This window comes from Phyllobates terribilis, unplaced genomic scaffold (genome assembly GCF_046119375.1).
Source record: "Phyllobates terribilis strain yellow unplaced genomic scaffold, ASM4611937v1 Scaffold_7__3_contigs__length_470593459, whole genome shotgun sequence".
Lineage (NCBI taxonomy): Eukaryota > Metazoa > Chordata > Amphibia > Anura > Dendrobatidae > Phyllobates > Phyllobates terribilis.
Genome location: NW_027362767.1, coordinates 357,513,301 through 357,585,389, shown reverse-complemented (window position 1 = coordinate 357,585,389; position 72,089 = coordinate 357,513,301).

Sequence of the window (72,089 nt, the reverse complement as noted above, 5' to 3'; positions counted from 1 at the left end):
TGGGCGAGCCATTTTGGCCCAAATGGAGGTGGATGTGAAGGTTCTCGATCCAGATGGTATACAAGCAGTTGAAAAAATGCTGTGGGAGAATCAGGCCGCGTTTGCCCGCCACGCCGATGACTTTGGCTGCACAGACGCCATCACCCATGAGATACCGATGGGGGACACTCCTCCGATTCAAGAAAGATATCGACAGATACCTCCCAAGCTGTACCAGTAGGTGAAGACCTTGTTGAAACAGATGTTGGATTTGGGAGTGGTGCAGAGTAGTCAGAGACCATGGGCAGCCCCAGTAGTGCTTGTCAAGAAGAAGGACGGAACCATTTGTTTTTGCGTGGACTACAGGCGGTTGAACGCATGCACTGTACGAGACTCGTACCTACTGCCCCGCATCGAAGAGTCTTTGACTGCCCTAGGGAAGGCTAAATACGTCTCCACTCTGGATCTAGCTAGCGGGTACTGGCAGGTACCGGTGGCAGAAAAAGACAAGGCAAAAACAGCATTAATACTCCCCGTGGGACTGTTTGAATTTAACAGAATGCCATTCGGACTATCTAATGCACCGGGTATATTTCAGCGGCTGATGGAGAAGTGCCTGGGCGACCTGAACTTTGAAGCTACTCTGATATATCTGGATGATATCATTGTGTACTTTGTTACCTTTCAAGAACATCTGAACAGACTCAGGCAGGTTCTCGGACGATTACGGGCCCATGGCCTGAAGGTGAAGCCAAAAAAGTGTCATCTGTTCAAGAAGGAGAACTAGTACCTGGGCCACAAGGTGTCCCAGGACGGAGTCCTGCCGTCACAAGCAAAAGTAGCTGCGATCCAGCAATGGCCAGCACGCAGAACCCTGCGGGAGTTAAAAGCCTTTCTTGGATTGGCTGGTACTATCGGCGGTTCATCAAAGACTATGCGGCCCACTGTATGATCTGTTAAGAGGGACATCTGGGGCACCCATAAATCAAAGCATACCCTGGGAACAGAAGCTGGAGGAGGCCTTCCAGACCCTGAAAGAAGCCCTGACATCGGCCCCCATCCTTGCTTATGCAGATTTCGATTGGCCATTCCTCTTATACACGGATGGCAGTCTCTATGGACTTGGGGCAGTCCTATCACAGATACAGGATGGGCATGAAAGGGTTATCGCTTATGCCAGTTGGTCCATACAGGATACAGAGCGAAATCCTCGCAAGTACAGCTGCTTCCGGCTGGAACTCCTTGCCCTGGTGTGGGCCATGACGGAGAAGTTTGCGGAATACCTGACAAGGGCCAAGATCCTTGGACGTACTGACAACAATCCGCTTGCCCATCTGGACACTGCCAAGCTGGGAGCCCTGGAACAGCGTTGGGTAGCTTGCCTTGCAAAATTTGACTTCTCGATCTGCTACCGCTCTGCCACGGAAAACACCAATGCTGATGGCTTTTCAAGGATAACCTTCGAAAGTCTGGAAAGGGATATCGATGAACACCTGGAAGAAGAGGAGATTCCGAACTTCTGCAAATTTACACCCCTGGCAGTAGTGGCACAGTCAAGTGGGGAGGCCTGCTCTCTACCTAAGTCACTAGGGAGAACTAATAAAGAATGGGGTCGAGTACGAGATGACGATGCAGGGTTGCAGCAGGTGAAAATCTGGGTAGAAAAGCGAAAAGTATCTCACAAGGAAGTAAGTGCTGACCTAGATGCCGAGATGAATTCCGTGCTGCACCAGTGGGATAGGTTGGAAGTTCAAGGAGCTGTCCTATACCGCAAGTGGCAGCAGCCTGCTGACTTAGAGGCAAGATAGAAAGTAGTAATCCCCGGGAGAGTGGCACGAGAAATTGGCAAAGAAGCTCATGAGTTCAGAGCCCACTTCGGACCGGGAAAGACCTACCACTGGCTGCAGCGCTACATATATTGCCCCCGGCTGGAAGCCACGGTTGAGGAAGTTTGCCGACAGTGCAGAATGTGTGACCTCACCAAAAGCACAGAACAGAGGGCACCTGTACAAACCATACAGACCAAAGAACCACTTGAAGTGTTAATGATAGTCTACCTCCTCGTGGGACAATCAACTAGAGGTCCACAGTAATGCCTGGTCATGACTGACCACTTCTCCAAGTTTGCAGTGGTCACCCCAACTCGGGACCAGACAGCTGGGTCTGCTGCGTGAGCTGTCTGTCAAGATTTCATTCGGGTCTATGGGTGTCCAAAGCGGATTCACTCAGACCAGGGAGCATGTTTTCAGGGTAAAGTGATGGAGGAATTGTACCGACTGTATGGCATCGAAAGGTCCCGAACAAACCCTTATCACCCCCAAGGGAATGGGGCCTGTGAGTGCTTTAACTGGACTCTACTTCAAATGTTGATAACATTAGAGGAAGACAATAAAGCACATTGGCCTGACTATGTGCCCAAATTGGTCTGGACCTATAACAATCGGGTCCACACCACCATGGGTTATACCTCGTACATGCTACTGTTTGGAAGAGCTGGTCGAAAAATCATTGAACTAAATCTAGAACAGCAAGAGGATATATTTGAACCATCTCTCACCTCATGGGTAAAAGAACATCGTCATCAGCTCCAGACCATCCGCCGGCTAGCAGGCCAGCGATTACAAGAGAAGACTTATAATAGCCTACCTCCAATTCAGGAAGTTCTGCTCCAACCTAGAGACCAGGTGCTAGTGCGGGAAAGACATCCTAAAGGCAAGCTGAGTGAACGTTCGGAGGTGCAACCATACAAAGTGATCAAAAGAGTGTATCCCAACAGCCCGGAGTACGAAGTACAAGCTGAAAATGAAGAATCTGCACTGCTGTGTAAACAGTTGCATAGAGTCTTTTATCCCTCTTCCTGCACTATACCGCAAGGCCGAGGATGGCCGCTTTTAAGTGGGGAGGCATGTAGGGGGATGGCCCCTAGTCAGCCTACCAACTAAATTACACTGTTACTTTAAGAGACAATACCCCCCTCTGATTTGTATGTATGTGGACTAGTCCTTTCCCCCCCTGCAGCCTGCTGTTTGTTGGTTGGGACGTGGAGCAGTTGGTGTCGGTTGAGCAACTGACGAGGGGGACTCAAGGATGCTTTGAGAGACTTTTGCCATGGTGAGCCTGCTGCTGCCGTGAGAAAGAGACAGGCAAGACAATAAGTCTGTCCTAATAAGAGAAAAGATAGTGCCCGTTTACCACAGGATCAATCGCCAGGACCGTGTTAGAAGGAGAAAGGCGCATTGCATATCCAGGGTAATTCTCCCTGAGTAATATCCCGACACCCAAAGAGGGAAGAGGTAGAGGGGTGTAACCAATTCACCCAAGTATGTGTGGAGGGCACCGCTCTCCACCAGAAAACAGCCAAGATAACAGCTATTAATGCAAAAATCAATCAAATTTTATTGTACATAATATAATATGCAGTTATACAGGACAATATGTAAATGGCTAAAAGTGAGAGGAGGGATGGGGGGGTAAGATCACAAAATACCCAAAAAGAAAAGAAGAGGAAACCTGAGCCCAGCTGCAGAAGTGTCCTAACTGAGATGTGCTACCATATATATATGATCATGCCATAGAATATCCATTGAATTCATTATAAAATACATGTGTAATTGATATGCCAGTCTTTATAAATAATGCTGCCAAGAGATAGGCATGGTATTCAGAGCATACATAAGTAACTGCAGTATACAAGAATATAAGAATGTCCAGTATTACCACTACATACCACCAACGAGTAAGTTTGTCTTTGGCGGTAAGGGTCCACCATGGGGCAGTTTCCCCTGCAGTAGATGTTCTGTCTGCAGATATATTCCAAAGACCTCAGAGTTCTGTGGTTCCAGTAAGAGCAAAATGTACAAAATAGTGCATCACATATCATGTGAGACTGAAGCTGTGGTGTACCACCTAACCTGTCCATGTGGACTCATTTATATTGAAATGACCACAAGACCATTTAAGATCCGTATTCAGGAACATATCCGAGATATTAAAAATGCAAGTGCATGCCCCGATCCTAAAATGTTGAAAACGATTCCCAGACATTATTTGGAGACACATAAGAGTGACCCCAAAGGAACAACAATATGTGACATTGACCATATCTATCTTGGAATCAGAGAGGGTAATGTCAAACAAAAATTGTTACAAAAAGAGACCCGTTGGATAACAATCCTGAATACGGTAGCCCCCTTTGGACTTAACGAACATGTGAGCTTCAAGTCCTTTCTGGCTTAGAGAATCTTAGGGTTGTTATATCCTTTTTAATCATTTTAACGTCTTTTGTCTTTGATTTTAACTTTATGTTTTGTATTACTACAGATAAGCTCTTTTTCTGCATCTTTATGTTATCTACATGTTGTACGGGGGTGAGAATTGTATGCGGACATATATACTTGGATACAGCTGTACATGATCATTGGCGAGGACTACATCTGAAGCATCAAGATTTCCATCGACTTTGCGTGCTCCAACATAATTTTTTTTTTTTTCTCTGTTTAATTTTCATGATGTGGCTTATTAGATGCATATTATGCTATCTTTAATATATTTAATGGGACTGTGCTTTATATGCATCTTGTATAAGTATGGCAGTTATTTATTCATGGGCAGTACCTTTAATCCATAGAGCCTTAATACTAACCCACCAATAGGGCATATATACATTAATATATTTTTGGAGGTGAAGGGTTAAGTTTCGTATTACATGAGATGCCTATGTAACAGGGAGACTATGTATAGTTTTTAGCTGCCTCTATAGTTTAGTATAACAATGGAGATATTTATTAATCATATATTATATTTGCCCTATATATATGTACCTTTTATATGTAGGGAGACTTTATTCTTTATTATTTTTCTTTTTTTCTCTGTAGCCCTTTTACTTTGAGCTAACTCCTTCATGGATCTAGATGACTCTCTGTTTGCCTATGGACTGGCCACCCATAGTGCATCAGATGATTCATCTAGGATTACTCCTGTCTACTGCCACGCTCCACCTTGTTGCTTAGCTTCAGCTGTCCCTTGTGCACGTTTACTATGACTGGGGTGTTGTGGAGGCGTCCATGGTCACCTGGACAACGGGGGGGAGGAGCTTTTGTTTCTCCCGCCGTGCTCGGTGCCTTATGGTTAGCGGGGTCTGGACGTCCTGCTGGTTGTCGGTGGACTGGCCACCCACCGGGCACCATGTGGTGCGCTCAGCACCTGCTACTATGCACCCAACACCTCGGCTTACATTGTCGCTCCTTAGCGCTTTTATTCGGGTGTCCGCTGCATTTCCGGCATCGTGGGCGTCCTTGGGGTTGCCTGGACGACGGGGGGGAGGAGCTTCTCCTCCCCGCCGTGCCTGGCGGCTCTGGGATTGCTCCGGCGCTGGAGTGGGAGTGGCGCCTGGTCCAGCGCTTTACCCATTGGTCCTGACTTGTATGTCACTCATATAAATACACCCTCCTTTACAAGCCTCCTGACGAAGCCACGCAGGTGAAACGCGCGTCGAGGCGCGCTCTCATTGCCCCTGCTGCAGATTTTCCTTATTCTGTGACCATAATGTCTCAAGGTAATACTGGACATTCTTATATTCTTGTATACTGCAGTTACTTATGTATGCTCTGAATACCATGCCTATCTCTTGGCAGCATTATTTATAAAGACTGGCATATCCATTACACATGTATTTTATAATGAATTCAATGGATATTCTATGGCATGATCATATATATATGGTAGCACATCTCAGTTAGGACACTTCTGCAGCTGGGCTCAGGTTTCCTCTTCTTTTCTTTTTGGGTATTTTGTGATCTTACCCCCCCCATCCCTCCTCTCACTTTTAGCCATTTACGTATTGTCCTGTATAACTGCATATTATATTATGTACAATAAAATTTGATTGATTTTTGCATTAATAGCTGTTATCTTGGCTGTTTTCTGGTGGAGAGCGGTGCCCTCCACACATACTTGGGTGAATTGGTTACACCTCTCTACCTCTTCCCTCTTTGGGTGTCGGGATATTGATTAGGAGCTTTTTTGTAGGTTTTCATAATTCTCCCTGAGTGCCTGTAACCTGATGGAGGAAAACTACTCTGTGGTACCAGTAATCCTTCAACATTGAAAGTGGGAACGAAACTTGCCCGGATCTGGAAGAGGACGGATCTATTAACCTGAAGGAAGAGCTCAACACAACAAACTCTGCTTCATTGCATCAGGATCAAGTAGCAGTTATAAGACCTTCTTCTAAAACTACAAAATTGTGAGGGTGACACCGGTGTCAAACTGACTTAGGGTTTAAAGTAGGTTTCTCTAGTTAGGGCGCTGTAGCAGCGCGGCCCGATTATCGGAAGCCGGATAGGGAATTAGCCAAGAGTAGTTGTTATAAATTGTTTTTACTATTTGTATTGTAATTTGCATTGCCATAGCTGGAGCACGGCTTGTGTGACGCGCTCCAGCTCTCTCTTCTTGTAACCACTATTGTATTTATCATTATAACTGTTAGTCTTATTTTCCAGCATATAATCCTCTGTCTCTCAATAAAGCCGGTGTTTTGTTTCTGTCTCCTCGTCTACTGTACCGTATTTGAGACCAGCCCGGTGGTGTCGTTCAGGCACCGCTACAGGCACATAAACTCAAGAGGTTTGCGTCTTACAGTGGCCATAGTCAGGTTTGATGACTAGCCATCCATCGACTGTAGGGACCCATTTTTAAAAAATTTATACTTTTCTTGGCAGTGGCCCTTTGTATAGGAAAGTGAAGTCTTACTCTAGCACATCTCCTCATCAAGACTGGTGTGAATAATGCTCGTCTTGATGAATTGGGTTCATGGAATTCAGATGCATACCATCCACAAGGAGGTCAAGAGAACACACTTTTGGCCTCCATCTAGTAAATGGGGGGCTATAGGAATATTACAGTACAGGTCGGGAAAACCTCCTTTAGGCTAAGTGCACAGAAGCAGTGTGCATTCAACATAAACTCCATCCTAGGAAGTAGTTTGATTTAACCAAGAATATCTGTGGTTGTAAATTCCTGACTCCGACAAAACCTAGTCAAAAATGTATATGTATAACCCAGATTATGTGAAGTGAGGGAGGGTGGTAGGTGCACTTAAGACCCCTAGATTTACTTTTATAGTTAAGCTGTCTGTAGTTTAAAGAATATCTGTGTGAAATGTACTAAAGGTCCTTAGACAAGAATATCTTCAAAGCTGGATATGACCAGTCATACCTATTAAAGACTAGAAATAACACATTTTTGCAGAAGGTGGGAACACCTCTGGGACTCACATCTGCTACCTATTTCCACATCCCTCTCTCTCATACAGCGACCTCTGATCCTCAAGTACAATACAATTTCCATCTTCTAAGCGATGACTCAATTCATCCTCCAGGGTTTATACAATGGGCTTCTGCTTGCCCTACTTCTATTCAAAAACATTAGTACGGATGCTCTTCTGTATTTTTTTACTCGCTTGTCTGTTTCAAAACTGAAAGCAAGATATCTCCCATCTAATGAATTATGTACATGTTTTGCAACAGCAAGAAACTTGCACAACTTTTTCAGCTTGTCTATTTTCAGTGCTCTAATGTGTGGTAGGTTCAGCGTGACTTGATGTGACGGTAATTACCTGCAATGAGTGCGTCACGCAGCCGGGAGAGAGCTGCTTATATTACAAGAGCTGTTAACATTATACCCATCATCCTACCCAATGTATCTTAGGTCATTCACGACTTTTGATCTTTTTTCTAGCAATAATTTTCTGTTTTTGTGTCTGTTGTCACCTCCCTAGGATCAGTTTGCAGTGATATCACTCTACAGAGAATATATACTAAAAATATTTCAGTAACTACTGAGACTTTCTTGTGTTTTTGCTGTATCTGATTCAAAGAAGGGATAACATGGAATATAATAATCTGGAAGCAGGACTTGTACATACAGGGGTGAAGGTATTGCAGGTGCAGAAGAAGATTTGCACTAAGGCCCTAAGGAGGCCAAATGGCACTTATGCAATACAAGTGCCACAGGTTTACAGCGACAGAGGAGCCAGAAGACCGCAGCGTCTGATTCCTCCCACTCCTGCAGTCATTAGAAGCCTTTCGCCTTCATATTAAACTGTGCATGTTTATTTTAGCAGTGCAGGGGTTAATCTGCTCAGCTCTGAGCTCCTGGAAGCTTACTTCATTTAGGCTGTCAGCTGTCCAATGTTAGCCACTCCCCACTCCTATATATACTGGGCTTTGGCAGGCTATCATTGCCAGAGCTAGCTTATGCTGCATGGTTCTAGGAGTGTGGTGGAGAGTGGTTATTTGAGAAGGCGTTTGATGGATTTCAGCTTAGACTGTTTTGTGGTTTAGGTTGCGTGTTAATCCTGTTCTTCTCCTATTTTGGTTTGTTTCCCATCCTCCACTTCCTAATGTTAACCTCTGTTGTTTGTGTGCATTTATTTGCATGATTGGTATTTTCATTTAGCCCTGTTTGTTTTACTTTGTTAGTCTGGTTTGTGTACTGCCATACACTACTACTCCCCTCTTCCCTTGTGGGGGGGGGGAACGGAACAGACTGAGGGCGGATTGAGGAGCTCAGATAAGCTATGTGGCCCCGGCGCCTTCACCTTCAGAAGTAATCCGGGGAACAGGGCCAGCTAGGGTGCCCCTAGCATTAGTGATAGGTTAGGGGGCCCTGGTCCCAGGATACCCAACAACAGAGTAGTGACAACAAGACGACAAAAGTGTTACAAATGGCTTATGTTAGTTGGTGGCCCTGTTACAGATTTGGCATAGGGGCATATGTGTTGTTTATATCCCTGTTCTTGCACCCAGATAAGACATATTTCTAATTCACTGTTCCAACTTTCAACCTTTCTTGTTCCAGTTTATCTAAAATATAAAATTAGGCAACGTTGCAAAGAGTTTAGATATAAAGTCTCTTACCTTTTGCATTACCCCATCTTAGACATATATGGCATATCCAAATGTGTGGCATATCAATCTCTGGGACCCAACTGTCAGTCCATGACTTCATCACCAGAACCACTGTCAGTACATAAATTAAACTCCAGAACCACTGTTGGTACATGAATGCAGCACCAGAAACACTGTCAGTATATTAATTCAGTGCCAGAAATACAGTCAGTACCATCAGTACTTGGCTACATCATCAGAACCACCATCAGTACATGAATGCAGCACCAGAACCACCATCAGTACATGAATGCAGCACCAGAACCTCTATAAGTACATCAATGCAGCGCCAGAACCACCGTCAGTAAATGAATGCAGCGCCAGAACAAACATCAGTACATTAATGCAGTGCAAGAATCACCATCAGTACATGAATGCAGCACCAGAACCTCTATCAGTACATGAATGCAGCACCAGAACCTCTATCAGTACATGAATGCAGCGCCATAAACTCCATCAGTACATGAATGCAGCACCATAAACTCCATCAGTACATGAATGCAGCACCAGAACCACCATCGGTACATGAATGCAGAGCCAGAACCACCATCAGTACATGGCTCCAGAAATACTGTCAGTACATGAACACCACGCCAGAACCACAATGAGTACATGTATACAGCACCAAGTTTAGTACAGTTGTAATAGTGGGGAAGGACGTAGCTTTCCTTTGGCACTAATGTAGTTAAAAGAGAATGTTCCCGGAGTTAGACCTCTCTGAACTGATGTTAGGCCAAGCTAAGGGGTTAGCTGCAGTGGTCCAGTCAGTAGAGTAGAGGGGGAACTTAGTGCCATGGTCAGACATTGAGTATGTCTAGAGCTCAGTTTAACATAATTCCTTGTAGGCTGCAGTACTTGTATCCAGCCACAAGATGCCACTGTCCCGGGTGCAGATGCCAGGTTGAGTCTGCCAGCAGTATTGCAGACAGTGATGGGGTTAATGGTGTGTGATGACAGCCCACAGAGGGTGGGCACATTAGGAAAATCTCTGCTTAGTTTCCAGAAGCAGGAAGTGATGCGTCAGTGAGAGTTTGGACAGAGAACTGTACGGGCAGCCTGATTATATGGTGGCTGCTAGGGTAGACGGGAGCTCCGTACCCTCAGACAGTAGGATGACCAGTGTGAAGATCTCCCTACGCAAGAGTCCTGTTAGCCGGCCGGAGAAACTCAACGGAGGTATTGAGGACTGGGGGCACTTTCAGTCTGCAGGCAGCAGAGGAAGATAAGACTCCAGGCTAAGACGTGGGGGAAACATAGGATCCGGATCAACTGTTGATATTGAGGAAGATTCTCTTGGGCTAGAGATTAGAGTCTCAGAGATGCTTCACTTAAAGAGGGAACCAGGGCTGAAGATGTTGCCAGCGCCTGTGAGGGAGATGATTACATGTCGGGCCTTATCCATTATATCTGCCTGTAAATATTGTACATATTCCTCTTCCCCAAGTAAAGTCCAAGTTATGGTTAAGAACCTCGTGTCCTTTGAATTTATTGCTGCCCTGGTCCCAGAAGAGAAATGCCTGGAGACAGCTGCGATCGGATGGTCTGAAGTAGGTGGAGAGCCCCACATACACAGCCACACATCAAAGGGAGAACACGTATTGTCTGTAGTGTCCCAGAGCGAGCAGGGGCTACAGCTCGCCCACGACTACCTCGCTGAGGCACCTTACACAGTGATGAATTGTAATGTCAGTTCAGCCCATGAAAGCATTGCCAGATCCACCGTCAGTACATGACTACATCATTAGAACCACCATCAGTACATGAATGCAGCACAAGAACCATCGGCGGTACATGAATGCAGTGTCAGAACCACAGTCAGTACATGAAAGCAGTGCCAGAACCACCATCAGTATATGAATGCAGCACCAGAACCACAATCAGTACCTGTATACAGCACCAAGTTTAGTACAGTGATGAACTGTAATGTCAGGTTTGCCCCATATATAATTATATTGCATGAACCTACAATTCCCTGTGTCATGCCGGCAACTCACACAGGCAGAAAGCACTGCTCTATTTACTGTGGTCATTGGTCTAATCCTCCCAGTCTCAGGTCACCTCACTGACCTGCCGCTTGCAGCATTTCTAGCTCTAGCATCCTACTGCTTCTGGTGAGTCCCCACCTGGTTATAGGGAGGTGAGCCCAGACATTGCAGGAACTTAACCACTTGTGTTCTGCAGAGTTTTGATTCCCTAGCCAATCCCTAGGCAGCAGGGGATTTATTAGGCATCTCTTCTCACTACAAAGAACTGGCTCCCAGCTGTGAATGACAGGAGTGGGCAACTGCAGTCTCTGAATGGCTCTCACTGGGGGTAAAATCAACATGTTCGGATGCTGAGGAAAATGAAAGCCCACCCAAATGCCCACCCGCCACCGGAAATGGTGTGTGAATGGCTGGCTGTAGGTGGGCGGAGTTTCAACATTATCAGACTGTGGGTGAATACATATTAAATAGAGATTTGTTTGAGATCCAAAAGAGCCGGCTCTTTTTAGTGAGTGGAGCTGAGTGAGCCCGATCGCCATAAAGAGCCAGAATGCCCATCACTACCTCTCACCACACCTTGCCTGAATCTAGTAACTTGTCTCTAGTTCCTGTTTGTGCATATTCGTTCTGTCTCTCCTGTTGTTGACCCGGCTCGTTTACTGTTTATCCTGATTTCTTTGCTCCTGACCTCAGCTATGTATATTGAACCTGTGCTGCCTGCTCTGTCCCCCTGTACCTCGTACCCGTGTCTCTGACCCTCCGGTCAGCTGCTACAGACCCAGGGACTGCCCTGGAGAGGTACCTGGTGACTACCTGCGACCAAGCCTATCCTCAAAATCAGAGACTCTAGTGAATACTAGGTAGTCACTTAGTTACGTCCCTCCAGGGTAAGCCCGGGCTGTGGCGCAGTGGGTCCACACCCACCAGTGTTACCCCCAGTACACCCTTAACAATGGTAAAGAGATACTGGGAGTTGTTGTTACCAGCCATCATCAGATTGTGGACCATACGGGAACCACAGTACTGATGAGAGGAAGGCAGTATCACAGATAAACATTTACATCCAGGTACCTCATAGGTGACATCTTCTCTGATTGGAGTCGTTCCCATCGCTTTTGTCTCCATATAGCTCAGAAGCCATGATGAGATTTCACGTCCACAGCTCGTCTCTGCAGACTTCCCTCCCACACTGTCTTTCTCCATAATATTCCTCCACACTGCCCCTCTCATTAATGTTTCTCCCACACTGCTCTTTATAATATTTCCCCACACTGCCCCTCTCCATAATGTCACCATCACACTGCCCCTCTCCATACTGTCCCCCCACATTGACCCTCTCTGTACCATCCCTCACACACTGCCCCTCTCCATAATGTCTCCCCCACACTGCCCCTCTCCATACTGTCCCCCCACACTGACCCTCTCTGTACCATCCCTCACACGCTGCCCCTCTCCATAATGTCTCCCTGTGATGAACCTGTAGCCGCCATCTTGGTAATGATAAATCATATCCAGGGATGGCCACACTTCAGCAGCCCCCACCCTTGGGACCTTCTGTTAAAACGTCAACTAGATAGTTTCCCCCCATCCAGGCTCCTGTAAGATAAGAAGCCCCGGGGCCTACTTAACACTTGAATGCTAGGAGCTTCAAAGACTTCGAGAGGAAACACAGCCAGCAGGGGGGGGGTGCTTCGTCCATCTGTAACTGACCATTTGTCCCATAGGACTAGTTTCTTTGTCTGTCACAAGCATGGAGGCATAAGATATAGAAACATGAAAAGTACACGCATGTTGCGTGGGATGGGCCAATAAAAAAATATCACGGTGTCCCGGAGCCATTGCGCACACAAGCCTCCGCGGTAGACGTTTGTACGTGCTCTGGAAGCCAAGATATAGCGCTGAGCCATTCCTGAGGACCGTATGGTATCATAATTGATATCAAAAGGTCGGTTACGGCGGCCCGAATCCGTGGGAACCCCTGTGGGTATCCTGAGACCATCCCAGAAGAAGTTATTGGGTTCCTTAGAATTTGGGCTTCTGATCGAAGTTAGACCTGAGGGTGGAGACTGAGTCAGCTGACCTCACCAGCAGTGGGCGGGACAGGGCAGGTAAGATAGCAGGACAGACAAGAGACAAGTCAGTCTTGACCCAAGAGTGGTGTGCTGAACATCTGAGCACCAGCTGAGGCCACCAAGGGGAGGAGCAGTTTGACCATGCGGTGGTAGGCCTCAGCCTGTAACAAAGAACCGTGCCTGCGATCGCAGAATCCTCTCCCTGCGTCACAAGAAAATCAAGAAACCGGTAACTGATATGCTGTGGTGATTCTGTGTGTTGTATTCCATTGTTGTATAGTTTAGCCTGACCTTATACCTGTGTATATTTAGTTGTATATCGTGTATCTAGTGTATTATTATAATCAATTACCTCAAGTAATTGTGGGCCTGCCTTTTATTCTGCATAACGAACGCACGTCCGTGTGAGCTCGGCTCAAGCCAAAAACGCTACCCAGGGTTGGTTCCTGACCCGATATAGGCCCATTCACGGACTGGGCGTATATCTAAAATAGGGACTGGTGGCAGCATACCAACTGGGGATTGGGGAAGGCTGGTAGTGACGGTCGGAGGTTCAGATATATATATTCCTGGCGCGGCCAAGGAAGATATATATACCGCCCTCTCTACAGAGGGCCCCGATACCCAGTAGGTTACAGGACAGTCTCCCTGGCGACCGCTTATCCTAGGTGCAGTTCCTTGACTGACCTGAGGCTAAGAGGGCGCTAGCGAGTTGTGCTGTGTAGTGACGTTACGGTTTAGTGACGTTGAAGGGATAACACACTACCGTGTTCCCTGCGCTGGTTGCAGCTTCCTGGCACTACTTTCTCTAGGTGCAGTACCTTGACTGACCTGAGAGGTAAGGGGGCGCCAGAGAGCTGCACCCACCGGCCGGCTTTCATCACATTGGTGGCAGAGCGGTGGGATTGCAGAATAATAGTGTTGTGGGACCCCTACTCCCAGGCACTAAAGACTGCCAGTGGTAACTTCCACTGCTGGAGTCTTAAGGTCAGCCCAACGTTAGACGGTCAGGCTAAAAGTATAACAAGGTGTGTGCAAACTCAGGGTTGCAGCGGTGTCGGTTACCAAGATGGCAGACGGCACCAGGAGCAAGACCCTGCAGGAGGCTAATGCTACGGTCCGTGTGGCAGGAGGGGAGGACATTGTTACTCATGGCGAGGAGGAGTCCAGCCCGGGCACCTCAGGGAGCCAGTCCCCAGTATACGGTCCCGCAGTGGGCTGCCCACCACCTACCCAGCCCAGCCTGTCCAGATCACAAGCCCTTTTACAAGCGGCTATGGCAAGTCTCCAGTCTCATGGCGATGCCGTCTACAAAACCCTCCTGGCAGCATCAGAGAAGGCAGCGGAGGAGGAGCGTGCAGAGCGGGCTGCGGAGCGGGCTGCGGAGCGGGCTGCGGAGCGTGAAGCTGCAGAGCGCCGGGAGGCTGCGGAGCGTGAAGCTGCAGAGCGCCGGGAGGTTGCGGAGCGTGCAGAGCGAGCTGCGGAGCGCCAGCACCAACTGGACCTGGCCCAGCGGGGGCTTCCGCTAGAGCAACCAACCCATCAGGAGACCAAGTCGTCCAAAGTCCGAGCTGAGGACTTCCCTCTACTGGAGAAGGATGGGGACCTGGACTCCTTTCTGGTGGCATTTGAACGGACCTGTCTTCAGCACCATCTGGCCCGGGATCAGTGGGCCAGATACCTGACCCCCCGTTTGAGGGGTAAGTCCCTGGGTGCCTTGGGGGACTTACCTGCCGGGGAGGTACAGAACTACGACTGCATCAAGCGGGCCCTGATCCGGCAGTACAACCTCACTCCCGAGTCGTACCGCCAGAAGTTCCGGAGCCTGCTGCGTGGCCCCAAGGACACCTGGACCGATCATATGCGGGCGCTGTTGAGAGCCGCAGAGCACTGGACCTCGGGTCTAGCGCTTACTACCCGCCAGGAGGTCCAGGAACTGTTCGTCACGGAGCAGTTCTTGTGGAACTGCCCAGAGGACCTCCGACAGTTCCTCCGTGACCGAAAACCAACAGGGGCTTCTGCTACAGCCGCCCTGGCAGACGAGTATGCCAATAACAGGGCGCCTGAGCTGAAGAAGTCTGCCAGCAGCACCTGGAGAGGGGGTAAGCCCAGTCATGCCCCTGTTTCCCCGGCCCCTAGAACACAAGGGGTGTATCCCCCTGTTGCCCTCTCCAGGCAAGGACCAGACGTAAGACGTTGTCATCTATGCAACAAACCAGGACACTTTAGGGCTGAGTGTCCCCAGCGCCAAAAGACCCCATCCCAGTCCCAGAGAGCGCCCAATGTTTTGTGTGTGGGAGGGGGTGGTGGTAGGTCCCTGGACAACATCCAACCCGTCACCATAGGCCGTTCTGCGGTCATGGGACTGCGGGACACTGGCGCTGAACGAACACTGGTACGGCCTGAGGTGTTGTCCCCCCAGGACTTGGTACCAGGAAAGACTCTTTCCGTCTCCGGGGTTGGAGGCGTGGAGCCGGCACTTCCCGTTGCCATGGTGTATTTGGACTGGGGTGCCGGGAGGGGGATGCGGGAGGTGGGAGTAACGCCAAATATTCCCGCAAATGTTTTATTAGGGACCGACTTGGGGCGTCTAGTATCGCAGTATGTACCCTCTGAACCCCCAAGTTCGGCCCCCCAAGAGTGTATTGATTTGTCTGCTGCTAATGCCAACCATGTTGTATGTAGTGTGCGTCCTGCTGAGGAGGAGGGAGTGAAACCTGAGGGTAACACCTGCACAGACACAACACAAACAGGGTTAGTGAAAGCAGGTGGGGAGTGTGGGGATGCCCGCAGAGGTGCTCAGCCAGCGTGCCGTGACCTCTTGTCCTCCGGTGAGGGAGGGGGCGGGCAGGATTCTGTAGAGGGAAGCTCAGGGATGGAGAGGGGGGCAGCTACCGGCAGTGTAGGGCTCCCAGGGGTATCCAGGCTGCTGAGTATAGGCCCACTGCAGGGGGAGGAACAGGCCATGGGGGGTGGGGGTGTCCCAAGAGAGGAGCCGCCAGGTAAGACCCCAGGGCAGGAGTTCCCCACATCCGAGATGTCCAAAGGCCTAGGAAGCCTGCCTGATCGGGCGGCTTGGTCAGAAACAGAGGGGAAGCGGGCACTACCCACGGTCACAGCGGTCATAGCCGCTGTCACCAGGAGTGGGAGCGCCGGAGCCCAAGGAGCCTTGCAGAGGTCCGACGGCTTCCCCACTTCTGACCAAGTGTCTGCCGGGTCAGACAGCGGCCAGGTGACATGCCCGGAGGGGCTGACGGAGGATGTGGCAGTTTCGTCGATTCTGGCCACATCAAGTCAGGAATTTCAGGCTGCGTTGGAAGCAGACGACAGCCTGAAAGCTCTCAAGGAACAGGCGGCACAGCCTCCCATGGAGTCAGACTGCGAGCGTGTGGTCTGGGACCAGGGACGGCTGTACCGGGTAACGGTCCAGCAGGGTTCACCGGAGGCGTGGCCCAGGGACCGACAGTTAGTGGTACCCTATCCGTTCAGGGCGGAATTGTTGCGGATCGCACACGAAATTCCGATGGCCGGACACCTAGGGATCGCTAAAACCAAGGCCAGGATAGCTCAGCATTTCTACTGGCCTGGGATGGGAGCCGCGGTGGGTGCCTACTGCCGTTCGTGTGACACCTGTCAGAGGGTGGGGAAGGCGGGGCCGCGCCCCAAAGCCCCACTGGTAACTCTGCCAATCATCGAAGAGCCTTTCTCGAGGGTTGCTGTGGATCTTATTGGACCTCTGTCCACTCCCAGCCACTCCGGGAAATGCTTCATACTCACGGTAGTGGACTATGCCACCCGGTACCCGGAAGCGGTAGCTTTGTCGTCCATTCGGGCCGACAAGGTGGCTACCGCCTTACTGGAGATCTTCTCCAGAGTGGGTTTCCCCCAGGAAATGCTCACCGACCGAGGGACCCAGTTCATGTCGCGGCTGATGGAGTCCCTCTGTAAGCAAATGCAGGTGCAACATCTGGTGGCCAGCCCGTATCACCCACAGACTAATGGCCTGTGTGAGCGGTTCAATGGCACCTTAAAGCAGATGCTTAAGATGTTGGTCGACTCCCACGGGAGAGACTGGGAGCGTTACCTCCCACACCTCCTATTTGCTTACCGTAAGGTTCCGCAGGCCTCAACGGGGTTCTCCCCCTTTGAGCTCCTGTACGGGCGACGGGTACGGGGCCCCCTGGCTCTGGTGAAGGAAGCATGGGAAGGGGATTTGGCCACCCCCGAGGTGTCGGTCATCGAGTATGTCGTGCGCCACCGGGACAGGATGATGGCCTTGGCAAAGCTGGTGCAGGACAATATGGCCCAGGCCCAGGCCGACCAGAAGCGGTGGTACGACCAGAATGCTTGTGAGAGGACCTACCAGGTGGGTCAAAAGGTGTGGGTACTGGTCCCCGTACCACAGAACAAGCTTCAGGCAGCCTGGGAAGGTCCCTACTTCGTGCACCAGAAACTCAATGCCGTCACCTATCTGGTCACCCTGGATCACGCCCGTGGAAGGAGGAAGGCCTTCCACGTGAACATGATGAAGGCTCATCATGAGCGGGAAGCGACTGCCCACCCAGTGTGCAACCTTCCCGAGGAAGGAGAGGTAGAAACCCTCCTGGATCTGCTCACCCAAGCCAAGGCGGGTGGGTCCATCGAGGATGTGGGGGTTGGCCACCAGCTCACGGAGGACCAACGGTCCCAGCTGGGGACCACCCTGCACCCCTTCCGGGGGCTGTTCAGCAGCCTGCCCGGAAGGACTGAGATGGCTGTCCACGACGTGGACACTGGCGATCACCCGCCGATCCGGCGTTCAGCATATCGGGTCTCTTTCGAGGTGCAGGGAAACATGCGCCAAGAGATAGACGAGATGCTGAAGCTGGGGGTGATCCAGGCATCCAGCAGCGCGTGGGCCTCGCCTGTAGTCCTCGTACCAAAGAAGGACCGAACTACACGGTTCTGCGTGGACTACCGGGGGCTCAACGCTGTAACGGCCACCGATGCGTTCCCCATACCACGCATCGATGACCTGCTCGATCGGATGGCCGGGGCTAAGTACCTGACCATCATGGATCTGAGCCGGGGGTACTGGCAGATTCCTCTGACCCCCGCGGCAAGGGAACGCTCTGCCTTTATCACCCCTTTTGGACTGTACGAGTCCACAGTGATGCCATTCGGCATGAAGAATGCCCCTGCCACTTTTCAGCGGATGGTCAATACGCTGCTTGAGGGACTTGAAGGGTACGCGGCTGCGTACTTGGACGATATTGCAGTCTTCAGTCCCACTTGGGAGGATCACCTAGAGCACCTGCGGCAGGTGCTCGGTCGGATCCACCGGGCAGGCTTGACCATCAAGCCGGAAAAGTGCCAGCTGGGCATGAGTGAGGTCCTCTACCTGGGTCACCGGGTAGGCGGGGGGGTTCTGAAGCCAGAACCGGGGAAAGTGGATGCCATCGCATCCTGGCCCACTCCTAGGACCAAAAAGCAGGTGATGTCCTTCTTGGGGACCGCCGGGTACTATAGGAGGTTCGTCCCACACTATAGCACCCTGGCCAAGCCCCTGACGGACCTCACCAAGAAGAAGCTGCCCGTCGCAGTCGACTGGACAGTCGCCTGCGAGACAGCTTTCGGGGCACTCAAGGCCGCCCTAAGTAGCTCCCCTGTACTGCAAGCTGCCGACTTCGACCGGCCGTTTGTGGTACAGACCGACGCCAGTGACTTTGGCCTCGGTGCTGTGCTAAGTCAGGTCAACACGACAGGCCAGGAACATCCTGTCTTGTACCTGAGCAGGAAGCTACTGCCCCGGGAGGTGGCTTACTCCACGGTGGAAAAAGAATGCCTGGCAATTGTATGGGCCCTGCAGCGTCTGCAGCCCTACTTGTACGGGAGCCATTTCACCGTGGAGACGGACCACAACCCCCTCAGCTGGTTACACACGGTCTCTGGGTCGAATGGCAGGTTGCTACGCTGGAGCCTCGCTCTCCAGCAGTACCACTTCTCCATTCGCCACAGAAGAGGCCGTGACCACGGTAACGCTGACGGGTTATCCCGGCAAGGGGAGGGTGCAGAAGGACGCACGGGGGAACACAGGAATGTGCTACCCCCTCGCGCCCTCGTATAGGGGGAGGTGTGATGAACCTGTAGCCGCCATCTTGGTAATGATAAATCATATCCAGGGATGGCCACACTTCAGCAGCCCCCACCCTTGGGACCTTCTGTTAAAACGTCAACTAGATAGTTTCCCCCCATCCAGGCTCCTGTAAGATAAGAAGCCCCGGGGCCTACTTAACACTTGAATGCTAGGAGCTTCAAAGACTTCGAGAGGAAACACAGCCAGCAGGGGGGGGTGCTTCGTCCATCTGTAACTGACCATTTGTCCCATAGGACTAGTTTCTTTGTCTGTCACAAGCATGGAGGCATAAGATATAGAAACATGAAAAGTACACGCATGTTGCGTGGGATGGGCCAATAAAAAAATATCACGGTGTCCCGGAGCCATTGCGCACACAAGCCTCCGCGGTAGACGTTTGTACGTGCTCTGGAAGCCAAGATATAGCGCTGAGCCATTCCTGAGGACCGTATGGTATCATAATTGATATCAAAAGGTCGGTTACGGCGGCCCGAATCCGTGGGAACCCCTGTGGGTATCCTGAGACCATCCCAGAAGAAGTTATTGGGTTCCTTAGAATTTGGGCTTCTGATCGAAGTTAGACCTGAGGGTGGAGACTGAGTCAGCTGACCTCACCAGCAGTGGGCGGGACAGGGCAGGTAAGATAGCAGGACAGACAAGAGACAAGTCAGTCTTGACCCAAGAGTGGTGTGCTGAACATCTGAGCACCAGCTGAGGCCACCAAGGGGAGGAGCAGTTTGACCATGCGGTGGTAGGCCTCAGCCTGTAACAAAGAACCGTGCCTGCGATCGCAGAATCCTCTCCCTGCGTCACAAGAAAATCAAGAAACCGGTAACTGATATGCTGTGGTGATTCTGTGTGTTGTATTCCATTGTTGTATAGTTTAGCCTGACCTTATACCTGTGTATATTTAGTTGTATATCGTGTATCTAGTGTATTATTATAATCAATTACCTCAAGTAATTGTGGGCCTGCCTTTTATTCTGCATAACGAACGCACGTCCGTGTGAGCTCGGCTCAAGCCAAAAACGCTACCCAGGGTTGGTTCCTGACCCGATATAGGCCCATTCACGGACTGGGCGTATATCTAAAATAGGGACTGGTGGCAGCATACCAACTGGGGATTGGGGAAGGCTGGTAGTGACGGTCGGAGGTTCAGATATATATATTCCTGGCGCGGCCAAGGAAGATATATATACCGCCCTCTCTACAGAGGGCCCCGATACCCAGTAGGTTACAGGACAGTCTCCCTGGCGACCGCTTATCCTAGGTGCAGTTCCTTGACTGACCTGAGGCTAAGAGGGCGCTAGCGAGTTGTGCTGTGTAGTGACGTTACGGTTTAGTGACGTTGAAGGGATAACACACTACCGTGTTCCCTGCGCTGGTTGCAGCTTCCTGGCACTACTTTCTCTAGGTGCAGTACCTTGACTGACCTGAGAGGTAAGGGGGCGCCAGAGAGCTGCACCCACCGGCCGGCTTTCATCACACTCCCCCACACTGCCCCTCTCCATAATGTCTCCCCCCACACTGCCCCTCTCCATAATGTCTCCCCCACACTGCCCCTCTCCATAATGTCTCCCCCCACACTGCCCCTCTCCATAATGTCTCCCCCACATTGCCCCTCTCCATAATGTCCCACCACATACTGCCCCTCTACATAATGTCCCCCATACTGCTTCTCTCCATAATGCCCCTCCTCACACTGCCTCTCTCCATAATGTCTTCCCCACATTGCCCCTCTCCATAATGTCCCACCACATACTGCCCCTCTACATAATGTCCCCCATACTGCTTCTCTCCATAATGCCCCTCCTCACACTGCCTCTCTCCTTAATGTCCCCCCACTCACTGCACCTGTCCAAAATGTCTGCCCACTCATTGCACCTCTCTATAATGTCCCCCACACTGCCCCTCTCCATAATTTCCCCACACATACAGCTTCTCTCCATAATATCTGCCCCACACACTGCCTCTCTCCAAAATATCCCCCCAAAACTGCGCCTTTCCACTCCACATCTCCCCCACACTGCCTCTCTGCATAAAGCCCCCCCACCCCACTGACCTTCCCTATCCTATGCTCCCTTTCACAATCTCCCCCTCTTTTCCCCATAATATCCCTTATTGCCTATTATGTCGCCCACTATGTGCCTTCATAGTATCAACCTCCCCCCTCATCTCAAATAATAGTACATTTAATCTTCAGCTCCTCCATGGAACAGTTATGTCTGAAAGACGCGAATACATTGGAATACAAGAAGAAGGGAGCAGCGTCTCCCGGACAATTCTGTGGGCCACACAACATTGTTCGGTGGGCTGCATGCAGCCCCGGGCCATTTGTTGTGGAGACTTAGTCTAGTCAAAGAGGAATAAGACTTTTGAAGAAAGGGCCTGTAGAGTCTGTGGCCAGCGCCCCCGCATGTTTCCCCTCCTCCCTCCAAGATGGGACGCTGACATATTCACAGCTCCAGGCATGGCAGCGTCCCTGCCTGTCTCTTCCTCCTTCTTCAGTGCAGGTTGCTCTGTTTCCCAGCAGCGTGCCTAGTGTGGCCGTGCGCGTGATCCCCTGCTGTTAAAGGGGCAGCGAGCGCATGTGCTAAATGCCCCCAGCCAATAGCTGGGAGGCATCTTGTATAAAAGGCACCCTCTCCAATTGGAAGGTGCCTGAGCAACCACTCTAGTTAGTGTTAGGTGGTTAGTGTGTTCAACTGTATGTTGCCAGGTCCCCTGTCCCTAGTAAGTAGTACTTTTCCGTATCCTGTGTTCCCATAGTCTATTATAGCATTTCCCTATCCTGTACTGTCCCTGTAGTCGTGTCTAGGTTATTCGTTACCCGGAAACTGCGTCCACGGTGTCTGTACCCCATGGCTGCTTCAACTGTACCAGAACTGTTTCCAAATTGGCCGTTCTGTTTGCACAGTCTGAACCTGTCCCAGTGGCCGTCCTGTCTGCACAGTCTGAACCTATCCATGTGGCCGTCCTGTCTGCACAGTCTGAACTTGTCCCAGTGGCCGTCCTGTCTGCACAGTCTGAACCTGTTCCAGTGGTCATCCTGTCTGCACAGTCTGAACCTGTCCATGCGGCCATCCTGTCTGCACAGTCTGAGCTTCTCCCAAGTGGCAAAGTACCTCTTGGCAAAGAAAATACAAAGTAGCACCAAATAAAAAGGCCCATATTTCTGGAACCGTATAGTGGATTTAAGAATAAAAACGAACAAGCAATATAATCAGGGGAGCAGCGGGAATAAAATAGGAGCAGTAAATGGGCACTTTTCACCTGGTGACAGGTCCTCTTTAAGCATATTGTGCCTCTAAGGTTGCAGCCCCACTATCAGTATTTGGTCAGTAATTTTTTCAGGAGAAGGAGACAAAACCAGGAGTGGGTGATAAATGCAGAATTGGTGACTTGTTTCTATTATACCTTTTCTCTGATTGTTCCTCACCTGGTTTTGGCTCCTACTCCTGAGAAAAAATACTGACCGAATACTGATAGTGGGGCCGTGGCCTTTAAGTGACCACAACCAAAAAAGCTTTGTGCCACTGAATGTGCAGCTGTGATATTCGGTGGTCTGCATTTCTTTTCTGTTAAAGGGGAACCACTTGAGAAGGAGCACCTACGCTGCATAATCCCGCAGTCATCCTCACTTCCACCTGTCTCCTGTACCTGTATATTTACAAGCAGGAGATTTTTTTACAGAAATGTCTAAATTGGGCTTACAAAAATCCATGACCAAACTTCTGTCAAATGAATGAAACTGATTTTTGGTTGCAGAAATTTGTTGCATGCGAGAAGAAGGGAATATATCGATCAGCGCACATCATGAAGTAATGTACGTAACCTAGACAAAGAAAAGTACCTGTGATACAATGAACTACAATAAACTTGACCTGATGATTCTTTCTGGAAATGTAATGGTCTAGTGTTACATTATGTACTTAGTGCTGTATAAATAATTTCTTAGCGATCAACTGGTGCAATGACCATTCTCTATTGTTCTAGTGATTAACATTCACTAGTCATAAAACGGCTTTAATGCTTTAAAATGGTTAAAAATGACTGTTTAAAAAAAAAATGTCATCTGAACATCCTATCTAATGTAAATGCAATAGATCACCAAAGGAAAAATATACTGGAAGATCCAATGCAAAAATACAATATTTACTGAAAAATTACAATAAGATACACTAATAATGCCTAAATGCAAGGGAAAAGTAGGTGGAAATAAAATCAGAATCTGCACATAGAAAAGGAAGACCTTCAAATATAGCAATTAATGTATGTTAAAAAATTACAGTGACAAAGATCCCGAGACAAAGCATAGAAGCGAAACGTATGACGGGTGAAGGGGGGGGGGTCTCATATCTTTTAGACCATATTTGTTAGGGATGTTTGTTATATCCAGATTTACAAGCTGACTTCCTTGCAGTATTTTCACCTAATACTTCACATTATGCCCTTCAACATTTTTTTTCTATTAACTATATGTTAATAGAAGCTGAGGCGAAACGTGCGTCGAGGCGTCTGGGCAGACTGTCATTTTGAGCACCCCTGTTCCCCTTAAGATAACCCAAGGTATTTATTCCTATTTTTTGATGTACATACCATATGACCTTATGAGATATTAGGCTGACCATTATCACCTGTCCCTGGTCATTTGTCTTGACTTCACAGACTAACACCATTGTCTGTCAGCGGGTCATAGCGTTCTTATTAGTGATTCAACCTAGTTACTTGTCATTGTATCATGTGCATTATTTGTAGCACAAAGATTATCTTATCTCCTGATAAATTTTGATACTCTATACACACAGTTCTGTTACTGTATATTTATTATTATATTTTGCTGTATTTTGCTGCATATTATGAGACATCCATTCCTGGCTGCTGTGGTTTTTTTTTTTTTTTTCCTGATCACTATGTTGAATACTATTATTACATAATCTGTGTGGGAGCTTTATTGTCCTGGGATTATTGCTCACCATTTCTGCCCTGCTAAACCAGGGATTGAAGCTTGAAGAGGACAATTTGCATATTCCAGGTGCCTTCTGGGAAAAGCGAAGAGTCTCCTTCAGCTAGAAGATCGTTGGGTACAGCCGGGACCAGCTGCTTGGAAAGCATCGCCAAACCAGGGATTGAAGCTTGAAGAGGACAATTTGCATATTCCAGGTGCCTTCTGGGAAAAGCGAAGAGTTTCCTTCAGCTAGAAGATCGTTGGGTACAGCATCGCCAAACCGCGCGCCTGACGGCACGTGAATTTGTTTAATTTGTTTATCCTAGGGTATCACAAGAAAGAAGACAGACATCAAGTCAGCAGGGACAAGGAGCAGCATGGCAGATGTGACAACCTACATGGTGAGCTGCAACATGTGCTACATGTTCACAGATCGACCAGAAGCTGAAACCAACTTCACCTGCCAGAAGTGTAGACTACTGGCTCTTTTAGAAGAAAAGGTGCGGGGACTGGAAGAAAGAATTGCGACATTAAAACTCATCAAGGAAAATGAAGACTTCCTGGACAAAACAGAAGCGTCACTACTGGTCACGGAAAGTGAAGGAAGCGTCAGAGAACCTCCAGAGGCAAACAAGTGGAGGCAAGTGACCAAAAGAAGCAAGAAGACCATGGAGACACCACCAACCACACAACTGAGAAACAGATTCCAAGGACTTGTGGAGGACGAAGATGGCACACCTAAGGATGAGGCACTACCAGCAAGCAAAAAAGAAAAGAGCACCCAGAAACACCCAGAAGCGACAAGAAAAAGGACAGCCAAGAAGGGAAGAAGAGTGGTGGTGGTGGGAGACTCACTACTGAGAGGAACAGAAGCAGCTATCTGCAGACCGGACATAACCGCAAGAGAAGTATGCTGCCTCCCAGGGGCGAAGATCAAGGATGTTACCGATAGGATACCGAAGCTCATCAGTTCCAAGGATGTCCACCCATTTCTTCTGATACATGTTGGCACCAATGACACGGCAAAGAAGGACCTACCGACAATCTGCAAGGACTTTGAAGCATTGGGGAAGAAAGTAAAAGAACTGGATGAGCAGGTAGTTTTTTCTTCTATCCTTCCAGTAGACGGGCATGGCGTCAGGAGATGGAACAGGATCCTTGATGTGAACAACTGGCTGAGACGATGGTGCAGACTGTTATGCACACGCCCGGACTGACTGGCGTGTGCGGGTGTTGTGGTTCCACTGGACCATGGACCGGAGAGTGCCTGGAGGGGCGTGACTAAGTATCTGGCCGATCCGACCAAGGTGGCACGACGGCATACGACGCCAGTGCACCAGGGAGAAACCGGGCAGAGGGACCAGGTGCTACTCCAGGTCAAACTCCGGACACGGGGGTTGACCCACACTGGGATTACTGGAACAGGCAGGTTAGGCTGGCACAGACTGGTGGATGTAAGCAAACACGGCAGGTATGCAGATGGGTGGATACAGGCGAGTATGCAGGCAGGGAGGTACTGGCCGAAAGGACGGGCTGGAGCACAGAGAGGTTAAGACCCAGTACAGACTGGGTCACAGAACTGCAGATGCGGTAGACAACCACAGCAGAGAGGGAAAGCCCGAAGCGATGGGCAAGAACAGAGCAGGACGGGGCTGCAGGAGCAGCGAGCACAAGCAGGGCAGGACAGGACTGCCGGAGCAGCGGGCAGAAGCAGGGCAGGGCGGAAACCGCAGAAGCAGTAAGCAAGATAAGAGCAGAGCAGAAACCACAGGAGCGGCAAGCAAGGCAGGAGCAGAGCGGACACCGCAGAGCGGTAAACAAGGCAGGAGCAGAGCAGAAACCGCAAGAGCGGTAAGCTAAGCAGGAGCAGAGCGGACACCGCAGAGCGGTAAACAAGGCAGGAGCAGAGCAGAAACCGCAAGAGCGGCAAGCTAAGCAGGAGCAGAGCGGACACCGCAGAGCGGTAAACAAGGCAGGAGCAGAGCAGAAACCGCAAGAGCGGCAAGTTAAGCAGGAGCAGAGCGGACACCGCAGAGCGGTAAACAAGGCAGGGGGATAGGACTCTGTTCACAAAGAACAGACGGAGAAGGAAAGGCAGAACCAGAAGCACGCACAGTACTTACATAGAAGTAGCGAGCGTACACTAAATTCACAACAGAGGTACAGAGACGACGAGAAGGAATTTAGGAGCGGGTTCAGACTCTGCAGAAAGACGCAGAAAACAGACATAGTGGGAAAAGGGAGACAAGGTAAAAGTAGAAACGAGGCACAGACAACAGGGAACAGAGGAACGGGAACAGAGACGGCAAGGCAGGAACACAAACAGGACTCTGTTCAGACGGGAACAGATACCGCAAGGCAGGAACACAAACAGGACTCTGTTCAGACGGGAACAGATACCGCAAGGCAGGGACACAAACAGGACTCTGTTCAGACGGGAACAGATACCGCAAGGCAGAGACACAAACAGGACTCTGTTCAGACGGGAACAGATACCGCAAGGCACAGACAGGCAGATCTAGGAATACGGCCCCTAGAAGGCGAAAGAACAGGCAAGAAGCGTGTTCACAAGAACAGACCACAGTTCAGACACAGAACTGGCAAACAGACAGGAAAACAGGATAGGACCTGGCATGTCAGAGACAAAAAGCCAACTGACAAGAAACAATGCTCAGGCGCCATCTTGACGAAGAAGGTGGTATAAATACCCAAAGATGGACAGCAATAGGCTGAAGGTGCAACAGGGGCGTGTCCGCAGCAGGTACAAGAAACAGGAAGTTCAGCGGACGTCGCCCTATGCAGCCAAAACAGACAAACAGACAGCAAGGAGGGAAGCCAGAGAGACATTCTGGACAGGAGATCAAGTGCGCGCTCTTGCACAGTGGGAGATGGACCACTATGCAAGGACGCCGCCAGGTATGTTACAGTACCCCCCCCCTTACGCCCCCTCTTCTTCAGGCCTGCCAGAATCTTCCGCAGGGAATTCGAGGGCCAATTCTTCACTTCGAAGAGATCACTTCCACTGTCCACCGGAAAAACTGGTCTCCTCTGGGTAGCTAGGATGCTACCTCCCATCCAGCCACCCTTAGCAACAGACGAAACGGGTGGAGTACCAGGAACAGCACACAAGGAAGTCTCTCTCCACATATTTTCAGGTGGCACCCCAGAGGGTACAGGAGACAACTGGAAGTCCTCCACCGGGTTGGAGGGGGACAGAGACTTGGGGGTAATCTCTGCTTCGAGGTACATCTTGTCAAGCTCACAGGAAGAAATAGACGGGTTATCAGGTACATAATGAGGAAAAGTCACTGTCTCTTTGTTATCTGGTGGTACCCCGGAGGATTCAGGAAACAACTGGAGGTCCTCCACCGGGTCAGAAGAGTGCCGAGGCTCAGAGAAAACATCTGCTTCAGAGTACACTAGGTCGGACTCACTGGACGAAGCAGGCGAGGTATCGGGTACCGAGTATAGGAAAGTCTCTGTCCATTCACCACCAGGTGGCACCCCGAAGGGTTCTGGAGACAACTGGCGGTCCTCCGCCTGGTCAGAGGGGTGTAGAGACTCACGGGTAACCTCTGCTTCAGAGTACACTAGGTCGGACTCACTGGACGAAGCAAGCGAGGTATCAGATCCAGGATATAGGAAAGTCTCTGTCCATTCACCACCAGGTGGCACCCCGAAGGGTTCTGGAGACAACTGGAGGTCCTCCGCCTGGTCAGAGGGGTGTAGAGACTCGGGAGTAACCACTGCTTCGGAGTACACTAGGTTGGACTCAGTGAACGAAGCGAGCGAGGTATCAGGTACAGAGTATAGGAGAGTCTCTGTCCTTTCGCTACCAGGTAGCACCCCGAAGGGTTCTGGAGACAACTGGAGGTCCTCCGCCTGGTCGGAGGGGTGTAGAGACTCAGGAGTAACCTCTGCTTCGGAGTACACTAGGTTGGACTCACTGGACGAAGCGAGCGAGGTATCAGGTACAGCGTATAGGAGAGTCTCTGTCCTTTCGCTACCAGGTAGCACCCCGAAGGGTTCAGGAGACAACTGGAGGTCCTCCGCCTGGTCGGAGGGGTGTAGAGACTTGGGGGTAACTACCACTTTGGGGTACCCATTGTCAGGCTCACAGGACGAAGCGGACAAAGTATCGAGTACCGGGTGTAAAGAAGTCTCTCTCCATTTGTCATCGAGTGGTATCCCGGAGGATTCAGGAGGCAACAGGGGGTCCTCCGCCAGGTAGTAGAGGTGCACAGACTCTGAGGTAACCACAGCTTTGGAGCATCCTTGGACATGCACACCGGTTAAAGTGGGTGAAGCATCTGATGCCGGGTGCAGGAAGTTCTCCTGTGTGGAGTCTGGATGGGCAGAAGTCTCTTCGGGCAGGAGAACTGGTGCACTACCCATGCACATTACCCGTTGGGGCTTCTCCGGGATACAGGGAGATGAAGCTTCAGTAGGGACTTCAAGGTTGGGGTCAGGAGGTCTCAGGGAGGACAGACCCTGGCGTGACGGCTTGCCTCTACGTCTAGCACGTCTGGACTGCCTCTTGAGGTTGGGAGAAGTATTCCGGAAAGCGTAGTCACCCTGTGAGGATTCTGGGTGGGCAGTAGTCTCATTGGGCTGGAGGACTATTGCGCTACCCACACACATTACCCATTGGGGCTGCTCCGGGATATTGGGAAGTGAAGCTTCAGCAGGAGCCTCCGGGTTAGGATCATCGAAGACCATTAGAAAGGCCACCAGGAAGGCCATTAGGTCCAGGAGGATCGGATCCTGTGTTTCATATAGGGGGTTGATCTATTCCAAGGCATCACCCGCCAGGTAAGACATAATGAATGCCACCTTAACCCGGTCGGTGGGAAAACATAGAGGGTAGAACTTGAAGTGTAGCATGCATTGCTCCACAAATGCACGACTTTGTCTTGGATCCCCATAATAACGTAGCGGATCCACAGGAACGAGAGCAGATAGATCCATCTGGACGGGTGCGTAATTCGCCTGGAACTCAGCTAAAGGAAAAAAAAAATTTATTTATTTATTTTAATGCATGTATTCGCTGGAAAACTTCTCAGAGAGCGAAGGCCGTGGGGCTCAACGGGAACCATGGCCTGAGCATGCTGTTATGCACACGCCCGGACTGACTGGCGTGTGCGGGTGTTGTGATTCCACTGGACCATGGACCGGAGAGTGCCTGGAGGGGCGTGACTAAGTATCTGGCCGATCCGACCAAGGTGGCACGACGGCATACGACGCCAGTGCACCAGGGAGAAACCGGGCAGAGGGACCAGGTGCTACTCCAGGTCAAACTCCGGACACGGGGGTTGACCCACACTGGGATTACTGGAACAGGCAGGTTAGGCTGGCACAGACTGGTGGATGTAAGCAAACACGGCAGGTATGCAGATGGGTGGATACAGGCGAGTATGCAGGCAGGGAGGTACTGGCCGAAAGGACGGGCTGGAGCACAGAGAGGTTAAGACCCAGTACAGACTGGGTCACAGAACCGCAGATGCGGTAGACAACCACAGCAGAGAGGGAAAGCCCGAAGCGATGGGCAAGAACAGAGCAGGACGGGGCTGCAGGAGCAGCGAGCACAAGCAGGGCAGGACAGGACTGCCGGAGCAGCGGGCAGAAGCAGGGCAGGGTGGAAACCGCAGAAGCAGTAAGCAAGATAAGAGCAGAGCAGAAACCGCAGGAGCGGCAAGCAAGGCAGGAGCAGAGCGGACACCGCAGAGCGGTAAACAAGGCAGGAGCAGAGCAGAAACCGCAAGAGCGGTAAGCTAAGCAGGAGCAGAGCGGACACCGCAGAGCGGTAAACAAGGCAGGAGCAGAGCAGAAACCGCAAGAGCGGCAAGCTAAGCAGGAGCAGAGCGGACACCGCAGAGCGGTAAACAAGGCAGGAGCAGAGCAGAAACCGCAAGAGCGGCAAGCTAAGCAGGAGCAGAGCAGACACCGCAGAGCGGTAAACAAGGCAGGGGGATAGGACTCTGTTCACAAAGAACAGACGGAGAAGGAAAGGCAGAACCAGAAGCACGCACAGTACTTACATAGAAGTAGCGAGCGTACACTAAATTCACAACAGAGGTACAGAGACGACGAGAAGGAATTTAGGAGCGGGTTCAGACTCTGCAGAAAGACGCAGAAAACAGACATAGAGGGAAAAGGGAGACAAGGTAAAAGTAGAAACGAGGCACAGACAACAGGGAACAGAGGAACGGGAACAGAGACGGCAAGGCAGGAACACAAACAGGACTCTGTTCAGACGGGAACAGATACCGCAAGGCAGGAACACAAACAGGACTCTGTTCAGACGGGAACAGATACCGCAAGGCAGGGACACAAACAGGACTCTGTTCAGACGGGAACAGATACCGCAAGGCAGAGACACAAACAGGACTCTGTTCAGACGGGAACAGATACCGCAAGGCACAGACAGGCAGATCTAGGAATACGGCCCCTAGAAGGCGAAAGAACAGGCAAGAAGCGTGTTCACAAGAACAGACCACAGTTCAGACACAGAACTGGCAAACAGACAGGAAAACAGGATAGGACCTGGCATGTCAGAGACAAAAAGCCAACTGACAAGAAACAATGCTCAGGCGCCATCTTGACGAAGAAGGTGGTATAAATACCCAAAGATGGACAGCAATAGGCTGAAGGTGCAACAGGGGCGTGTCCGCAGCAGGTACAAGAAACAGGAAGTTCAGCGGACGTCGCCCTATGCAGCCAAAACAGACAAACAGACAGCAAGGAGGGAAGCCAGAGAGACATTCTGGACAGGAGATCAAGTGCGCGCTCTTGCACAGTGGGAGATGGACCACCATGCAAGGACGCCGCCAGGTATGTTACACAGACAACAAGGATTTGGATTCCTGGACCACGGTGTGAATTACCTCTATGACGGACTCCTTGCCAGAGACGGACTACACCTCAACAAACCCGGGAAACACACATTCGCCAGGAGACTCGCAACACTCATCAGGAAGGCGTTAAACTAGAAGAAGAGGGGATGGGAAGAAAAACGCCGGACACGAACATGCAACCAGAGAACATACTAATGAAAGATATGAAGTGCGACAAAGAAGGTCCAAGACAAGATGCTTGGAAGGGAGGTAAAAAAATTTCTAATACAATCCACAGGGAGAAGATTGGAACAAAACAAAATCGTGTAAACTGCGTGCTAGCAAATGCCAGAAGCCTGACAAACAAGATGGATGAACTGGAAGCAGAAATATCTACAGGTAACACTGACATAGTGGGAATAACCGAGACATGGTTAGATGAAAGCTATGACTGGGCAGTTAACTTACAGGGTTACAGTCTGTTTAGAAGGGATCGAAGAAATCAGAAAGGGGGTGGAGTCTGTCTATATGTAAAGACGAGTCTAAAGCCTACAATACGGGAGGATGTATGGGAGGGAAATGAGGAGGTCGAGTCCTTATGGGTGGAGATACATGGGGCAAAAAACGATAATAAAATTATCATAGGAGTCTGTTATAAACCACCAAATATAGCAGAAGCCACGGAAAGTCTATTAATGAGACAAATAGACGAAGTAGCAAAAAATAACGAGGTGATTATTATGGGGGACTTCAACTACCCCGATATAGACTGGGAAACCGAAAGCTGTAGATCTCAGAAAGGAAACAGGTTTCTGTCAATTATCAAAGACAATTATTTGTCACAACTTGTGCAGGAACCAACTAGAGGGACGGCCCTTTTAGACTTAATATTAACTAACAGGCCAGACAGAATTGTGGTGCAGGTCGGGGGGCACCTGGGAAATAGTGACCACAACATTATACAATTCCACATGTGCTTCAGTAGGGTGCCCAGCAAGGGAGTCACAAAAACACTGAACTTCAGGAGGGCAAAGTTTGATCAGCTAAGAGATGCCCTTCACCTTATAGACTGGGATAGTATCTTTAGTAATAGGAGCACAGATAGAAAATGGGAAATTTTCAAAACAGTCCTACATAGTCACTGTAGAAGGTACATACCTTATGGGAATAAAAGGGCTAGGAATAGGAGGAAGCCAATGTGGCTAAATAAGGAAGTCAAGAGGGCAATGAAAAACAAAAAAAGGGCTTTCGGTAAACTTAAACAAGAAGGCAGCGAGGAAGCGCTAATATCTTATAGGGAAAAAAACAAAATCTGTAAGAAACAAATAAGAATAGCAAAAGAGGAGACAGAGAGACTAATTGCCAAGGAAAGTAAAACAAATCCCAAACTGTTCTTTAACTATATAAACAGTAAAAGGATTAAAACTGATGGAGTTGGCCCATTGAAAAATAACCTGGGTAAAATCATAGAGGGCGATGAGGGTAAAGCAAACCTACTCAATAGCTTCTTCTCCACTGTTTTCACAAAAGGAAACAATTTATCGGAGGAAATGCAGAGTGATAAAGTAAACCCTCCGCTAAATATCACCCACCTAACCCAGGAGGAAGTTCAGAAACGCCTAAATAATATCAAAATAGACAAGTCACCAGGCCCAGATGACATACACCCCCGGGTACTAAAAGAATTAAGTAATGTGATAGACAGGCCGCTGTATCTTATATTCAAGCACTCTTTATGGACAGGGACTGTCCCACTAGACTGGCGCCAAGCAAATGTGGCACCAATATTCAAAAAGGGGTCTAAAAGTGACCCTGGGAACTATAGACCAGTCAGCTTAACGTCTGTTGTGGGTAAATTGTTTGAAGGATTTCTTAGAGATGCTATTGTAGAATATCTTAATGATAATAACTGTCTAACTCCATATCAACATGGATTCATGAGGGATCGCTCCTGCCAAACAAACCTGATGGCCTTCTACGAGGAGGTGAGCTCACAGCTGGACCGGGGAGAGTCAGTGGATGTTGTATACCTTGACTTCTCCAAAGCGTTTGATACCGTGCCACACAAAAGGTTGGTATATAAAATGAGAATGCTTGGTCTGGGGGATAATGTGTGCAAGTGGGTAAATAGCTGGCTGAGTGATAGAAAGCAGAGGGTGGTTATCAATGGAGTAAGCTCAGGGTGTGTCAGGGTTACTAGCGGGGTGCCTCAAGGGTCTGTCTTGGGCCCTATATTATTTAATATATTTATTAATGATCTAGTGGAAGGGTTGCATAGTAAAATAGCAATATTTGCAGATGATACTAAACTTTGTAAAGTAGTTAATACAGATGAGGATAGGGCACAGCTACAGGAGGATTTAGATAAATTGGGGAGTTGGGCCAAAAAATGGCAAATGGGGTTCAATGCCGATAAATGTAAGGTCATGCACATGGGAAAGAAAAACAGCAGTCACCCATACATATTAAATGGGAAACCGTTGGGGAAATCTGACATGGAGAAGGACCTGGGCGTCTTGGTTAATAGCAAATTAAATTGGAGTGCCCAGTGTCAGGCAGCAGCTGCGAAGGCAAATAGAGTCATGGCATGCATCAGAAGAGGAATAGGGGCATATGATGAGAACATTGTTCTTCCTCTGTATAAAGCGCTGGTAAGGCCGCACTTAGAATATTGTGCACAGTTCTGGGCTCCGGTGCTCAGGAAAGACATATTGGAGCTAGAGAGGGTACAAAGGAGGGCGACTAAGGTAATAAAGGGAATGGAGGGACTAGAATACCCAGAGAGGTTGTCAAAATTAGGCCTATTTACGTTGGAAAAGAGAAGGCTTAGGGGAGACCTCATAAACATGTATAAATACATCAGGGGGCACTACAGAGATCTCTCCCATGAACTGTTTATACCAAGGATGGTGACAAAGACGAGGGGGCACACTATGCGTCTGGAGGAAAGGAGGTTCCTGCACCAGCATAGAAGGGGATTCTTTACGGTCAGAGCCGTGAGACTCTGGAACTCTCTGGGAGAGGAAGTGGTGATGTCCAACTCACTTAATGAGTTCAAGAGAGGCCTGGACGCCTTTCTTGAGAACAATAAAATTACATCTTATGCTTAGTGATAGTTAATTAATCCAGGGATTTAATCTGACTGCCAGATTGGAGTCGGGAAGTGAATTTTTCCTCAATGATGTAAATTGGCCTATACCGCATGGTTTTTTTTTGCCTTCCCCTGGATCAACGCTGCGGAATAGCTGCAGTGCACAAGAAATAGGCTGAACTGGATGGACGCTTGTCTTTTTTCGGCCTTATAAACTATGTAACTATATTGGGACTATACACCCCGCAATCCTTACTGTTTTAGCTGTCTTCCTCCCGTAACCTTCCATGTGATGCGTTTTATATAATTACGTAGTTTTGTGAATAAATTATAATATTTTGTATATATCTCTAATGTGTCTTGGGTATGCATTATTTCACTATTTATTGGATTGACTCTATAAATACCTATTAAACCTTGGTTTGGTTTTTATATGTGAGTTTTATCTGTGAATACTGTGGCAGTTTTCCTTTTCTGTTCTTTGTCATTGCATTTTTTTCACATACAGTACAGACCAAAAGTTTGGACACACCTTCTCATTTAAAGATTTTTCTGTGTTTTCATGACTATGAAAATTGTACATTCACACTGAAGGCATCAAAACTATGAATTAACACATGTGGAATTATATACTTAACAAAAAAGTGTGAAACAACTGAAAATATGTCTTATATTCTAGGTTCTTCAAAGTAGCCACCTTTTGCTTTGATGACTGCTTTGCACACTCTTGGCATTCTCTTGATGAGCTTCAAGAGGTAGTCACCGGAAATGGTCTTCCAACAATCTTGAATGAGTTCCCAGAGATGCTTAGCACTTGTTGGCAATTTTGCCTTCACTCTGCTGTCCAGCTCACCCCAAACCATCTCGATTGGGTTCAGGTCTGGTGACTGTGGAGGCCAGGTCATCTGGCGTAGCACCCCATCACTCTCGTTCTTGGTCAAATAGCCCTTTTTTGCATCGCACAAAGACACGGTGGTTGGAACCAAAGATCTCAAATTTGGACTCATCAGACCAAAGCACAGATTTCCACTGGTCTAATGTCCATTCCTTGTGTTCTTTAGCCCAAACAAGTCTCTTCTGCTTGTTACCTGTCCTTAGCAGTGGTTTCCTAGCAGCTATTTTACCATGAAGGCCTGCTGCACAAAGTCTCCTCTTAACAGTTGTTGTAGAGATGTGTCTGCTGCTAGAACTCTGTGTAGCATTGACCTGGTCTCTAATCTGAGCTGCTGTTAACCTGCGATTTCTGAGGCTGGTGACTCGGATAAACTTATCCTCAGAAGCAGAGGTGACTCTTGGTCTTCCTTTCCTGGGGCGGTCCTCATGAGAGCCAGTTTCTTTGTAGCGCTTGATGGTTTTTGCAACTGCACTTGGGGACACTTTCAAAGTTTGCCCAATTTTTCAGACTGACTGACCTTCATTTCTTAAAGTAATGATGGCCACTCGTTTTTCTTTACTTAGCTGCTTTTTTCTTGCCATAATACCAATTCTAACAGTCTATTCAGTAGGACTATCAGCTGTGTATCCACCTGACTTCTGCACAACACAGCTGATGGTCCCAATCCCATTTATAAGGCAAGAAATCCCACTTATTAAACCTGACAGGGCACACCTGTGAAGTGAAAACCATTTCCAGTGACTATCTCTTGAAGCTCATCAAGAGAATGCCAAGAGTGTGCAAAGCAGTCATCAAAGCAAAAGGTGGCTACTTTGAAGAACCAAGAATATAAGGCATATTTTCAGTTGTTTCACACTTTTTTGTTAAGTATATAATTCCACATGTGTTAATTCATAGTTTTGATGCCTTCAGTGTGAATGTACAATTTTCAAAGTCATGAAAATACAGAAAAATCTTTAAATGAGAAGGTGTGTCCAAACTTTTGGTCTGTACTGTACATAAATTGCTATTTTTCAATCTTCTCCTTTTTCATAAATGCAGATTCTGATTTGATTTCCAACTACTTTTCCCTTGAATTTGGGCACTTTTAGCATTTTATTGTAATTTGTCAGTAAAGATTGTATTCTTGCATTTTAAACTTCCGATATATTTTTTTACTTGATGATCTATTGCGGTTTCATACTGAAGGACATTTCTCCCATAGTAGAGACTTTTCTAGGTGTTTATTATTCCTATATAAAGCAGTATATTACCGGGCATGATCCTATACTAACCAAAAGGGTGCAGAACCATTGTGGCATTTGTCTAGTAGAAGGCCGGTCTATTCATATATTTGTCCAGGTATTCTCATCTGTGATTGAACTTATTTTTCTTTGCAGCTGTATAGTGGACATAAATGCTCATGGAAAATATTACATTGGACTGCTGTAATTATATCTTGCTGTTTTTACAGGTGTCAACGGGGTAACGTTTCTTCTTGTGGAGAGTGACAAGCCAGGCCTGGCATGTCAAAGTGAGGAGACTTATAGGCCATGCATGATCATCTGGGAAATTAAATATGCAAATTGTCTCTTCAGAGAGGAAGAGGACTAGAAGAGACAATTTGCGTATTTAATTTCCCAGAGGAGCATGCATGGCTTATAAGTCTTCTCACTCTGACATGCTGTTATGACTGCACAAGCACATGTACACGGATAGCATACAAACCAGGGCGGGGGCGGACCTACCGCCTGTGCAGCCGGTTCATTGAACGGGGGCCCCCGAGGGAGAGGGGGCCCCTCCAGCCTCCAGCAGGGCCGCCATCAGGGCATGACTGCCCTGACTCCAGCATGGGGCCCGGCCGGTCGGGGCCCCCTCGGAGCCCCGTTGGGGCCCCCCTCTTGTGCGTCTCCTCATGGGCCCCCCCGCAGGACCCCCCGCCGTCACATGACCGGAGATGTCCCTGCGCTCAGCATGGTTCCCCGGCCCCATGCTGAGCGCAGGGACATCTCCGGCCATGTGACGGCACCGGCACAATACTTACCCCTGCCTGTGCCTCCGCAGCGTCTTCCACGTCCTCTGACTGTGACGTCTCAGGTTAGAGGGCACGGTGATGTCTTTACACCGCGCGCATTCTCTCCTGAGCTGTCACAGCGGGAAGACGCGGGCGATGCTGGTGTCCAGATCAGCTTCAGGTAAGAAGTGAGGTGAGTATTTGATTTTTTTTTTTTATGTATGGGGCCATGGGGCATTATATGGGGGGGGTGACATCCTGCATGGGGCATTATATGGGGGGGGTGGTGTGACATCCTGCATGGGGCATTTTATGGGGGGAGAGGTGACATCCTGCATGGGGCATTATATGGGGGGGTGACATACTGCATGGGGCATTATATGGGGGGGTGACATCCTGTATGGGGCATTATATGGGGGGGTGACATACTGCATGGGGTATTATAAGAGGGGAAGGGGGGAAGTGACGTCCTGCATGGGGCATTATAAGGAAGGGGGTGTGACATCCTGCATGGGGCATTATAAGAGGGGGAGGGGGGAATTGACATCCTGCATGGGGCATTATAAGAGGGGGAGGGGGGAATTGACATCCTGCATGGGGCATTATATGGGGGAGGGGGAGGGGGGAATTGACATCCTGCATGGGGGCATTATATGGGGGTGGGGGGTTTGTGACATCCTGCATGGGGCATTATAAGAGGGGAAGGGGGGAAGTGACATCCTGCATGGGGCATTATAAGGGAGGGGGAGGTGACATCCTGCATGGGACATTATAAGGGAGGGGGTGTGACATCCTGCATGGGGCATTTTAAGTGGGGGAGGGGGGAATTGACATCCTGCATGGGGCATTATAAGGAGGGTGTAGCGTCGGCGTCCCTGCCTCCTGCTAGGCAGGGACGCTGTTCCCCTCACCTCTCCACTCCGTGCCCGGCGTCCTCCTCCCGCTCTGCTGGCAGCGCGCGCTGCTTCCCGGCCGTCCTAAGGAGTCCCCGGCCAATGGCCAAAGGACCTCACCATATATAAGGCACCTCCTCCAAAATGGAGGTGCCCGAGCAATGTTGTTGCAAAGCCTTCACTCTGCTTCAGCCCTCAGGTCCCGCTACCAGTTACCTGCCAGTCACCTGCCAGATTCCTGCTAGATACCTGCCTGATATCCGTTTACCTGCTTTCAAGCCTGCGGTCCGACGGTCTGCCTTCCGACACCTGTCAGTCTGTCTATGGACCTGTCTGCTCGCTCACCTGGGAGCGCTCATCTGCTACCTGCCTACTAGCCTACCTGGAGGCTCCGCCGTCACGTGCTGTGACCACCTGCCCGTCCAGAGACTCTTGCCTGCTCACCTGGGAGCGCTCACCTGCTACCTGTCTGCTAGCCTACCTGGAGGCTCTGCTGTCACTTGCCGTGACCACCTGCCTGTCCAGAGACTCTTGCCTGCTCACCTGGGAGCGCTCACCTGCTACCTGTCTGCTAGCCTACCTGGAGGCTGTGCCGTCACTTGCCGTGACCACCTGCCCGTCCAGAGACTCTTGCCCGCTCACTTGGGAGCGCTCACCTGCTATCTGCCTGCTAGCCTACCTGGAGGCTCTGCCGTCACTTGCCGTGACCACCTGCCTGTCCAAAGACTTTCGCCCGCTCACCTGGGAGCGCTCACCAGCCACCTGCCTGCTGTCCTTCTACCCAGAGACTGTCCCTGTCACTTGCCGTGAGTACCCGTCCTTCTACTCAGAGACTGTCCCTTTCACTTGCCGTGACTACCTGCCCTTCTACCCAGAGACTGTCCCTGTCACTTGCCGTGACTACCTGCCCTTCTACCCAGAGACTGTCCCTGTCACTTGCCGTGACTACCTGCCCGTCTTCCCCGGGAGCCACCCGCTTCCTTACAAGGACCGCCCCCTTGTATAGTTGCTCAGAGGTTCCACCTCCCAGACCCGTTACAGAGGGTGGGTGTGTGACATACTGCATGGGGCATTATAAGGAGGGGGGGTGACCTCCTGCATGGGGCATTGTAAGGGAGGGGGTGGTCTGACATACTGCATGGGGCATTGAAAAGGGGGGAAGTGACATCCTGCAAGGGGCATTATATGGGGGGGAGAGGTGACATCTTGCAAGGGGCATTTTATGGGGGGTAGAGGTGACATCCTGCATAGGGCATTAAAAGGGGGGTGTCATCCTGCATGAGACATTATAAGGGGGGAACAGCCTGCATGGAGTGTTACATGGGGGACAATATTCTGTATGGAGTGTTATATGGGGGTCAGTATTCTGTATGGAGCATTATATGGGGGACAGTATTCTGTATGGAGCGTTACATGGGGGTCAGTATTCTGTATGGAGCGTTATATGGGGGTCAGTATTCTGTATGGAGCATTTTATGGGGGCCAGTATTCTGTATGCAGTGTTATATGGGGACCAGTATCCTGTATGGAGCGTTATATGGGGACCAGAATCCTGTATGGAGCATTATATGGGGACCAGTATCCTGTATGGAGCAGTATAAGGGGGTCAGTATCCTGTATGGAGCATTATATGGTGCCCATAATACTGTATGGAGGACTATACTGTCCGGTCTGCACTGTGCGCTGTGAGGATTCGCCGGTTTCTGAGCTATTGTGGAATTTACAATAGATATCGCTCATGTAATGTAGTAAGTGAAATCTTTGGCCTTGTACTATATATATATATTTCTCTGCGGTATCTGTGCATCATGAATCATGGTATGTGTTAAAGGGGCCACTGAAACTCTGTCGCCCAGGGCCCACAAAAACCTGGAGCCGGCCCTGGGGGTAAGTATAACAAGTTTTATTTTTTTTAAATACAATTAATTAACTAGGAGTGGGGGGAATCAGAGATGCACGGGGGGATGAGAGATGCCCCCTATGAAGGGCAGGGAGGGGCCCCAAAAAAATTCTTGCACAGGGGCCCACTACAGTCTGGTCCACCCCTGAACCAGGGGGTCAAATAACTGAACCTGACAGATCCCTGTTCAGACTGGTAAAAGCCCTACTCTGACCCTGGCCTCTCCCTACCTGACTGCAGAGGTTAACACCCTAAGATAACGCTATGGCGCCCCCACTCAACGGCAACTCACCCTGAATGCTCCTAACAACTCCTAGTATTGCTATGCCTGTGTAGCAACTCATTAGGGAAAATTGGTTATACACTAAAAACTGCAACTGATCCTGCCGGTTCCTGTACAGACTAGATATCCTGACTCCGCAGGCCTAGTGCTATCTGCGGGTGCAGTGATAAATCTAACCACAGACTAGGAGATGGCAAGTCGGACCTAGATGCCTAAAAGGCTGACGAGTTGCTTTACATTCCTTCTAAAGAACCAAAGGACAGAGCAGAGTGCAAATTACCTAAAGGAGGAGAATTGTGCTGAACAAAGGAAAGATGCCAAAATGAGGAAGGTAAATAACGAAATACCAAACAAAGAATAAATCAAGTACTGTTAACAAATATACTGCCTACTTCCTAATGATAAATAGAAGATATGTGCAAAGTCATGTGACAAGGCTCGTTAGAGAGTTGATATTGACTCTTAGGATTGTTACTTCCTATAGGTGGAACTATAGTTATAGTTCTCTTCCTCTCTGAAGAGACAATTTGCATGTATAGCAAAGAAACAGCAAAGCAAAAAAACCTTAGCTGGAATCTCACAGACAGGCTTCAAACGTCAATAGAATGTCAGCAAGGGGACAGAATATAAAGCTGCACTCAAAAGGTAATAGGCACACAAATGAAAACAACTGTGTTAGGCTAGACAGACAGCAGCCAGAAAAGCAGAACCCAAACACCTAGAGAAAAGGTGTGTCTCCTGCGGCTCATCAGAAAAAGAACCTGACCACAGAACATAAACTTAAGGGATCGAATCCAGGGGCATGACACGTGCCAGGCTTAGCTTGTCACTCTCCACAAGAAGAAATGTTACCCCTTATACAGCAGTCCAGAGCCTCTCGCCTAATCAAATCAGATCTCATACTTTGCATTGAAGAAGGGCAATACCCCAAAACAAAGTGCAAATTGAAATTCTAGTTTGGCTTTTATCTAAAGTCATATGGCAAGGCTGGTTAAAGGGTCGATATTGACTTTTAGGATTGCTGCTTCCAATATGTGGCACTAGAGTTAAAGTCCTTTTCCTCTGTGAAAACAATTTGCATATCTATTTTACAGGTGAAATGTGTAAAGAAAATGTGTGTTCACCTATAAAAACAACACAGCCAAAAAAAAGCATTGTAAATTGTGACATGCAGAAGTAGTGCTGTTGCTTTAAAAGCATTCAGCAACTATTAGCAGTAACACAAGCACATGAGACAGGAAGTGTTGTGCTCCAGAAGCATCCAGCAACTAGAGGGGTTAACACAGTCACAGGAGAAGGGGAGTGTTTTAGCAGAGCCACAGGGTGATTGTGGGGAAGTTGTTTACTGTCTGGCTGAAGCCAAAGAGAAAGGTGGTGGTGTGTTATCTGGATCTGACAGAAGGCAACTGAACAGGATTCAGATCAGGAGAGAAACTAAACACAGGTCAGATAAACTCCCTGAACTAACAGTGAGGAGTATTATTGGGCAGGAAGATAAGGACTGGAAGGAATTGTTCACAGGGATCATCTCCCTCATCAAACCCAACTCCCCTCCATCTCCATGCAGGAAAAGTAATGCTGTGTAGTATTGTGTCCTAGTAAAGGAAAAGCCTGTGGGTGTGTATGCATAGAAGTGTGCAGCTAAGAGATCAAATCTATGCTGAATTATGCTACTGAACAGACTGTAATATTGTGCCTTGTGAAGAAACTACTGTATTGTTACTGGAGCCGGTTGCTCAAGAAACTCAGACTGTACTGTAATGAAGATTGTTGCTGTTATATCCCTGAATTGCAGTGGCCGTGCTTCAGATTCAATTCTACTGTTAAACTGTTGAAAAAAAACTCTTGTCAGATGTGTCTGGTCAGCAATTGAATCTATCGTGTGAAAAAATTCATGAAACCCGTCTCGCCCTATCTGAACCTAGCAGCATGCATGTAACAAAATGCCAACCCATTGATAAACACCCACAGGCCACCATATACATGTCAGCATTTGGTCAGTATTTTCCATTAGTACCTTTAAGCTTATAACCTGAGTCCGGTCGAGCCTATGTAAAATCTTTCATTTTTCATCAAGAAAAATAAAAACATGACTTTTTCATGTAATTTGCATTTTCTATGCTGTTGCATGTTCCTTTTTTCATTTCTCTGACATCAAAGTAATACATCAACAATTAAAAAAATTTACAAGACAAAATACAGTTTCCTATTTTAATCATTGCAATTGATCTATTAAAAATGAGTGGCACAAGTGGTAAACTTAGGCGGGTAGGTCAGGTATGGCAGCCTTATCACTTATTTCATCATTTCTACAATATAAACAAACATTTTCAATACAAAATATATCTGCTGTAAATCAAAAATAGATGTTATACAGATGAGTTTAAAGGTAACCTGTCATGACCAGAAACACAATTTGCCTGCAGACATAGGGTAATCTGCAGGTAAATTGCATTAAAATTCTGCCTGCCTGCTTTACTTGTGCAGCGGCTACAGGGAGAAAATAAACTGATATCCTCCCTGTGGCTGCTCGCTTCCAGTCATCGGGGCAGTCCAGGGAGCAGTTACCATCACTGCTCACTATACAGAGAGCGCAGCTGTCATCACTCCCTTGCACTTTGATTGACAGCCTGCTCTGAAATGTGCAGGCTGTGTACAGGCTGTCAATCACTGTGCCGGGGAGTGATGACAACCGCGCTCTCTGTATCAGGAGCAGTGACGGTAACTGCTCCCTGCACTGCCCTGATGACTGGAAGTGAATGGTAACAGCGAGGATATAACTTCACCTTCTCTCTATCTATGGATGCAAAAGATGAAATACTGAAGGAATAACGATGAATCCTGCTCCATTGTATGCCTATATCGTGGATCTGTTTAATGAATGTATAACAATACACTTGTGAGAAATCGTCCTGGGCTGCACTCATACGCTGCACTGATATTTTCTGCTGTGATTCTGAAATTCAGAGAATCAGAGCAAGAAACACCATCTAATGCAACGTATGGCCACCGCTCTACGAGGAGTTTGGATACAGAGCTATTGACTTTTTTTTTTTTTTTTACGTTTTTATTTTTTGTTTCCTTTGTTTTCTTTCTGGACAACTTAAAGGGTATATCCGGGACTGAAAAACAAAAAATGTGCGTAAGCACTAACAGGCGGGTAGTTGCTACCTACCTACCGTGCCCGATCTTGTTCTTACCCGGCACAGAGCCGTTACAGGTCGCTCCTGCTGGGGATTCAGCTGCCTCTGCTGATGTCACGTCTACAGAGTGGAGGTTTATTTTCCACCCTGCTCTGTTGACGGGGCGTGACTTCTGACGTCATTCTGATTGACAGTTGGCTCCCCCAGTTAGGCAGCGGGAATCCAGCTATCAATTAGAATGACGTCGGCAGTCACTCCCCGTCAACAGAGTGGAGCAGAAAAGAAGCCGCAGTTCTGTTGGCGTGAGGTCAGCAGAGGCAGCAGAATCGCCGGCAGGAGCGGTTTGTGAGTGTTCTGTGCCGACGATGAATGGTGCCGGGTACAGCAGGCAGGTAGATAGCAATTAACTGCCTGTTAGTGTGTAGAGGGGAGAACCCAGGGCCTTTCACATCACACTGTGTGCCGAAACTATATTCTCTTCCCCCAACGCCCCCTCTACTATTAAGGACTGAGACCGGAGTGTATGCTGCAATGGAAGATTTGGTGTACTCGCTGTTACACCATTCATGGAACCGACACCGACTTCAATCAAGACTGGAGATTGTAGATCTCATACACGGCTGCAGTATACAGATCAAGACAAGTTCTTTGGTTAGTGAAGTACCCTTGGCTATATGCCTTTTCAGTGTTCGTTCTCTTCCTGTCCTGAGACCCAACATTATCCACTTTTTCTGCGAACCCAGCTGAGAATCTTCCCTCTAGGGATATAGAGGCCTTGCCTTGAGCACCTCTGACAGACCGTGAGCCTAGGACTGTGCCGGCATCCAGATTCCGTCTCAAATGTGTCCTCATTCTATTCTGATAACTTGCACTAGTAAAACACTTCTTCACTGCTGCAACTGCTAATGGAGTCTGTTTTCCTGTCTGCTCAGTTTTCCTCCACACTCCGTCTCTCTCTGTACATGGAACAGAACCTACACCAGTCCTGTGCAATTGGGTCTTGAACTCAGGGATGAGGTGGCCTGGCAGAGGCGTCCCTAACTGCAGTCTCACACTGCCTAGTCACTCTCTGACTGCTGCTCCTCACTACTCACTCTCCCCTACTGATTGCAATCGGAATTGATTTTCTATAAAACAACACAAAACCCCTCCCAGTTGATGATGTAAACCCATAGATTAAATACCTAGTGTCTGAGCAGTGTAGTGCAACTATATCCCTTACCTATTGTATGGTTCCCCTCTGGACAGACCTCCTGCATCCCAGGGACGGCCTTAGGCAGAGCCTATGGAGAACCGGCTTACAATAATGGCCATAGGGATTTCACACACAAAACACTTTTATCGCATAAATAACCATAAACACATATAACAATTATTAACCCCATCTTCAACTCGACATCTTCATCACCCAGCACCCCAGTACAAGTGCTTAGGCACATTTTTTGTTTTTCACAAAGTCCCAAATATCTCCTTTAACAAAAAGCCATAGGAGAAAAATGGTGGGCGAGGTACTTGAATCCCCTGTACAGTCACTACATCAGCTCTCATGGATGTTCGCTGCTCTGCACCAGCTAGTGATTTGCTGTGCCACTGGATCATCTGTGAAATTTGTACCTACATTTAGAGCAATTTATCATTAAATGTGTGAGGTTTTATGGAGTGTTTTGTTCTGTTTTGGGTTCTTTTGTGTCTTTTTAAGCTCTGTGACGCTTTTCCTCTTTGTTTGTCAATGTGAGTGTGGTTAGCCAATTTCAGATGTTTTCATATAATTCATCGTTTGCAAGTTTTTAAAAAATTGTAATTTTTTTGCACTACTTGCAATACAATCCTGGCTTAGTTTCTGTATTAATTTGTGTGCAGTTTAAGATTTATGTGTCGTTTATGCTATGTTATGCTTTTGGTGAATTTTTGATGTTGCAAACTTTCTGCACCTATTAGAGGGAATCTGTCAGCACAGGATGACTGCTCAAACTAAGTCCCGCTGCTCGGTGCTTCATGGCGCGGCCAATCATTATATACACCTTCCCACCTGCTTGTTTCCTTCTATCTCCACCCCCTCTTCTCTGATTGACAGCTCTGGCTTCATAGAACCAGAGAAGGGTGGAAATACAGGAAAACAAGCAGGTGGGAAGGATTATTGAAATGATTGGCCCCGCCATGATGCACCAAGCACTTATGCTTGGTTTGAACAGTCATCCTGTGCAGACAGAGTCCCATTAATTAAAATATGTTACTTGGATTTTTTAATTTTGTTTTGGGTGCTTTTTTTTACATGCGTTTTTGATGCATTTCTGCTGTGGAAATACACTAAAAATGCATGTGCATTTTTTACCTGCAGACTTTTTTTATCTAATGCAAGTCAATGGGGAAAATCTGCACAGAAAATTCAGAACAGAGAATTTGACATGTTACGAATTTGAAACATGCACCGCAGGTCAATTTACACTGCATTAAAAAAAAGCACAGTGGGCATGAGATTTCTATAAATCCAATCCACTTTGCTGGAACTGTAAGAGGTTTTAAATGCAGCAAAAATATGTAACATCAAAAACACACCAAAAGCTCTTCATGGGGAACATAGCCTAAGATGTTGGTTGCATTTTTGATGCAGTGGAAATACGCAGTGTCAAAAACTCACCAAAAAAATCATTGTGGGCACACAGCGTAACTCTAATAAGTTGCAAAGCAAGCAAAAGATTCCCAAAGAACATGTGCAGAATTCATCAAACACTATGAACCATTTTGATACATTTGGTGCAAAATATGCCGAGGCAAAAAGAAAGAAAGAAAAAAAAATATTGGGACAGATTAATCATTTGTTTGTTTGTTTTTTAAAGACACTTTTTTTTCACTTTGTGGTTGATTTTCATTGATGTTTTTCTTTTCGTCAAATTCTTCAGAACGGTGTCCTTGGTTCATGAATTTTGCGCAAAATAAAAAATGCTCCTCATTTAGCCTTTCTCCATCATCCGCTAAAATTTTGCAAATTTTGCACAAAAGTTTCCGGCATGCATGTAATTACTCCAAGTAAGTACATTTGTGTAAAAATGTGCTGATTTTTTTAAAAAAAGACAAAATTAATGTATCAGCCAAAAACGTCTGGAAAGCAAACACAATAGCCAAACTGTCAAATAAAAATATAAAAAGGAGTAAATGAAAAAGAGGAATTTGGCGTAAATCAAAAACGGGGTTAGAACAACAAAGAATAGACAAAAAAAAGACACAAATATAATAATGGATTGGGTCAGAAGACTTAAAAAAAATTAACATGAAGAATCGGGGTCTACTGTTTGTGTGTGAATTCTGTTTCCAGTTCTAGATCAGAACCTGTTTTCCAAACCCTAAATTTACAGTACATGCCAGACCTTCACCTCCTATGTACCGGCACCTATATCTGAACTCTTCCATCTAAAAAGCTTCCTGATTCTAGAAATGGAGCCACACACTCTGCTGTCTATCCTGCATCCCTGATGTCCAAATTTGGTTCTGCCAAGACCCAGTTGCTGATGTGCAGCAAACTTGTCTATTCTGTCTTCCCCAAAACCTGTTCCCTGAAATATTTAATCGGTGTTCAAATACCTGCCAGGTCCCTATTGCTGATGCCACAGACTTGGCTCTGCTATTTTCTGGACTACAATATGCCCTTGGCCATGGCCCCACTATCAGTATTCGGTCAGTATTTTTTCTCAGGAGTGGGAGACAAAACCAGGAGTGGGTGATAAATGCAGAATTGGTGACTTGTTTCTATTATACCTTTTCTCTGATTGTTCCTTACCTGTTTTTGGCTCCCACTCCTGAGAAAAAAAACCTGACCAAATACTGATAGTTGGGACATGGCCTTATAGCGCCACTCTAGCGCTGAAAAAGGAAAACCCGCTGGAGTGGTGCTTTAAGTAAATTAGATTACTTGCGTTTTTTCAATCACGTTTTTAGTGCGTTTTTTTGCACGTATTTTTATCTAGTTTTTGACACTGTGGTTTTTGTCTCTTTTTGTTGTGTCATGCTTTAAATAAAGCTGCTTTGTTTTTGATACTTCCTGGCATTTGGCTTTGACAAAGCTTTACTGATGCAGTCATGTGCTGATTACCTCCTTTTCTAATGAGTTTCTGCAGTGGAAACGCATTAAAAATATGTATGCGTTTTTTACCTGCAAATTTTTCCAGATCTAGTACAAGTCTATGGTGTAAATCTAAACATAAAACTCAGCGGACCTGCAAGAGAAATCGACATGTTGTGGACTTCAAAAATGCACCGCAGATCAGCACAGTGGGCAGGAGATTTCTATAAATCCCATCTACTTTGCTGGAACTGTAAAATCCTGCATTTTTTGAGGCTTCAAAAACTCACTAAATACTCATCATGTGTACTTAAAACCTAAAAATAGAGCAATTACTGTATAATAATCTGCACCCCCAGGTCAGAGGACTTTTTCGTTTCTGCGTTTTCCCATAATCTTCATGCACTCTATGCCATCAGCAGTTACTTTTTGGCTTTGTCTATGTGCTTAAATATTTAAACTATAGACATGTAGTCACGGGTTCTATCATTTGTGATGGCCAGTGCAATAATTGGCATGTCGAGAGTTTTACAAGAAGGGCTCCATGTAGAAGTCTGTGGCCCTGAGGCTACGGTCACATGTTCAGTATTTGGTCAGTATTTTACATCAGTATCTGTAAGCCAAAACCGGGAGTTGAACAATCAGAGGAAAAGTATAATAGAAACACATCACCACTTCTGTATTTATCACCCACTCCTTGTTTTGGCTTACAAATACTGATGTAAAATACTGAATGTGTGAACATGACCTGATGCTGTAATTGAACTACAGTTCCTAGAATGGTAAGACGTGTACCTCCACAATAGCAGAGGTGTTCTACAACAGCTGGAGAACCGCAGGTTGTTACATTGTGCCGCAGGGGAAGACCATCCCTCCTCCGCCCTCCAGCTGCTATGAAGTTACATTTTTCAAAAAGTTCCAAACATACAAGGAAATGTAACAACACATCAGTTTCAAAGTGTTGGGCCGCCCGGAGTGCTTTACATGAACGACTTCATTCTCAAAATGTTAGCATTTCACCATCAAGTAGAATGTTTTATTTCAGTAAATCCCTGGTTAGCAAACAGCCGGCAGTCATTGGTTGCTGCAACTCCAGCAGCATCTGCAAACAGAAGACAAGCGCTGCCACTGGATGAACTTCAGGTGTGGTAATCCGAGCAGGTTCACACAAGGAAATGGCTGGTAGCAAAACTTTGGCAGGTTCTAAGAAGACTTTTTCAAGGATCTGGAAAGTGAGTAGTAATTGCCATTAAAACTGTTAGGAATTGTCCAGAATTTATAACGCAGGTAAAATGATTTCTTAACCTCTTTGTGACCTGGAAATCTTTCACTTTCGCTCTTTTGTTTTTATTCCCTTTCTTCCAAGAGCCATAACTTTATTTTTTGTCCATCAACATAGCCAAATGAGAACTTGAGATATGTATGTATGTAGTGTGTGTATTTTATGGGACTAGTTGTAGGTTCCGATGCACCTGTTTTTTTGCCTTGTTTTGTTTATTTTGCGTCTTTTCTTGTACCCATTTTATTCTGTTTGCGCCTTTTTGACGTCTATTTTACATGTACTTGTTTGCTTTTTTTTTTTTTTTTAATACTTTTTTTCTGCTTTGTGAACAGAGTTTATCTATTTCAGATGTTTTTGCTTGATTCATTCAATTGCAACTTTTTAAAAAGCTACAAAATTTGTTCCAACTCCACTTCAGTCACCCCTTGATATATTTTTGAGTATGTCAGTGTTCTGGTACAATTTTTACAGCATTTTCCGAAACGTGAGAAAATTGACTTCAAAAGGTTGCAAAAATAGTTTAAGACAGGGAAAAAGACCATTTTTTTTATTTTTTTTTATTTTTTTTTAGTGTGAGCCAAATGATTGATTCGCATTTTGTAGGAATTTGTCACCAAAAATGTCATCAAATACCACAAGGCTAAAAAGGAAAGTGACTTAAAACCCCCCACAAATGATGAATCAGGGTCATAGTGTTGAATGACACCATTCACTTAACCATGTAATGTACAGAAAAATGGGTCAAAAAATGGCAAGTGTTTTAAATTGCTGAAAACAAAAAGCAATTATGACATTCTTTTGTGGGTTTTGTTTTTACGGCATTCATTATGCGTTAAAAATGACATGGCACCATGAGATTTTTTTTCAGGTGTGTTTTTTACAAAAAACCCTTGAAAAACACCTTGTCCACATATCCTTAGGCTTCATTTAGACGTCAAATTGTTTTCGCGTACATGAAAAATGGACACCTGAATGAGCCCTCATTTGATATGTTACAGATCCTAAATCTACAGTGCTGGTCAATTTATGCTATAGGTTTTCTCTGTATGTGGATGAGATTTTTGTTAAATATCATCCATAGTACTTCTACTATAATATGCAGCAGATTTTCTGCCTCGTGTGCACACACCCTGAAGGCTGACCCTTATTTGTGATTTTGATCTGTGACTTGTATGAAAAACGGACATGTCTCTGTGATGTGATGTGAACAGAACCATAGACGATAATGGGTACGTGTTCGATCTGTAAAAAAACACGGATAAAATCTTGCCTAGGAGACAGGCCACTGCATGTGCTAGCTAAAAAAGCAGCAGCTGTGACATCTGTATACTCACTTATCACAAGTGACTTTTGCTTCCTCCCCTGCCCAGGAGATGTGGTATGATCAGACCATGTTCCTGTACAGTCAGACACAGCCATTACACAGTACACAGCAGGGGCACATTTATAAGATTATCTCAGCACAGGAACATTTTATATAAGCACATCCAAGTGTGGAAATGTATTATTATTAGTGTTGAGCGAGCATGCTCGACACTGCTCGGTACTCGCCGGAGCATCTCACTACACGGGATGTTCGGCGAGCACCGAGCATTTCCGGGTTACTCGGGTGGGAGCATGGGTCTCCGCCCTGCATGTTTGGCGCTCTTTACAGAGCCAATGAACATGCAGGGATTGCCAGCCAGTCACTGTAATGCCGCAGCCATGTTGTTTGTGGGCATTACAGTGATTGGCTGACCGCACAGCGTCACCTCAAGTATTTAAAACCGGGCGCCGCCATCTTGGACACAGTCGCTCCGGATCAGACGGTGTAGGGAGAGTGCTGCTGAGCTAGGGAGAGATGTATACTGCGAAATAGATAGTGTAGGGTCTCTAAAGCCTGCAAAATCAAACAAACAGTCCTTCTGAGGACTAATATCCATCCCAGATATCAGGCAGGCAGGCAGGCTGTATAGGAGACGCAGTGGTTATACCAGGGGTGTCAAACACGCGGCCCCTCAGGTTGCTTCTTGCGGCCCGCAGGCACAGACCCCGTAACTATTACGGCTCTCTCCAGCAGCCGCGGACATCAGCGCTGTAATGCAGTGTATTGCCGCGCAGAGACCGGCTCTCTGCACAGCAATACCAGTGCCAGCCGCCGGCTTATCAGAGGCAAGCAGCTGACCTCTGCGTCCCAGCGTATGACGTCAATGCCATGCGCAGATGTCAGCTGCTGGCCTCTGATAGGCCGGTGGCTGACACTGGTATTGCTGTGCAGAGAGCCGGTCTCTGCGCGGCAATACACTGCAATACAGCGCTGATGTCCGCGGCTGCTGGAGAGAGCCGCAGTCGTTACGGGGTCTGTGCCTGCAGGCCACAGGTGCAGAAAGGATGCCGAGGGAACGGAGGACAGGTGAGAATCTTATTTTTTTTTTTTCTCTCTGTCTTGTGAAATACAGCACAGGGGACCTGTGCTCAGTATAGGGGGGACCCTGAGTGCAGTATGGGGGGACGGGGACCTGGATGGGGGACATGTCTGCAACATAAGGACCAGGATGGGGGACCATGTCTGCAATATGGGGGACCTGGAGGGGAGACCGTGTCTGCAATATGGGGGACCTGGAGGGGAGACCATGTCTACAAGATGAGGACCAGTTCAAAAGGTGTATAGAAAATAAAATGGTATCACTAAAAATGTCACTTTGTCATGCAAATAATGCGGCCCATATGCCCAGCTGAGTTTGAGACCCCTGGGTTATACCAACAAACACTGCATTACAGTCCTATGTGCTGCTGCTGCTCAAATTGCTAGACTTAGCCCCAGGTCTCAGGGGCCAGGAAAAATCCTTTTTTGTCATCTAAATCCTCTTCTTTTTTTTTTTTTTTTCCTCAGTCAGACTGTACAAATACCCGTCTTATTAACCTTTTGGTATTCACCCCCCCCCCAAAAAAAAAAAAGAAAAAATTGAGTGTGTCTGTGAGTGTTCAGACACAAATATATCTGTTTAAAAGAGTCTGGTTTCGGCCAGATAACTAGAACTGTGGTTTTGCAGTTCCACGGTTCAAATCTCTGTATTATCCACTTTTTTGCCTTTTTTCCATAAAAGAAAACAGTTTGAGTGTCTCGCTGACTGTTCAGACACAAATATATCTATTTAAAAAAGTCTGGTATACGCCAGGAAATTAGAACTGTGGTTTTCCTCTTCCACAGTTCAAATCTGGGTGTAATCCACCTTTTTGCCTTTTTTCCATAAAAAAAAAAACAGTTTGAGTGTCTCGCTGACTGTTCAGGCACAAATATATCTGTTTAAAAGATTCTGGTGTGGGCCAGAGAAATAGAACTATGGTTTTCCTCTTCCACGGTTCAAATCTCCTTTTTATTACACTCGCACTATCAATGGCAAAAGGGTAAGCTATTTTACTTCATTTACAATGGGCAAGGCACGTGGCAAGGGATGTGGAACTGGACGTTCTGGTGATGGTGCGTGCAGAGGACGGGGCCTTGGCCAAGGTGGAAATGTGCCACAACCAACAGCCACATCTTCTCGCTTCCAGTTCTTGACCGAATTACTAGGGAAGCACACAACAACACCACTATTGCCAATTGATCAGTGTGAACAGGTTATTAATTGGATAGCAGATAATACTTCCACTCACCTGGGCACCACCACCTCCGATCTGTCATCCACACGGTCAAGTTTTAGTAGCCGTGAGTCTCGACCGCATACTTCTCCTCACCCTGACGCTCCTTCCTCCCACCATGCCGAGTGTCGTCAGACAGCAACTGATCCCACAGTTGCACACTCTGAAGAGCTGTTCACTGGTCCATTTCCATATTTGGGACCCTCGCCTGCTCCGCTTGAAGTGGTGGAAGAGGAGATCTCATGTAGCGATGCCCAAATATTTGAACAGCCACGGCCACAGGAAGGCGACGCTGGCAATTTGTCACAAGAGGTGGACGATGACGAGACACAATTGCCACAAAGTGAGGAGGAGGACCGTAGTGCGGAAGAGGAGGAGGTGATGGATGATCTAGTAACTTACCCAACATGGGAAGAGGACACGCAGAGCGAGGCCAGCAGCACACAGGGGGAGGGAGGCAGAGTACCCCAACAGGCAGGAAGAAGCAGTGTGGTGGCCGCAGACAGAAGGCGGGCAACCGTTCACCGTAACACCAACACGAGGGACGTTGCCAGTACAACCGGGAGGTCTTCCAGAGTCTGGAATTTTTTTAAAGACTCTGCTGATAACCCCAAAAAGGCCATTTCTACCACCTGCCAGGCCAGCATCAGCAGGGGTGACAAAACTACCAGCCTGACCACCACCAGCATGATCAGGCACATGTCAGCAAAGTACCCGACTTTGTGGGGCGAACCTCAGGGTCCACAACCAGTGTCAGCGGGTGTCACCACTGCTTCTTCCGCTGTTGTGCGTGTAAGAGAACCCCCTGTTGTGCGTGCAAGGCAATCCCCTGTCCATACTGCATGCAAAGATGCCCCCTCCTCTCAGTCTTCACTTGTTATGGCAGTTTCTCAAGAAACAGCATCAACGTCCACGTCCCACCGCAGCGTTCAATTGTCCATATCCCAGACCTTTGAACGAAAGCGCAAATTTGCAGCCAATGCCCCACAGGCCACAGTCCTAAATTCGCACATTTCACGACTGCTTGCGTTGGAAATGCTGCCTTTTAGGCTGGTGGAGACGGAATCCTTCCGCAACCTTATGGCGGTGGCCGTCCCTCGGTACTCGGTCCCCAGCCGACACTATTTTACCCGGTGTGCCATCCCCGCACTACACAAGCACGTGTCTCAAAACATTGGCCGTGCCCTCAACAACGCAGTTACTGGGAGAGTCCACCTGACAACGGACACGTGGACAAGTGCTTGTGGCCAGGGACGGTACATCTCCCTGACTGCACACTGAGTAAACATAGTGGAAGCCGGGACCCAGTCGGACCTTGGAACGGGACACATCCTCCCCACACCGAGGATTGCGGGCCCTATGTCAGTCATAGTTGCCCCCACAGTGTACAGCTCCTCCTCCTCCTCCATCTCCTCCTCCTCCTCCTCCATCTCCACATCGGTTACAAGCTGGAAGCACTGCAGTACTGCCTCCGCCAAGCGGCAACAGGCTGTGCTGAAACTCATAAGCTTAGGTGAGAAACCTCACACTGCTTGTGAGTTGTGGACAGCTGTGAAAGAGTAGGTAGATCTGTGGCTGAGACCGCTGAACCAACATCCAGGCATGGTCGTGTGTGACAATGGCCGTAACCTGGTGGCGGCTCTGAGGCGAGGCGAGATCACACACGTACCATGCCTGGCTCATGTGCTTAACCTCGTGGTTCAGCGGTTTCTTAAATCGTACCCCGAGTTGCCAGATCTGCTCGTCAAAGTACCCCGCCTGTCAGCTCATTTTCGGAAGTCGGCTACAGCTTCCGCCATCCTTGCTGTGTTGCAGCTGCGTTGGCAGCTTCCGGCACACCGACTGGTGTGTGATGTCCCCACACGTTGGAACTCTACCCTCCACATATTGCAAAGGATTTGTGAGCAGAAGAGAGCAGTTGTGGAGTACCAGCTGCAACAAGGCAGTCGATATTCAGGTCAGACTCCACACATAAGACCTCTGGAGTGGACCTGGATGTCTGACATATGTACCATCCTGACAAACTTTGAGGAGGCCACCAAGATGGTGAGTGGCGATGACGCCATCATTAGCGTCAGCATTCCACTTGTCTGTCTTTTGCAACGCTCTCTGCAGAGAATTAAAGAGGAGGCATTGCAGCCAGAGTATGATGAGATGGATCAAGAAGCTGTAGCGGGCGATTACACACAGCCCAGCCTCATCTCATCCCAACGTGCATTGGGGGACAATGAGGGAGAGGAGGAGGAAGAACAGGAGCTGGTATCATGCGCTGTAGACGGTAGTACCTGTACAACTGTCGTACCGTCGGTTCAGCGTGGGTGGCCTGAGGACAGGGGGGAGGAGGAGGAGGAGAGCATGGTCAGTTGTCATCTTGGTGAGGACACGGAAGTCTTGCCCGTTACCAGTCTGGCACGCATGGCTGACTTTATGTTACGCTGCCTTAACCGTGACCCTCGCGTTGTCAAAATGTTGGGTGACAGTCATTACTGGTTGGTGACACTTCTAGACCCTCACTACAAGGAGAACTTTCACTCTCTTATTCCTGAGGTGGAGAGGTCTACAAAAATGGGGCAGTACCAGAAGGCCCTTGCTGCAGAACTGTTAAAAAAATTCCCATCTGAACATGCTAGCAGCAGAGGTCACAGTTCGTTGCGCAACCAAGGCATACAAGCGAGAGAGACACAACTCCAATCCAGCAGAGGCAGGGGAACACTGTAAACGTTCTGGGACAGTTTTCTGACACCCGCCCAGCTTACAGGCCCTGAGGCGCGGGGTACTCTCACAAAGAGTGGAAAGTTTCAAAAGATGGTGAGGGAGTACCTTGCCGACCGTACCAGCGTCCTCCGTGATTCCTCTGTGCCTTTTAATTATTGGGTATCCAAGCTGGACACTTGGAATGAACTCGCTCTGTACACCTTGGAGGTCCTGGCCTGCCCTGCCGCTAGCGTGTTATCGGAGCGTGTTTTTAGTGCCGCTGGGGGAATTCTAACTGATAAGCGCACTCGCCTGTCAACTGACAATGCTGACAAGCTGACCCTTATCAAAATGAACAAGAGCTGGATTGGGCCAGACTTCTCATCACCACCAAATGACAGCAGAGTAACATAGTCAAATCCACTGTGTTATTTCGAGAGGTGTATTCCCATGCACCGCTTCACACCCACACATTGGTATACGCTTCCTCATTTTGGCTGTTTTTCGCTCTTCTCCTTATCCTCAGCCTCCACCACCACTATACCACCAGGGTGACCGTGGTCCGTGTTGCGGGCATTGCAAGTTCCTCCGTCCTAATTTTTGGCAGCTTTTGCTTGGAAGGCATAGGCAAAGACTATGGGAGACCCACTCCCCAATAAAGGGAATAATGTTTTTAATATGCGGAACTGCATGGCTCTTGTAAGGGGCATTGCAAGTTCCTCCGTCCTAATTTTTGGCAGCTTTTGCTTGGAAGGCATAAGCAAAGACTATGGGAGACCCACTCCCCAATAATGGGAATGTTTTTAATATACTGTACTGCATGGCTCTTGTAAGGGGCATTAAAATCGTCTTGTTATGCTACTGTGATCTCCACGTCTCTTCCAAGGGGCATTAAAACCGTCTTATTAAACCACTCTGAACTCCACGTCTCTTCCAAGGGGCATTAAAATCGTCTTGTTAAGCTACTGTGACCTCTACATCTCTTCCAAGGGGCATTAAAACCATCTGTTAAACCACTCTGAACTCCACAGCTCTTCCAAGGGGCATTGAAATGTTGTTTTTAATTACCTCTAACTTCCACGACTCTTCCAACGGGCATTGCATTTCCTCCTAATTTTAGTCAGCTTTTGCTTTTCAATGCATAGGCGAACACTAAGGGAGACCCACTCCCCAATAATGGGTAGAAGGTTTTTAGTATGCTGTAATCCACGTCTGTTTCAAGGGGCATTGCAGTTCCTCATAATTTTTGGAAAGCCTTCCATTCACTGCTTAGGCCAACAGTGTACTGGAGACCCAGTTGCTATAAATGGAAAAAATGGTTCAGTTAAGGCCCTCTGACCTCCATGTCACTTCCAAGGGGCATTGGAGTGCCTCGAAATTTTTGGTAGGCATTGCACTCACTGTATACCCTATAACTGTGTAGCCAAACTGCTCCTTTTGGTACAGAAACATATCCTACAAGACATGTGTGGTTGACTGGCCTGATATTGATGTGAATGGTCCCTGTTCCTCCTGCTCTTTCTCCTTTGCCACCACCTCATCCATCATTCATCACCTGAAGCTTTGTTTTAACGGGAGTCATAGAACTGGGATAGTAGCAGGAAAACATCCAGCAATCCTCGGAGGAGGTAGGATATGCGCCAAAACGCTGACCACCTCAGGCCTAGCCGCTACTACATACATGCGCTTGCATTCCAAGTAACAGAAAGCTAAGGAAATGGATGGCCTCATGATCATGAATAATTTACTCGTTGTGTAGGAGGCCGACCACTGCAGCTGTCTACCTTCTGAACTTTGTGTTGAAGCCTGATTGACCCAGGACCTGCAATCCTCTATGTCTGGAGGACGTGTTGCATCCCAGTGTCCAACTGTGTCCCGGCTTCCACAATATTAACCCAGTGTGAAGGCGTCAGTGAGATGGACCATCCCTGGCCACATTCACTTGTCCACGTGTTTGTGGTTAGGCTGTCCTTCCCACTAAATGCACTGGGGAGGGCACAGGTAATGTTTTGGTATGCGTGCTTGTGTATAAGGTGCACCGGGACAAATAGAGGCGGCTGGGGACCGTGTGTGGACACCCGGCCGCCCCCAGGCGGCTGGGGACCGTGTGTGGACACCCGGCCGCCCCCAGGCGGCTGGGGACCGTGTGTGGATACCAGGCAGCCGACGCAGCCATGACGTGGTGGCCAGATTCCGCCTCCGCATGCCTAAAAGGCCCAATTTCAAGTGCAAGCAAGCAGTATGGTATTGCAGCCTGTGGGTGGGTGAGTATCAGGCTGCATACTTGCGCTTGCATTGCAAGGAATGGGGGAGGTACAATTGAACACTGCCCTGGGACAAGGACTTGAATGGGGATAGTTGCAAGTCTGCAACGACAGGTGCAGGGCGGGAGGCATCTTCGCATGTGCCATGAACAGGGGGTTGGTGTGTACACACTACAGCGTAATAGGCTGTCCTTCCCACTAAATGCACTGGGGAGGGCACAGGTAATGTTTTGGTATGCGCGCCTGTGTATAAGGCGCAGCGGGACAAATAGGGGCGGCTGGGGACCGAGTATGGATACCAGGCCGCCGACGCAGTCTTGACATGGTGGCCGGCGTCTGCTTCCACAAGCCTAAAAGGCCTCATTTCAAGTGCAAGCAAGCTAGCAGTATGGTATTGCAGCCTGGGGGTGGGTGGGCTGCACACTTATGCTTGCATTCCAAGAAAACAAAGCAGATGCTAACTTTCATCATCATCATGTTCATCTTGGCACTCTCAACTCCCCTGATGGAGAAGCCAGGGCCCACCGGAGGAGTCTGGTTGTCTGGTGGGCTCGTCCAATGCTGCCCTAAAGCAGGCCAGGCTAAGAAAAGTGTGGGGAAGGTTCCCGGGACAAATAGTGGCAGCTGGGGACTGAGTATGGAGACCTCGCCGCCGACGCAGCCATGAGGTAGTGGCCAGCTTCGGCCTCCTCCAAACTAAAAGGCCCCATTTCAAGTGCAAGCTAGCAGTATAGTATTGCAGCCTGCGGATGGGTGGGTGGTTGGCTGCATATTTGCACTTGCATTGCAAGGAATGGGGGAGGTACAATTGAACACTGCCCTGGGACAAGGACTTGCACGGGGATAGTTGCAAGTCTGCATCTTCTGATGCGGCAAGGATCACTTCTGATGGGCACACTTTTAGGCAGTGACCTAGGTGTCAGAGATGCTTCCAGGGGTCTTCCCTATGCTGTTCCCATGTCTTTTCAGCACTGTATACACTGTGTGCCGAATTATTAGGCAAATGAGTATTTTGATCACATGATATTTTTAATACATGTTGTCCTACTCCAAGCTGCATAGGCTTGAGAGCCAACTACCAATTAAGTAAATCTGGTGATGTGCATCTCTGTAATGAGGAGGGGTGTTGACTAATGACATCAACACCCTATATAAGGTGTGCTTAATAGGCAACTTCCTTTCCTTTGGCAAAATGGGTCAGAAGAGAGATTTGACGGGCTCTGAAAAGTCCAAAATTGGGAGATGTCTTGCAGAGGGATGCAGCAGTCTTGAAATTTCCAAACTTTTGAAGCTTGATCACCGAACAATCAAGCGTTTCATGGCAAATAGCCAACAGGGTCACAAGAAGCGTGTTGGGCAAAAAAGGCGCAAAATAACTGCCCATGAATTGAGGAAAATCAAGCGTGAAGCTGCCAAGATGCCATTCGCCACCAGTTTTGCTTTATTTCAGAGCTGCAACGTTACTGGAGTATCAAAAAACACAAGGTGTGCGATACTCAGGGACATGGCCAAGGTAAGGAAGGCTGAAAAACAACTACCTTTGAACAAGAAACATAAGATAAAACGTCAAGAATGGGCCAAGAAATATCTTAAGACTGATTTTTCGAAGGTTTTATGGACTGATGAAATGAGAGTGACTCTTGATGGGCCAGATGGATGGGTCAGAGGCTGGATCAGTAAAGGGCAGAGAGCTCCACTCCGACTCAGACGCCAGCAAGGTGGAGGCGGAGTACTGGTATGGGCAGGTATCATCAAAGATGAACTTGTGGGACCTTTTCGGGTTGAGGATGGCGTGAAGCTCAACTCCCAGACCTACTGCCAGTTTCTGGAAGACAACTTCTTCAAGCAGTGATACAGGAAGAAGTCGGTATCGTTCAAGAAAAATATGATTTTCATGCAGGACAATGCTCCATCACATGCATCCAACTAGTCCACAGCGTGGCTGGCCAGTAAAGGTCTAAAAGAAGAAAAAATAATGATATGGCACCCTTGTTCACCTGATCTGAGCCCCATAGAGAACCTGTGGTCCATCATAAAATGTGAGATCTACAGGGATGGAAAATGGTACACCTCTTGGAACAGTGTCTGGGAGGCTGTGGTGGCTGCTGCACGCAATGTTGATCGAAAACAGATCAAGCAACTGACAGAATCTATGGATGGAAGGCTGTTGAGTGTCATCATAAAGAAAGGTGGCTATATTCATCACTAATTTTTTGGTTTTCGTTTTTGCATGTCAGAAATGTTTATTTCTAAATTTTGTGCACTGATATTGGTTTACCTGGTGAAAATAAACAAGTGAGAGGGGATCATATTTGGTTTTTATTAAGTTGCCTAATAATTCTGCACAGTAATAGTTACCTGCACAAACAGATATTCTCCTAAGATAGCCAAATCTAAAAAAAAACACTCCAACTTCCAAAAATATTAAGCTTGGATATTTATGAGTCTTTTGGGTTGATTGAGAACATAGTTGTTGATCAATAATAAAAATAATCCTCTAAAATACAACTTGCCTAATAATTCGGCACACAGTGTACTTGTGAACATAGCCCAAGGTGTGGAGGAGTATTTTTGTTTTTGGTTATTTAGGTTATGTGCCCACGTTGCATTTATGAAGCAGAAAATTTCTGCTGCATAAATGCAAGTCCTCTCCTGGAAAAACGCATGCGGAATTCCGCACGCGTTTATCGCGCATTTTTCGCGCGTTTATCACGCGTTTTCCACATGCGGAATTGCCTTGCGTTTTTTATTCATTGGACAAAGGCAATTCCGCTTGCGGAAACGCAAAATTAAATGACATGCTGCGGATTTTTGAACGCGGCATAAACGCTGCGGAAAAATCTGCAGCATGTGCATAGAACTTGCGGAATCCCATTGGGGACCATGGGGTGCGGATATACATGCGTTTTTCAAGCGTTTACGCTGCGGAAATTCCGCAGCATATACGCTTGAAATATGCTACGTGGGCACACAGCCTATGGCTATGTGCCCACGATGCAGAAATGCTCTGGATTTTTCCTGAGCATTTCTGCATCTCCCCTGGCATAAAAAAACGCATGCGGATTGTACATGCGGATTGTACATGCGTTTTTTCTGCCAGGGACAAGCGTAATTGAAGCGTTCTTCACATGCATTTCTGCATGCGGGTTGTCAAGCACTTTCCAAGCGATTTTAGCATCACTTGGAAAGTGCTTGTCAACTTGGTCACACTATATAAATCCATGCAAATGGCATGGTTTTATATAATGTGACGTAAAGAATGGTTAAAAATAAAAAAAATAAATCTATACTTACCTTCCGATGGCCCCCGGTGTCTTGCTTCGCTCGGTCCTGGCTGCCGGCAGATCGTGGAACACTGAAGGACCTGCCGACGTCAGCATTGCGTGACCCGTCACATGACTATGATGTCAGCGCAGGTCCTTCAGTCCATCGCTAGCTGCCGGCATGGGAGGACGAGCGCAGCGGGGGCCATCAGAAGGTAAGTATAACCTTTATTTTATTCTTTTTTTCATAGGTTCTATAGTACCCGGGTCCGGAGGAGAGTCTCCTCTCCTCCACACCTGGGTACCATCCGCACATTGGAATACGCATCTACATATACAGTGATGAGGAATCCATGCGTTCCAATGCAAGTCAATGACGGCGAAAACACAGCGCTTCCGCAAAATAATTGGTAGTGCTGCGTTTTTTTCCGCAATGATAATCCGCAGCGGAAATTTCCGCAGCATGTGCATAGCACATGCGGATTATCATTGGGGAACATGGCAGGCCTTCTACCATGCGTTTTTTAAGCGTTTCTGCAGCGTTTTTGCCGCTGCGTAAACGCTTAAAAAAACGCATCATGGGCACACAGCCTTATTTTACCTTATACACAAGTCTTTACCCTGGAAAGGAAGTTCCTTAACAAATTTCACAGGAAAACAGTTTCAGTTTCGTTTTTGAACATTTTTATTGTGAGCCCGTAAAAGTGGCTTAATACCTCTGACCATGTTGTTGACAGTAGTGACCTGGGGGTCAGAAATGCTTCCTGGGGCGATCCCCATGCTGTCCCCATGTCATTTGAGCACTGTCACTATCGTTTTGGGCACTTTTTAGGCTTTCTACAGGCTGCTGGGGGTGCCGCCGCAAAAATGCTCGGGTCTCCCACAGACTAACATTGGGCTCGTTGCTCGGGTCGAGCACCCGAGTATCACGGTGAGCTCGGCCCGAGCTTCGAGCACCCGAGCATTTTAGTGCTCGCTCAACACTAATTATTATTCAAAGATCTATAAATTAAAATGTAATTTGCTCATAGGAAAATCCTTTTAAGCACTTAGGAAGGTGTTCCATGGCCAGAACTTCTCTATTAGTGACTTTAATCTGTTTTTTTTTTTTTAACCCCTTTATGACCTATGACATACCTATATGTCATAAGTCACTTCCCCCTCTTATGCGGGCTCCATCCCTGATCTCGCATCTTTTCAGGAACATGACAGCTGATTTGATCGATCAAAATGGTATCAATAAAAAAATCAGCTCTGTGTGCAAAAAATAAGCTCTCACCCAGCCTTAGATCCCAAAAAATGGAGACGCTACGGGTCTTGGAAAATGGCGCCATTTTTTATAAACTTTTGGATTTTTTTTTCACCAGTTAAAAATAAAAAATAACCTATACATGTTTGGTATCTGTGCACTTGTAATGACTAGATCAGTTTTAGCATTTAGTGAACATGGTAAAAAAAAAAAAAAATTGTGGAATTTGCCCTCTTTTTGCAATTTCACCGAACTTGAATTTTTTTTCTAGTTTTCCAGTAAACTATATGGTAAAATCAAATGTGTCATTCAAAAGTACAACTTGTCCTGCAAAAAACAAGCTCTGACTTGGCCATATTGATGGCAAAATAGAAAAAGTTATGGCTCTGGGAAGGAGAACAGAAAATGAAAACACAAAAACGGAAAATCCCAAGGTGGTGAAGGGGTTAAAGGAGTTGTGTGGGACTAAGATATTGATGACGGATCCTTAGGACAGCCGGCACCCCAACGGCTTTAGAAATACCTAGAGCTAAGGTCGATGGAAAATCAGTGCACAGAGCTGGAACACCATAGCACAGTACTCGGTGTAGTGGCCATTGTCAAGCATTGCAGCTCAGATCACATTAATTTCAATGGCATCTTCAGTACCTGAGAACAGCCTATATACTGTTAGAGTTGTCATGTTCCAACTCTGCATGCTATGAACTTCCGGCAGTTGTGGATCTGGTTATGAGGAGAGCAGTGAGGATGCCATGTGTCAGACCTCCACCAGTCGGGTATGCATGGTCTATCCTTAGGTTAGGATAGTTCCTGGTCAAGTCTTGAGGGTTTCCTTGAATTCCTTCCTCTGGCTAATTTCAGCATCATCCAGACACAGATAAATATCTTTGTACAAGGTCATGATCCAGGAATTTTGCACCTCTGCTATAAAATAAATATCTGAAATGGTTTATCCCCTTAACGACAGCCGTAATGCATCTTCACGGCGGCAGTTAAGGGTACTTATTCCTCAGCTCCGCTCTTTCATGTTGCTGAGGAATAACAGTGTAGCGCCCCTCAGCGTCGGAAAATCTCCGGGGTCTCAGCTACCAGGGGGTAGCTGAAACCCCGGAGAACATGATCAGGGCCAGATTTTCCGGTCCTCGATCACATGATCGCCGTTATTCAGCGAATAGCGGAGATCACAAAAAAAAAACAAGTGTGCCCGCGATTACAATGATTTCTCTCTCCTCTGACATGATATACATGTCACAGGAGAGAGAAATGAAGCCCCCCAAGCCCTCCCGATACCTCTACCACCCACCCCTGGATTTCCTGATCCGTCCCACCGTCAAATTTGGGGCTAAAAGATCATTCTTGTGGAAAAAGTTAGATTTTTTTTATTTTCACAGCTCATTATAAACTTCTGTAAAGCACCTGTGGGTTCAAGGTGCTCACCACATATCTAGAGAAGTTCCTTGAGGGGTCTAGTTTCCAAAATGGTGTCAGTTGTGGGGGTTTTCCACTGTTTAGGCACATCAGGGGCTCCCCAAACGTGACATGGAGTACGCTCTAGATTCCAGTCAATTTTGCATTCAAAAAGTCAAATGGCGCTCGTTTCCTTCTGAGCCCTGCCGTTCGCCCAAACAGTGGTTTTCCCCCCACATATGGGGTATCGGCGTACTCGGGAGCAATTTCAAAACAAATTTTGGGGTCTATTTTCTCTTGTTACTCTTGTAAAAATAAAAAATTGGGGTCTGAAGTAATATTTGTGTGAAAAGTTAAATGTTCAATTTTTCCTTTCACGTTGCTTCAGTTCCTGTGAAGCACTTAAAGGGTTAATAAATTTCTTGAATGAGGTTTTGAGTATCTTGAGGGGTGCAGTTTTTAGAATGGTGTCAATTTTTGGTATTTTCTGTCATATAGATCCCTCAAAGTCACTTCAAATGTGATGTGGTCCCTACAAAAAATGGTTTTGTAAATTTTGTTCGAAAAATGAGAAATCGCTGATCAACTTTTAACCCTTATAACTTCCTAACAAAAAAATTTTGTGCAAAAATTGTGCTGATGTAAAGTAGACATGTGGGAAATGCTAGTTATTAACTATTTTGTGTGACATATCTCTGATTTAAGGACACAAAAATTCTAAATTTGAAAATGTTCAAAATTTTCGCCAAATTTCTTCTTTTTTTTTTATCACAAATAAATGCAAGTGATATCGAAGAAATTTTACCACGATCATGAAGTACAATATGTCACGAAAAACAGTCTCAGAATCAGTGGGATCCATTGAAGTGTTCCAGAGTTATAACCTCATAAAGAGACTGTGGTCAGAATTGTAAAATATGGCTTTGTCATTAAGGACATAATTGGCTCCATCACTAAGGGGTTAATAGAAGGGTTATAGAACCTTTTTTGTGTTGATGTTTATCAACGGGATAGGTGATAACTCATTGATTAGTGGGGACCCGCCCTCATCAGTAGAATAGGGAACTTTTATCACTGTTAGATTGGAGCATTGGTGACCATGTTTGACCTGAGCTTCATTCATTCCCTATGGGGCTGCGAAGTGCTGCGCTTGACTTTTCCTGGCAGCCCCGTAGGGAATGAATGGAGCGGTGCTCAGGCATCCAACTTGCACTCCATTTTGTTACGGGGATAAAAGTGTCCCTGTCGGAGATAAAAAATAAATAAATAAATAATAATTTCCCCTTCTTTTGATCTTCGGGTACCAGCGGTCAGACACACACCGATCTGTCAGTTCTCACCTATCCTAGGGATAGGTGATTTAGGGGTTGTCCGGTGAAAACAAAATAAGTGTACATCAAAGTAAAACCTGACCTTTTGTCATGGGTGTGTCAGGTTTGATAGACAGTCATACGGGATCCGGCTGTAGAAGGTCGCTGCATTTGGCCTTCCAAACAGCTTCTTTCATTATCCCTCTCTCTCTAGGAACTAGCGTGATCTTCACCTTGCTTGGGGATTATACGTTTAGGATCCAATGGTGATCCTCACTTTCTGCTGCTAATTACCACACCATTGCTGGATCCTTAAATACACTCAGTTTCTCCAGAGAGTTGCAGATGATAGAGTTTCCTCTTTTATTCAGGTGTGGAATTCTAGTAGTCGGCTGGAGTTTCCTTGGAGTTCCTTTTGTGAATTGTAGCCGGGTTCTCTTCGGTGTCATCTTAAAGCGAAATCTATTCCATTGTTTGTTTCCCTGGTTTGTACTTTAGTTTTCAGTGGGGCTGACTAGTGCTCACCCATTCCTCTCCCTACCTAGGGCCTAGCTCTAGGGTCAGCTAGGGCTAAGGTATCCGGCTCGGTGATAGGTGCGGAACCTATTTAGGATCAATAGGGGAGTCAGGGTGACATTAGATCTGCTTAGGGGTCTCCACTCTCCCTTTCCCTAGTTGTAGGGCTCTCTAGCCTGTTCCCATTGTTACACGCTGGGCTCTCCCCATACCTAGCGTGACAACTTTACAGAGGAGCTGATCCTAAAATGTAGAGTTCATAAAGGTTTTCTTACAAAATCTATATATATTTTTTTACTCACATTTATGAAGACATCAACAGAAAGTTTGACAAGCAAGCTAGTGCACAGCCAAACTGAAATATACAAAAGCCTTGAATTCCAAGAATCCTTATCAGAAGATAATCTTTCAGCCGAGACCTGATGTACTTCCCTTCATTCAACAACAAGCCCAGGTGGGCTTTGAAAAGGTGGCTACTTTGAAGAACCTAGAATATAAGACATATTTTCAGTTGTTTCACACTTTTTTGTTAAGTATATAATTCCACATGTGTTAATTCATAGTTTTGATGCCTTCAGTGTGAATGTACAATTTCCATAGTCAAGAAAATACAGAAAAATCTTTAAATGAGAAGGTGTCCAAACTTTTGGTCTGTACTGTATAAAGAAGAGACCCCACAATGAAACAGCCATGAGACCATGACTAGACAGAGAACCCCCAGCATTCTGCTGCCTGTCAATAGTAAAGTGCTCAATAGGACATTGGACTGCAAGTTGCATTGGCCAGATGGAGCTTGCTGCCATTATAGTATTGGATTCTATGTGCAAAATGCAGAGTGTGTGTCAGTGCTGGCCACCACTAGAGGGAGCTGAGGAGCTTACGGCATACTGTGTGGCCATTCAATGGATAAAAAAGCAATGCAACTTTTCAGTATAACACTGAGCAGTGAGCTCATAAGTTAGTATATAAATAAATAAATAATAATATTAATAGTAGACAGGACAAATGTTGTGCTTTATCCAATAACGTCCATGACATGTAGCTTATAAATGTATGCCCTGGGGCTATAGCTGCTGATTCTAGCAGGAGCAGGCTGGGTGTCCTGAGAAGACACTAAAGAGAAGGAGTACATACCTGCTTCTGTTAATAGAGGAAAAGGCGAAACCATAGAATTAAAATAAATGAGTCAATGTCCACCAGAGGAATTTAGGAACTCATGTGGTACATATGATGTTAAAAGATTTTTAAAATAAATGACAAATAAAGAAGAAAAAAACCGATAATCTTCATGCCGGCAGAAACCTCAGAGTATATCTATCATATACATCCCAATCTGCACAGGACTGCCACTTTCAGACAGATTAGAATAAATCCCACACACTTTGTGACTCATAAGATTGGACAATCCCATAGAAACAAAAAATGATGGACGGGGTAGTTATGATACTGACTACTGAGTATTAAAACGATCTAAGCAAAATAAGGATCTTAATCCAATAATTTCAGTATAAATTTGCAGATTTCCAGAAAACAAAAAAAACTATAAAAAAAAAACAAAACCTTTTTTTCTCCAATAACCCCCCACGACAGCACCAAAGGAGGATGTCACCCCACCCTAATAGGGACAGGAAACACAAAGAGGTCAAATAGCCCCTCCCTCATCCTCCCTCCAGTGTGTTTTTCCTGTCCCTTTTGGGATGAAGAGGTCATCCAGGGTGCTCGGTGCCGACAGCAGACACCCAGCATACCTTTTAAGCCAGGCAGCTGGGACCAGGCGGTGTTCTCCTCCTCCCCTTATGCTGCTCCCATCTCCTCCGGGACTCGGGACCCCCATCCCGCCGAGTCCACACCTGCGGGTAAGGTCCGGTGGGTGTAGGGCTGGAGGCCTCCTCGAGCTCTCCAGCCCAGCTCCTCCCCTCTCTCAGGCGGTCTCCATAGCTGGAGAGACGCACGCCGGATCCCGGAAGTGACGTGGACCGCTGGATGATTCACTTCCGGTCTGCGTTCCACCTTGGAACGCAGTAACCTAAAAACGGCCAGAAAGTGACGTGGGACGCCGAAACAGGGTCCCTTAGGGTACTTCCGGTCCGTTTAGGGCAATGGGGTCCTCTGGAGCTGGCATAATAAATAAACAAAAAAAAAAACCCCGCAGGTGTTCCTGCTTCACCAATTGGACCAAGGGGGAGGAGCCTTCCCACTTCCCCATCCCCAGGGAAAGAGGGAGAGCACGAAGTCCAGTCGCCTATATAAGACCCCTGGGCAGAAGACATCTAAGGTAGGACCTAATCCGTTTTGTATTTTTATACACTGGATGGTCAGGAATCTATCTTCTCCACATCTGCGGAGCCCAGCGCGATTCCAGTCCCAGTAAGTCTGGGACTGGGGGTCCTTTCCTAGGTACAGGTTAGAATTGATACATTAATTACCCTTCTCATCCTTTTTTAGGGGGGACAAGGATTCTGCACCAGGAAATAAGTCTAGCAGGAAGTGTGCTACATGTGCAAAAAAACGATCTTCTTCAAACCAAAAATATTTTATGCCAGAAATGTACGGAGAAAATTATTAGGGAAGAGCAGCCGTCCCTCATAGATGAAATCAAGGGGATAGTTCGTCAGGAGGTTCAATCTTCATTGGCCTCCTTTTCCCGATCCACTTCTGATTTGCCTCCAAAGGCTAAGAAGAGGAAGATTTCCCTGGAAGAAAAAAGAGACTCTGACTCCCATGACGAAATATCCCTTCCAGAAGACCTCATAGAGGAAGGTGAACTTAGCCCAGCAGAGGAAAGTCTGGAAAATAAGAAATATTATTTCTCAACGGAATTTATGGAAGACCTCCTCACAGCAATAAGAAGAACGATGGAGGTGGAAGAAGAGAAGCCCACTAGATCAGTCCAGGAAGAGATGTTCGGTGGTCTCCGTTCCAAGAAAAAGATGGTGTTCCCGATACATAAAAACATTCAGGACCTAATCCTGGACGAATGAGAAAATCCTGAAAGGCGACTGAATACACCAGCAGAATTGAAAGACAGGTTTCCGGTAGATGAAGAAACCTCAAAATGTTGGACCGAGATACCTAAGGTCGATATTCTGGTGGCAAGAGTCGCTAAAAAGACAATATTGCCATTTGAGGATTCGTCGCAACTGAAGGATCCTCTGGACCGCAAGATGGACAGCCTTCTCAGGAAATCCTGGGAAACATCAGCAGCCCTTCTGAACACTAACGTAGTCTCCACGTGTGTTGCACGATCCATGTCGGGATAGCTCAACCAACTTGAAGAGCATCTGGCTATGGGCACATGCAGAGAAGAGATACAAGCTTCCCTACCTTTACTGCAGAAGGCCACTGACTTTCTGGCAGATGCTTCAGCGGAATCTATGAGAGTAACCGCCAGGGCAGCAGTCCTATCGAACTCCACAAGGCGAGCACTATGGCTGAAATTGTGGAACGGTGATGTGGCTTCCAAAATAAAACTCTGTTCCATTCCCTTCAGGGGAGAATATATGTTTGGCCAAGCCCTTGACGACTTCCTGGAGAAGGTGGCTGATAAAAAGAAATCCTTGCCAGAACCCAGACACAAGAAGACCCCCTTTCGCCCCCCTCAGGAGCAGAATCCCCAGTACAAGGGGAAAGGGAAGTCCGGTCGATGGAGCTACCCCAAAGGGGGGAAAGATAGGAATATTTTTTTTCCCAAAAGGACAGAGACAACAGAAGCGGTGACGCCAGAGCAGTAGGGGGACGAATCATGAAATACCTTCCCCCTTGGCAAAAGATTTGCTCCAGTCAATGGGTCTTGAAAGCAATTCAAGAAGGGGTGAAGATCGAATTCTCCTCATATCCACCAAGAAAAGTGAGAATTACTCGTCTAACCTCCCCGAGATTAAAAACCGCCCTGATGTCCGGCCTAAGAAACCTGCTATCCTTGGGGGCTATTTCACCGGTCCCAAAACCAGAAAGACACACAGGCCACTAATCACGCCTGTTTATGATAAGAAAACCAAACGGCACTTACAGAATAATAATAAATCTGAAACCCTTAAACCAATATATCATCTACCGAAGATTCAAAATGGAGTCCATCAGATCAGCAGTTCCCTTGATAGGACAAGGATATGTGATGGCAACCATCGACTTACAGGACGCATACTACCACGTCGCTATACATCCAACATACCAAAAATTTCTAAGGTTTGTGGTGGTTCAAGAGGATCAAACGTTACATTTAAAATTCAACGTATTGCCGTTCGGATTATCCTCCGCACCAAGAATATTTTCCAAAATTATGTCAGAGGTAGTGGCTTCTATTAGAAAGGAGAAAATCTGCATCATTCCCTACCTCGACGACTTCTTACTAGTAGGTCCTTCGGTGGCATCATGCCAGGAAGATCTGCAAAGAACAATTCCAATCCTGACCACCCTAGGGTGGTTGATAAATCATCAAAAATCAGACCTGGTCCCTGCCACAGAAAAAAAACGTTCCTGGGTGTCCTATTAGACTTCGCCAGACAAACTTCCTTCTTACCAAAGGACAAGTAGATACTTTTGAGATCCAAGATATCGAATCTGAAGACCCTGAACAAGGTGTCCCTAAGATTTGCCATGTCAGCTCTTTGCTCCATGACAGCCTGCATTCCATCCGTAGCCTGGGCTCAAGCTCACACCAGGGTATTGCAAATCCATATTCTCGCACAGTGGGACGGATCCCCAGACTCCCTAAACAGGAAGATCATGATCCCTCATTATGTGAAGACATCCCTGTCATGGTGGCTCAGCCCAAGAAACTTAAGAACAGGGGTTCCATGGTCTCAGTTCCCTCTGATAACAGTCAGGGTAGATGCCAGCAAGACGGGATGGGGAGCCGTCGTCACCCAAACCCCCTTCCAAGGCGTCTGGACAGAAGGGACTAGCAGGAGATCCTCCAACTTCCGCAAATTAAAGGCAGCGGAGGAGGCACTCAAAATATCGTCTCCAATCATTCCGGGAAAACACGTAAAAGTCTATTCAGACAACACGACTACTGTAGCTCACCTGTCCCATCAAGGGAGTACAAGGTACGAGAATCTACAAAGTATCTCAGCAAGAATATTCTTCTGGGCAGAAAGACATCTTCGGTCCTTATCAGGTCTGCACATAAAAGGCTCAGACAACATCCAGGCCGATTTCCTGAGCAGAAGGAATATCCATCCGGGGAATGGGAACTGGACATTTTCCACATGCTGACCAGACAATGGAGTCGCCCGGAGGTGGACCTCTTTGCAAGACGCCAAAACACCAAGGCAGAAAAATACTTCTCCTTAGATCAAGACGACGTATGCCTGAGGATAGATGCATTCGCTCAACCGTGGCGTTTCCATCTAGCTTACGCTTTTCCCCCCCAAGTCCATTGCTACCCAAGACCTTACAGAAAGTAAGGACCAAGGAGGTCAAGATAATCTTAATAGCCCCACTGTGGCCCAAAAGGAGCTGGTTCTGTGCACTAAACAGTCTAAGCACAGAAGGACCCCTCATTCTACCAGCAATCAAAAACATTCTCCATCAGGGTCCAATACTCCATCCAGATCCAGAGAACCTCCATCTAGCGGCCTGGCTTCTGAGTTCACAATCCTGAAAGCCAAAGGACTCTCAGACCGAGTAATTCATACCCTACAAAGAAGTAGGAAACAAATCACAAACTCCATATACAGCAAGATATCGAAGACCTTCCTAACATGGTATAAACCAAATATGCCAGATCTTCTACATCCTGACATGACCCAGATCTTGGATTTTCTACAAGAGGGGCTGGAAAAAGGCCTTAGACCCCGCACCCTCAAGGTACAGATCGCAGCACTGAGTGCCTATTTCGACCAAAGCCTAGCCGAACATCGATGGGTAAAAAGGTTCATGACAGCAGCTACTCATCTGCGTCCCAGAATAATCAACCACGTTCCCTCCTGGGATCTTAATATCGTCCTTAACCCCTTTACCCCCGAGGGTGGTTTGCACGTTAATGACCAGGCCAATTTTTACAATTCTGACCACTGTCACTTTATGAGGTAATTACTCTGGAACGCTTCAACAGATCCCCCTGATTCTGAGGTTGTTTTTTCGTGACATATTGTACTTCATGATTGTGGTAAAATTTCTTCGATATCACTTGTGTTTATTTGTGAAAAAAATGGAAATTTGATGAAAATTTTGCAATTTTCAAAATTTGAATTTTTATGCCCTTAAATCAGAGAGATATGTCACACAAAATAGTTAATAAATAACATTTCCCACATGTCTACTTTACATCAGCACAATTTTGGAGCCAAAATTTTTTTGTTTGGGAGCTATAAGGGTTAAAAGTTGACCAGCGATTTCTCATTTTTCCAACAAAATTTACAAAACAATTTTTTTAGGGACCACATCACATTTGAAGTAACTTTGAGAGGTCTTTGACATAAAATACCCAAAATTGACACCATTCTAAAAACTGCACCCCTCAAGGTGCTCAAAACCACATTCAAGAACTTTATTAACCCTTCAGGTGCTTCACAGGAATTTTTGGAATGTGGAAGAAAAAAATGAACATTTTAACTTTTTTCACAAAAATGTTACTTTAGACCCAATTTTTTTTATTTTTGCAGGGGTAACAGGAAAAAATGGACCCCAAAATTTGTTGTGCAATTTCCCCTGGGAACGCAGATACCCCATATGTGGGGAAAAAACACTGTTTGGGCGCACGGCAGGGCTCGGAAGGGAAGGAGCGGCATTTGACTTTTTGATTGTAAAATTTGCTTGAATAACTAGCGGACGCCATGTTGCATTTGGAGAGCCCCTGTGAGCCCAAACATTGGAGCTCCCCCACAAGTGACCCCATTTTGGAAACTAGACCCCCCAAGGCACCTATCTAGATGCATAGTGAGCACTTGGAGCCCCTAGGTGCTTCACAAATTGATTCGTAAAAATGAAAAACTGAAAAAAAAAAAAACACTTTTTCATTTTTACGAATCAATTTGTGAAGCACCTGGGGGTTCCAAGTGCTCACTATGCATCTAGATAAGTGCCTTGGGGGGTCTAGTTTCCAAAATGGGGTCATTTGTGGGGGAGCTCCAATGTTTGGGCACACAGGGTCTCTCCAAACACAACATGGTGTCCGCTAACAATTTGAGCCGATTTTCCATTCAATTTGTTAGCGGACACCATGTTGCATTTGGAGAGTCCCTGTGTGCCCAAACATTGGAGCTCCCCCACAAATGACCCCATTTTGGAAACTAGACCCCCCAAGGCACTTATCTAGATGCATAGTGAGCACTTGGAACCCCTAGGTGCTTCACAAATTGATTCGTAAAAATGAAAAACTGAAAAAAAAACAACACTTTTTCAT